Genomic DNA, 72089 nt, shown 5'->3' with positions numbered 1-72089 from the left:
AAAACATGCTTCATACGGAGTGGTCTATAGGCAAAAATCGCTCATACACGCTCACTTTATCTTTGCACGAAAACCCTTCGTGTTTCCGAACAAAGAGGGGCAGCTGTGAGCACGTGATTTTTGTTTCGCACGACAATCGCTCCAAAAAGAAATAAAAAATAATAATTGGCCCTGCTGTACAATTTTTGGATTTCTGTGCGGCACCTTGTTGATTTATTTGTGACTTCGGCCCATTTTTATTTATTTACTTTATTAAAATAAAATTCAAAAAAAAATATATGTGTCCTGCATAATTCGAACCGTAATCCGGTCGTTAAATAGAAAATCACGAATAGGCATCTTCGTCCGTGATTTTATTTTTGTTTGACTTTACCTGTTTTGAAATATTTTAGTGTGTGTGTGCAAATAATTGTATTGAGTGTGTGTTTAATTTTAATTTGATTTTTTGGCTTAGTTTTGTTTTAAAATAAATAAGAAAAAAGAAATAAATAATAAAAAAAATATATTGAAAGGACCCCTTCCCTTCCGGACTTGGGCCAATTTTAACAAAATTGGCCCAAACGAACAGCCCAAAACCCAGGCCTGCCCGGTCCAGACCACCTGATGCCCAGAGAATCCAAACGACGTCGTTTTGGTACATGTTGATCTGGGCCGTTGATCTCGAATTGATCAACGGCCAAGATCAATTCCCCATAACCCACCAATAAACCCGACCCGTCTCACCCGGGCCGACCCCAACCCTCAACACTTGAAATGACACCGTTTCACTTAAGACCATCAGATCCAAACCGTAGATCTAGATTGATCTAACGGTTGAGATCAACCCACCCACTAACTATATAAGCCTAGATCCTTACCCTGCCCCCCTATCCAATACCCCAGCCTCGTCGTCTTCACCCAAACCCACAAACCCTAGAGCCGCCCCTGTACTCTTCACCATGAAAACCGGCGGCATGAACGCCGGTGACCTAGCCCTGAACACCATAGAACCCCCTCACCACCCTGAACATAGACCTGTTAACCGTTTGGTTCGAATCACCCTCCAGGTTCTCGAATCTTCATTTGAAGATTCGAGTCAAAACTCGATCTACACCAACCAACCCCAGCTTCACACCAGACACTCCCCAGACCCCCTCGTGACCAAACCATACTTGGTTTGGTCCGAATCTGATCAGGGAAGCCTGAATCCTAGATCTAAGTTTGAAAGTTTTGTGTTCTTCCGTCACTGGTTCAACCGAAGAGATTAAGGTCTAATGGACTTTAATCAAAGTGTTTCTCATCTGAGAAACACTTCGTTTAAAGTCCGTTCAGCCTTAAGAAAGGCCTGACCAAGTCCGAGTTAAGGTTTTGATCTTTTGCGGTTTAAGGTGAGTTTCTTTCTTTTCTTAGTTGTTTTGGTTCGTTTGATTGTTGTAAGGGTCTGTTCGTTTTCTGTCCTTGACTTCTATCAACTGTGCTTCTCCACTTCGCCTGAACTTCTGTTTGTTTGAATGAGTCCTTCTATTTGCCCTGATAATGTGTATGTAAGTGGTGTGCAATTAGTTGATTCTCAACATTGAACTGATCATTTGGCTTCTCGAGCACCACTTTGCTTAGCCAGTACAATTCAAATCGCATGTCGATACTGTTGAATGTTTGATTTTTGGCTTCGATTGTGTGTGTTAATGATAATATAGTCGAGTCGACATGTGTCGTCAATTAGTTTCGACTGTCCGAACAATAACAAATCGATTTACTTCTGCTAAGCATTTGTTGAGTCAATTAAGAACCAGTTTTTGTTTACTTATAGCTTGTTTGAATTGATCAGTAATGTAAAAAGGATTGTTTGTGTTTAAATTCTGAATTGGAAGGCATGTGCACTCGTGCACAGCATGTGCATTGGTGCACCTCATGTGCCTTGTGCACAGCCTGTTTTTCTGCATAAGAAGGCTTTTAAGTTTTAAACAATTTGACAGCATATGCTGTTAGATATATTCTACTGCCCATACCTTGCTTTAAGTTTAAAAAAGTGTTAAACCTTTTAAAAGTAAGTCTGCCAGGGAATGTTGATGGGGTTTAATACTTAATTAGCTAAAGTTGGAATTAAAAATGGAAGGCACATGGGAGGGGTACTGGGATATTCTGAAAAATAGATTGTTAAAAGAGATGTTATTTAAGCTTATAAAAGGGGGACAGAAGAGGAGCTGAAAAAAAAAGATATACACACACAGTGAGGAGTTTTGAGAGAGAGAGTTTGAAATACATCCAAAGAGATACAGACAAAGAGGGATACCTAGACTGAGGGGATTGAAAAAGGATAGGATTGCACAGATAGAGGGAGGTTAAGAGATAGCAAGTATACAATCAACATTCCGAAATTGTTTCTTCCTGTTGTTATTTGGGCTTTTTCAGTTGTTCAACTTGTTAAATCAATTCTGATTCTTTGGAAGTTCCAGTTGTGTCTATTAGTCGAGTGTCTTTCATTGATTTACTACTGGTTTGTTTTGCCTGGAGTTCTGATTTTACTCCACTGGGTGTTGCTGTCATTTGGCTGCTTCTTTCTATCGGCCATAGTTTGCATTTCTGTGTTTGAGCCTGTCCTGCTGTGTTGCTTTGTTTGCTGCTGCCCTGTCCTGCTGCTATTGCTAGTCCTGTTTCTTTTGCTGCTGATTTCCACATCTTCTTCTTCTCCTCCTTTGCATTTTCAGCATTTCCAGGTATACATTTCAAGTCCCATACGGATGTAATTGAATCAGTTTGAAAGCATGAAATGAAAAAGGTTGAAGAAGTTCAAGTATTTTTTTGTAATACTCATAGTACATTGTGAAAATTGATCAGTTTTATTCAACGGTTCGAAAGTATGTACTAATATTCGACTGAGTTTACCCTTTTGTGTTTTAGCTCGTTAGTTGTTGTTTAGTATGGGCATGTACACTTCGATCTCATACAATACTGTTTCTGTTTCATTTAGTTTTTTTTTTAGTTAAGACTGGTCCACATAAGTTTAGTTAAATTCAACTCAAGAAATGTTCGGAATTAAGTGTTGTATTTCGTTAGCTCATACATGATTTCTTGTCAAAGTAAAGCATTTTACTTTGCCAGTATATCCTTTAACTTAGTCCAAATAAGTTTAGTAAGTTCAACTTAAGAAATGTTCGGATTAAGTGTTGCATTTCATCAATCTCATATGTAATTTTTTTGTTCGACCAAAGCATTCCCGTAAGGCATGACGTTTTCTCACTTTATAAGTAATTAATCAGAAATTGATAGGAGTCGGGTTTAGGCCAAAGTATATATTAGCATACATTTTTCTTTCTTCTATCTCTGAAAAAATATAGAAATGTAGCCATTGTAGGATACCCTTCTAAAATAATGAGACGAGCCTCGCCAAATAAAGATGCAAATCCCGGGGCCCTCAATAACTAATCACAACACTTAGAATCTGGGCTAGGCCGTTTAGTGAATCTCATGGCCTTTTCAAAAAAAAAAAAATAACGCGTTAGACTCTTAAGGCGCGGCTCAATTAAATCATATTCTTAAATTCGGGTGCACATTGATGTGACCCATATCCAAATCTCAACGAAGTCAAAATGTGTTGACGATCACGGGCACATTGATTGTGACGTGGTTCGAGATGCATTTTCACGACGTTGCAATTCTATAAAAAATAAGTGATAATGATAAAAGCGGTTTAAACTTAATAAAAGCACATAAGTCACAACATGTATTTAAATCAGATATTTAGCCATTATAACAATTTAAGCGACCGTGCTAGAACCACGGGATTCGAGGGTGCCTAACACCTTCCCTCGGGTCAACAAAATTCCTTACTTAGAATTTCTGGTTCGCAGACTTCATTTGGAAAAGTCGAAAATTTCCTCGATTTGGGATTCAAGATAAACCGGTGACTTGGGACACCAAAAGCTAAACCTTTCCCAAGTGGCGACTCTGAATTAAATAAATAATCCCATTTCGAATATTGTCACTTAAATTGAAAAAACTCAACCCGCGCATCTTACCCCTCGGGCGGGCGCGCAAAAAGGAGGTGTGACACTAGGTTCAGAACCTGGGTGTTTGTTCTAGACCTGGCTTACCCGAGCGGACAGCTCGAGCCGAGGAGGAGGCGGCAGTCCGGGAATACAGAAGCTTCACCGGCTTTGCGACTTGTCCGAACCTCGTTCTAAATTGGGATTTGACACTATACAGAAAAGAAGTCGTACGAAGTACACCCTTCTTCATGATTCAGAAGACTCAGAGAGGAGATAGGTTTCGGCACAGTTTATATACAGTTCACGTAATATCAAAGCGGTAAAAGGCAACCAATTAACACATTGAGCCAAAACATGTAACAAAATCAGATAAACCCAAATATAACAATTTATATAAGCTCGAATTTCTAACCCTGAACCAGTGGTTCTGGGTCAGGTCCCCAGCAGAGTCGCCAGAGCTGTCACACCTCCTTTTTCCGTACCGCGAGGGTACAAGGGAGTTTTTTCCAATTAAAGGACAATCGAAACAGGATTTATTTATTTATTTCAGAGTCGCCACTTGGGAGATTTAGGGTGTCCCAAGTCACCAATTTTAATCCCGAATCGAGGAAAAGAATGACTCCATATTACAGTCTGCGTACCAGAAATCTGGATAAGGAATTCTGTTAACCCGGGAGAAGGTGTTAGGCATTCCCGAGTTCCGTGGTTCTAGCACGGTCGCTCAATTGTCATATTTGGCTTATTTATCTGATTTTAATACAATTATGAACCGATGTGCCAATTTTAACTTTTTACCACTTTATTATTATTATTATTTTTTTAAAAAAAAATTGTGAACATCGTTTAAAACATGTCTTTGGATTACGTCACATGAAATGCACCCGCAATCCGGAACACATTTTTATTCAATGCTTTAGGATTTAGATTTGGGTCGCATGAAATGCGCATCCGAGTTTAAGAAGGTAAAATTAATTAAATCGCGCCTAAAGAGTCTAGCGCGTCATTATCTTTGGGAAAGGAAGTGAAATTCACTAAACAGTCCATCCCAAATTCTAAGTATTTTTTTTAAAAAATAATTAAATAAATAAATGAGATTAGAGAATCCTGTAAATTTTTGTATTATTTACATCTATTTATTTTTAGTAAAATCCTTCCTTATTTTAAGAATATCCTTTAATGACTACATTTTTATTATTACTAAGTTTGTCTATAAGTATAAAATCAATCTCTACATTCTTAAAAATAACATATTAAATAGAAGAGAAAAACAAATATCAACAGAAAGTAATAAAAATTATAATTATAAATACAACCTGGAATTGTCAAAAAAAAAAAAACTAATTATACCATAGTTGGATTAAATTCATATTGTTAGTATGACTTAAGCTTATTGAAACTAATTATTTACAAATACTGAAAATTGAAAAAAAAACTTGATTACTAAACCATATTTCTAAAAAATTAAACAATTTAACCTTAACTAACTTTGTTTTAATTCACATCATGTCCTAATACTTGATTCGCAAACTAATTCATGTTTTAACTGAAATTAACTACATGATTCCGATTAACTTAACGTTGACGAAAAACCTTATGAATAAGGAACTTATTCAATTTTTGCCTAACTGATTCAATAACGCCATTTTTTACGTTATTTCTTCTATTTTTATTATTAAACAGTTTTAATTAGTAATCAGGCTTAAATATATTTCCTAATAATTCGGTTAAGGCGTTATTTAATATGTCACTATAATATGCCTAGTTATGCCAAATGACAGTGATTTAAAGAATAATAATACATGAATAATCTAAATACAATACAAAAAAACAATTAAAACTAAATTAAAAATTTAACACTCCATTCTTCATTTCAGCTTACAAAATGCCAAAATTACAGTTGTGTACCTGATATTGTCAATATAAGAAGAAGAAAGTCAGCAACGTAATACGTAATACAACAACAGCAACAATAACCAGCAATAACCAGTCAACGAAAAACCCCAGTGACAGATTTGAAAAATTCAAAATAAAATCCAGGAATGCCGAAAATAACGGACAGAAACCAAGGAAAATTTTCAGATTTTTGAAAGGCTAGTTAATCTTCAACCCTTAATTTCTACACCTGTATACCAGAATATTTATCAGGTGTGTACGACTTTCTCTTCTAATTTTCAACTTTTTTTTTATTTTCTTTGTATGTTTTTTCTTTTCTTGAGAGTTTCAATGTTTTTTCGGAATAAATGTTCAGCTCTTTTTTCTCTAATCTCTCTGTCCCTATATCTGATTTCAAGACTTCTACTTATATCTCATCCCATAAATCTTTTAATCAATTAAAATCAACCCATTTTCTCTACCAAACCTATTATCTTCCCACTCATCCCCATTACATTAAATAAACATATCACACCACCCCATTATATTTTGTCCCCCATGCCTAACATAAAATAATGCAAGATTTCCCCCACTAAATTTTGTCTTGTCCCCCCTTTATATTAAATAATCATATCACAACCCACCCCATTTCATTTTGTCCCCCATGCTTCAAATAAACAATTACAAAATGTACAATTCCTAAACTACCCCTCCGACCCTATTGCAAATTACTATTTTACCCCCGAAAGTACTATAAATTACCAAACTACCCATCAGCTATAACACATCAATTAATCAAACTTAACCAAAATATAGACAATATGATTAATTTCTAACAATGTTCAAACAACAAATTTCATGAACATGAATTCTTCAACATTTCAACAACAAATCACATGAACATGATTTCTTCAACATTTCAACAACAAATCACATGAACACAAATTGAACAACAAAGAACAACTAAAATTTGATTGAACAATATTTTAGCAACAAACAATCCTATTTTCGGATTCAACAACAACAACAAACAAGTATATTTAGATTTCTAAATTCAATCATATTGAACTTAAAATCCACTCTAACAACATTACAACAAACAATTCTTATATTAAACTTTAAACAAGATTATGAGACCAATTCAAGAAATAATCACAAATGGTAAACAAGAAATCAAACTATACACATTTCGGATTCAAAATCAAACAAACATAATATGAACATGAATTAAATCTAAAAATAAAAACGACGGATTCAAATGACTAAAACCAACATACTTCCCTTATTACAACTAAATTCTTTTAGGCAAATGACAAAACAAAAACTAAGAAGAAACAATTATGAATTTAAACTTGAACTTAACAATATTAACAATTTCCGGAAAATACATCAAATACATGAAACAAATTGAAGAAACAATTAATTAAATTTCAATTTGAATCTAACAAATATTAAACTAACAAATATTCACTTAAACAATAATACAAACATGAAATAAACATGAAAACAACTAATTAAACTTCTATTTTGAAATCTGAAAATTAATTTTAACAAAGCACATGAACATGAACAAACTAGAAAAACGATTTCAACGATGAACAACGAACAAAACAAGAATCAAATATTTAACGATTTTAACTTTGAGAAATATAAAAACGAAAATGGACAAAATAAAATTCAAAACTACTAACCGGATTGAAACGACGAACGACTAACCAACGACGAATTCGAACTTAAGGATTCGGCTGAAACAACGTCGAAGCAGTAGCAATGGAGGTTAAGGAGAAATAGCGGCGACATCCGTTCAGAGCAGCCATGGTTGCTCATCGCAGCTGGACACGGGCAGCAGTTGACGTGCTCGGAACAGGAGCAGCTGGTCGACCATGGCAGCAGCTCGACGTGCTCGGAAGTAGCGGCGATAGCCGCGGTCGACGAAGAGGAGACGCAGTCGCGACAGCAGCCATGGCAACGAGCGTTGACGAACACGAAGAAAAAGTAGCTGGACTGTTGTTCATTGGACGAAGAAGATGAAGTGACGACACAGGCACAACTGCGTGAACAGTAGCATCAATGGCTGGACGCGAGGAAGAAGCATGATGAAATCGACGAGGCATCGATGGCGATGAGGGAGCTCCGAAGGCGATGAAGTGAAGCTTGTTGGGTCTGTTTGGAGAAGGTTGACGCTGCAACAGTGTGTGTGTAGCCAGGGCTGCTTGAGGTTGAAGGTAAAGGGAAGCCATGGGAGGTGGGGTTTGGAGGTTGGAGAAGATGAAGCAAATAGGAGGGGTGGCGGATGGGTTAACTCTTTTAGGGTTTTTGTCTTCTTTTTGTTTTGTTTTTGGGTCTTTTGGGTTATGGACTGGGTCGACCCAGTTCGAAATGGACTGGGTCGTAGGGAAGATTGTGCCATTTTTGGGCCTGTGGCTTGAAATTGAAGAAGAGGCCCAATTCCGACTTTCTTTATATTTTCGCTCTCTTTTCTTCTTTTATTTTTCTAAAACTAAATTATAAAAATACTTAAACTATTATTAAGAACTAAATTAAGTTATAAAAGCGCAAATTAACTCCCAATAACAATTAACGCACAATTAAGTATTAATTAAGCATAAAATTGTATATTTGGACATTAAATGCTAAAAATGCAAACGATGCCTATTTTTGTAATTTTTAATTTTTGTAAAACAAATTTAATTACTATCAATTGTAGAATTAAATCCTACATGCAAAATGCGACATATTTTTGTATTTTTTATTAATTTAGCAAATAAACACGCATAGACAAATACAAATAATTATTCAAAATATCACAAAATATCACAAAATTGCACACCAAAGAAAAATCATTTTATTTTTGAATTTTTTGGGAGTAATTCTCATATAGGGCAAAAATCACGTGCTTACACCATTTTTTATTGGGGACAAGTCAGAAAAACATGCTAGTATCTCAAACAGAAAATTATATCAAAATGCCCCTTCAGAAACAATAAATAATTTTTAGTCTCATCATGTTTTTCTTGTAATATAATACAATTAACAGTTCAGTAATAAGCTCGGTAACCATTGTATAATATCAATATTCACGTTTGGGATGTTTCAATAAACGGATCATGTAATCGGTATAACTGTGGACTTCTTTGCAAGAAGTCAAATATAATGATAGTCCCTATTCGAGGGAAATCGGTAACGGTATGCTAGTTATACCTTTTCACTAGCGAGGGATATAACTGTACTTTGTAATCGGTAAATACAAGGTGCGCCAGGTCTAATGAACCCACTATTAGCTACGAGATCCTTCAAAGTCTACTCCCATTTATACTTGTCTCTGTATCTGTATATACTCATAGGAAAATATTTTAAAACAATATAGGGCATTTCGGTTCTTATCAAATCATGTAATTTCATTTTGATAACAGTAAATTCAAGTAACGGTAAAACATATCTAGTGACAGCAAGAATATTTAAAACAATGGCAATCATGTCAAATAACTATTTCGGTATCATATTGAGTAAAAGACTTGTCCCACATGCAACTCAAATTAATAGGTAATATATTCATATTAAAAATCATGTGTAAATCATGTAGGTTATGAAAACACAAATTGCGGTAAGATTACTACTCACAATACTCGTGTGAAATACCAAACTCGTCACCTCGAGCGATCTGTACAACTTTCTTCAATCAATCTATAACCACATCAACATCGATCTCGTGTTAATTTTCTTGTTTAGGCTAATTCATGGCTAATTTAGAATACCCAACCCTCGAGGTTTCATGTTTGATTCTTAATTTACCCAGAATAATTCTTATTGTTATTTAATTTCTTATACCTTGTGAAACCCTTCAAATATATGAACTGAGATAAAAAGAATTACCAGAAGAAAAGAACCCAGCTGAGAACTTTGTATATTACCCGTAAAAACTAGTGCGTATTTAAGGTTTCTCAAAGTTTGGTTCGAGCCTTTTTCTTCTTCTCCTTTTGAAATCCCTTTTGTGCGTTCTCTGAAGCAGACCCGTTTTCTTTCTTTCGTTCGTTTTTTAGCTTCTATTGTGTTTGCCTTTCTTTACATTTTCTTTCTTTGTTTTCCATCACCGTACAATGGGCTTTTCCCCATTTAATTAGCTAATTTTTTCTTCTTTTTCTTTTTTTAGTTTAATTAACATTAAATGACAAAAATACCCCAACTTGAATATGAAGTATTACATTCTCCCCACCTTATGAAATTTGGTCCCTAAATTTTAACTCAAGTACGTACTTGTGGACTGTAACAAATGGGGGTACTTGATTCGCATAGTATCTTTTATTTCCCAAGTAGCTTCTTCAACTATATGATTTTGCCATAAGACTTTTACGAACTCAATTTTCTTTGACCGTAGCTTTCTTATTTGCCTATCAACAATAGCCGTTGGTTCCTCCTCGTAAGACAACATCTCATCAAGCGGTATAGTAGGTGCTTCAAGCACCTGAGATGAGTCTGATATACATTTCCTTAGCATTGAGACATGAAACACTGGGTGAATAAAAGATAACTCAGGAGGAAGTGCCAAACGATAAGCCACCGCTCCCACTCGGTCTAGTATCTCATATGGTCATATAAACCTGGGGCTCAACTTGCCTGTTTTCCCAAACCGCATCACATTTAATAAGGGAGACTCGTAGGAACACTTTGTCCCCAATTGTGAACACTAAATTTCTTCTTCTCTTATCAGCATAAGACTTTTATCTACTTTGAGTTGCAACAATCTCTGTCTGATCAACTGGACCTTGTCTATAGCTTCTTGTACTAGGTCAGGTCCTAATAAGTTAGTCTCATTAGCCTTAAACCATCCGATAGGAGAACGACATCTTATACTATACAATGCTTTGTACGGTGCCATTTGAATACTGGACTGGAAGCTATTGTTGTAAGCAAATTCAGATAAAGGTAGATAAGTGTCCCAACTACCTCCAAACTCAAGAATGCAAGCTCTCAACATATCCTCGAAAATCTGTATAATACGTTTAGACTGCCCATCTATTTATGGATGAAATGCAGTGCTAAGATCTACTCGTGTACCCAATGCTTCTTGAAAAGATTTCCAAAAGTGTGAAGTGAACTGTGATCCTCTATCAGATATGATGGATACTGGAACTCTGTGAAGTCGGACAATTTCGTTCATAAATATCTGTGCATACCTCACTCCACCATATGTAGTCTTCACTAGCAAAAATTGTGCTGATTTCGTCAGTCGATCTACAATCAACCATACAGAGTCATAACCTCTAAGGGTTCGTGGTAACCCGATGAAAAAATCCATAGTAATTCTTTCCCATTTCCACTCTAAAATCTCAATTTGTTATAGTAGTCCTGCAGGTCGTTGATGATCAACCTTGACCTGCTGACAAGTCAAACAACTAGAAACAAAGTTAGCAACATCTTTCTTCATACCTTCCCACCAATAAAATTGCTTTAGGTCATGGTACATTTTTTGTGGATCCAGGATGTATAGTTTATTTAGTGTTGTGAGCTTCTTTAAGAATATCATGTCTCAACCCATCTACGTATGGTACACATAGCCTGTCACCCATTCGAACAACACCATCACTTTCAACAATTATATCCTTGGTTTTACCAGCTAAGGCCTCATCTCTGTATTTGCATAATCGTTCATCCTCTTATTGGGTGGCCTTAATGCGCTCAACTAATGAAGACTTAGTCTGAGCACAAACCAACAATGCCTCTGAATTTCCGACATTAAATCTGATACCTATATCTTGTAGTCTCTGAATATCTTTGGCCAAAAGTCTCTTTGTAGGAGCTATATGTGCCAAACTCCCCATAGATTTTCTAATCAATGCATCAGCCACCACATTGGCTTTTCCAGGATGATACAAAATAGAACAATCATAGTCTTTGAGTAGTTCCATCCAATGATGCTGAAGATTTAGATCTCTCTACTGAGACTTTTATGGTCAGTATAAATCTCATAAGTTTTGTCGTATAGATAATGTCTCCAAATTTTTAGAGCAAATACTACTGCAGCCATCTCCAAATCATGTGTAGGATAGTTTTGCTCGTGTTTTTTCAATTTTCTCGAAGCATAAGCAATAACACGACCATTTTGCATGAGAACACATCCTAATCCCACCCTCGAGGCGTCACAGAATATTGAAAATCCTCTAGAACCTGATGGTAAGGCTAATATTGGTGCAGTTGTCAGACACATTTTGAGTTTCTAAAAGCTTTGCTCACATTTCTCTGTTCACTGAAACTTTGCATTTTTCTGTGTTAGCTTGGTTAGTGGCGCTGCTATTCTAGATAAATCCTGTACAAAATGCCTATAATAGCCTGCAAAGCCTAAAAAGCTGCGAATCTCTATAAGAGAAGTAGGTCTGGCCCATTTTTGCACAACTTCTGTCTTCTTAGGATCTACCATAATTCCATCTTTGGAAACAACATACCCCAGAAATGATACCAAGTTTAGCCAAAATTCACACTTCAAGAACTTAGCATAAAGCTGATATTCTCGCAATGTCTGCAATACAGTCTTGAGATGATCCTCGTGTTCTCCTTGGCTACGAGAATATATCAGGATATCATCAATAAATACTATTACAAATCTATCCAGAAACTACTTGAACACCCTATTCATTAAATCCATGAATGCCACTAGAGCATTAGTCAGCCCGAAAGGTATCACAAGAAACCCATAGTGCCCGTATCGAGTTCTGAAAGCAGTCTTAGATATATCTTCATATTTGATTCTAAGTTAATGATAATCAGAATAGAGGTCAATATTTGAAAGTGGGCGGCTCGTTGTAACTGATCAAACATGTCATCTATACGAGGCAAATGATATATATTGCATATTGTTATCTTGTTCAACTGCCTGTTGTCAATGCACATTCTCAGGAATTCATGTTTCTTATTTATGAACAGTACTGGTACACCCCATGGTGATACACTAGGTCTAATAAAACCCTTATTTAATAAATCCTATAACTGTTGCTTTAGCTCCATCAACTCTGCTGATGCCATTCGATATAGGGGTATCGATATGGGATGCGTTTCATGTAGCAAATCAATACAAAAATCTATTTCTTATACTGGAGGCAATCCTGGTAATTATTCAAGAAATACATCAAAAAATTCTCTCACTACTGGTACATTTTCTATACTAACTGTTTCTTTTCTTGTGTCATTTACAATAGCTAAGAGACCCAAAAAACCTTTCTTTAAAAGTCATTGAGCTTTCATAAAAGATACAACTTTGCAAATCTCTAGAACCTGACTCCCTATTAGAATAAAACTGGGTTCATTTGGTATCTCAAACTTAACTATCTTTGCATGACAATTATAGCATAGAAAGAAGATAACCAATCCATTCCCATCAGCATGTCAAAGTCAATCATATCAAGTACAATAAGGTCAGCTAGAGTATCTCTATCCTCAACCCGAATCTGACAAGCACGATACACATATTCAGCTAATAGAGACTCTCCAACAGGAGTAGCAACTAGAAAAGGATCATTCAATAGCTCAGGTTGCTTACTAAACCTAAAGCGAAGTACGAGGACACATAGGAGTGAGTAGATCCCGGATCAATCAACGCAAGTGCATCAAATAAAAAGACAGAAATAATACATGTAACCACAACATTCGAGGCCTGAGCATCCTGTCTAGTAAATGCAAAAACTCTCGCCTGACCTCTATCAGCATTCCCTTATCCTTGATTCACAGTAGCACGCTCTTCAGCACCTCGACCTCTATTTTCTGTACCTGTAGCACCTGAAGTATTACGAGTAGTCTGAGTCGGTGCAGCTGACTGAATAGAAGCCTGGTTGAAATTTCTCGGAGGCTGAGGGTAATCCCTCAAGTGATGTCCCAACTGGCCACACCTAAAGCACTCTCCAGTTAGAACACGACATTGTCCCAAATGTGATCTACCACAGGTCTAGCAGACTGGAGTCGTGGCATATATCTGCCCAAAATTACGATGTCTAGAAGATGATGGTCCCCTATTACCTTGTCTATAATGTGGAATGTATGTGGACTGTGAAGATACATGTGTCCTTGTCTGAGAACCCTGTTGTTGTTGTCCCTGATTTCCTACTCTTCTATTTTCACTAAAACCGCCACTGAAAGCCCCTCCTGTCTTAGCCTTCTTATGTAAATCACTAGCTGTACGCTCATCACATCCCTTGTTTTCAATCTTTCTAGCAAGGTCGACTACATCAGAGTAGAGTAGAATAAAGTCTTCATCTGTGGGGCTACTCCAGTGTATAGACGACCAATCAATCCATCAACAAACCTCTGAACTCGAGTTTCTTCGGTAGACACTAAGTAAGGAGCATATATAGCCAACTTACAAAACTTAGTGTTATATGTTGACACATCCATATCTGGAGTCTGAACCAATCTCTCAAAGTCTCTAGCATATTTTTGCATCAGGCTGTCTGGAAGAAAATGATTCTTGAACAACTTTGTGAACTCGTCCCATATCAGTGGTGCTGATCCTGCTGGCCTTCCTAGCAATACAGTTTCATACCATGTTTTGGCCATATCCTCTAGTTTGTATGCTGCGAGTTCCATGACTCTCTCACTAGAACATCCAAGAGCATGTAATGCCTTGAATGTCCCATCCAAGAAACTTTGAGGATCTGTTGAATTATCAGAACCTGTGGATTTTGGTGATTTCAATTTCAGAAACTCTTGTAGGGATACTTCCTTATTCCCGAAAGTCTAAGTCTGTGTAGGTGCTTGTGTCTGTAAAGTAGCCTGAGGAGCTGAACTTCCACCCTGAGCAGGCACCAATGCCTCTAACATATTCAATAACCTTTCCACTGCGTCTGCAGGTAAGGCAACAGTAGGTACAACAATTGGCACTGGTGGTGGAGCGTCCTGAACTCCCTGCCCTTGCACTTGATCTGGCATAGCAGCTTGGGGTTGACCCATGTTCCCAACTTCAGGTTGAGGAGCAATCTGTCTTCTAGTTTGATGAACCCCAACTTGACCGCCACCCCAGGTAGTACCAAGTCTGGCACCACGTCCAGCAGATGAGGGTGTGCGTGTCCTAACCATCTGCGACAGAAATATTCCAAAGTCAATCTCAAGTTATCTCAACGCACGATCAAAGAATGAAAGAAGGAAAAATATTCCTAGTTGTTCAGTAGCCTCAAGATCATAAGTATGTGCGCCTACATAACCATGAACAAGTCTCTACTAAACATTGCTCCATGACTCGGGACTTAAAGCCTAAGCTCTGATACTAACTTTGTCACGACCTAATTTAGGATCGTGACCGGCGCTTAGGAGCAAGTGCTCCCAAGTAAGCCTCATCGGTGTTTTACAGAAAATCGAACAGAGTTTCCCCTGTTTTTGGACTATCACAAAAAAATTTCATATCTCAAATCAACAACCAAACATCCTAATATCATACCAAACAATTGATAACTTATCAATTAACCAAAACAAATCTCCACCATTACTAATCAACCCACTAACAACCAGAATTACTAATTTATCTCCAACTTTGATAATAAAGAACGATACTCAACATAAGACTATAATAACAAAAGAATACTCATGACACTAAAACATTGACTATGGAGCGACTCTAAGAGTTCAAAGAAAAAAATCAAAACATTAAATAAAACCTCCGCCCACGCGACAAGTGTGAGTCTCACAAGGAACTATCAACCTGTGCGCTCTAATTAACGAAATCCTCGCCTGCGTCAACTGCTGTCTCTGTAAAACAAATTTGTGGGGAATGAGCCGCTAGCTCAGGGAGTAATAACACTTAACCACAACCGTTTTTATTGGGGACAAGTCAAAAAAATATGCTAGTATAATAAACAGAAAATAACATTAAAATTCCCTTTCAGAAACAATAAAAAATTTTCAGTCTCATCATGCTTTTCTTGTAGTATAATACAATTAACAGTTCAGTAATAAGCTCGGTAACCTCTGTATAATATCAATATTCACATTTGGGAGGTTTCAATAAACGGATCATGTAATCGATATAACTGTGGACTTCTTTGCAAGAAGTCAAATATAACGGTAGTCCCTACTCGAGAAAAATCGGTAACGGTATGCTAGTTCTACCTTCCAACTAGCGAGGGATATAACTGTACTTTGTAATCGGTAAATACAAGGTGCGCCAGGTCTAACGAACCCGCCGTTAGCTACGGGATCCTTCAAAGTCTACTCTCATTTATAGTTGTCTCTGTATCAGTATATACTCATAGGAAAATATTTTAAAACAATATAGGGAATTTTCGTTCTTATCAAATCATGTAATTTCATTTCGATAACAGTAAATTCAAGTAACGGTAAAACATATCTAGTGACAACAAGAATATTTAAAACAACGGCAATCATGTCAAATAACTATTTCGGTATCATATCGAGTAAAAGACTTGTCCCACATGCAACTAAAATTAATCGGTGTTATATTCATATTAAAAATCATGTGTAAATCATGTTGGTTATGAAAACACAAATTGCGGTAAGATTACTACTCACTGTACTCGTGTGAAATACCAAACTCGTCACCTCGAGCGATCCGTACAACTTTCTTCAATCAATCTATAACCACATCAACATCGATCTCGTGTTAATTTTCTTGTTTAGGCTAATTCATGACTAATTTAGAATACCCAACCCTCAAGGTTTCATGTTTGACTCTTACTTTGCCCAGAATAATTCTTATTGGTATTTAATTTCTTATACCTTGTGAAACCCTTCAAATATATGAATTGAGATAAAAAGAATTACCAGAAGAAAAGAACCCAGCTGAGAACTTCAAGTATTACCCGTAAAAACCAATGCGTATTTAAAATTTCTCTAAGGTTTGGTTCCGACCTTTTTCTTCTTCTTCTTTTCCTTTTAAAATCCCTTTTGTGTGTTCTCTGAAGCACACCCGTTTTCTTTCTTTCTTTCTTTCTTTCTTTTTTTTTAGCTTCTGTTGTGCTTGCCTTTCTTTACCTTTCCTTTCTTTATTTTCCGTCACTGTACAATGGGCTTTTGCCCATTTAATTAGCTAGGTTTTTCTTGTTTTCTTTTTTTTTAGTTTAAGTAACATTAAATGACAAAAATATCCCAACTTGAATATGAAGTATTACAATATATATAAAATTTATCCCAAACTCATGCATCTTTTAACTTATGATAATTTGAAAAGCTAGAAATTCAACAAAAAAATTATGGTGATTTTTTGGATGCTTCGGATTCACTTGCTAAAACCTTGCTTTATGTTAATGCAATTCGTATGAAAGCCATTTGACAAGGGCAGACAATGCACATGATTCTCACAGTTATCTTGATGGGGTTCTATTATTTATGATGCAGGAATGTGCACTAACTTACAAAATTGATCGTGTATTGAAATTTTGGTGATGAATGCCATGGGATTTTTGCTTCATGTCCAAGGCTCTCAGATATAATTTCTTGGGAAACCATTCATCGATGAAGCAATGCCAATAAAAATGGCCATCTTTTTGAAATCATGAAAGAGTAGAAAAAAGTAAAATTTCTTGTTCAAATATTATACAAGCTAATTACACCTCCTTGAAAAATCATGATCCATACGCTATTTGAAGATATTTGAGAACTATGGAGCCTTGCATTTGTAGTGTAATAGTTATCTTTTGTAAATAAACGTTAGAAACACACTGTTTGTCATATTTTAGCTCCTTTTTTAATATACCTTTTTTGTGATATATGTTGGGTTAAAGCTTCTTAGAGGTTAAAATAGAGTGAATGGAAAATGGAGGGAAAATAATTTTTTTTTTTAATTTTCCTATTTGATAAAGGGACGTTGTCCCATATTGGAGGAGGAAAAGAGTTTTGATGGGTATATATACAATTGCACTTCTTCTAGCTCTTCAAGAGTTGAGAAGAAGCCAAGCCCCGCGCCATCGTCGGTTTCGGCTTTGGATTGATTTTTTGGACCGTTACTGTAACGATCCGGCCGGTCGTTTCATGAGTTACCACTCTGTTTCTCCATTTCTGCTTCTTACTGCTTTCTTTACTGGTGCTATGTGTGATCAGATTGGTTGGCTCGGGTTCGGAGAGGTTTTGGTAAGGTTTGAGGTACTTAGTCTCTTTTGAGGAAACTTAAGTTGGAAAAGTCAACCGGATGTTGACTTATGTGTTAGAGGGCTCGGATGTGAATTACGATGGCTCGGATAGCTTCGAGAGATGATTTGGGACTTAGGAGTGTGATCGCAACGTGTTTTGAAGGTCCAAAGTAGATTTAGGTTTGAATTGGCGAAATTGGAATTTTGGGATTTTCCGGTTGATAGGTGAGATTTTGATATAGGGGTCGGAATGGAATTCCGGGAGTTGTAGTAGGTCCGTCGTGTCATTTGGGATGTATGTGCAAAATTTCAGGTCATTCGGATGTGGTTTGATAGACTTTTTGATCAAAAGTGTAATTCAAAAGATTTTGGAACCTTAGGCTTGAATTCGATGTGTTTTGGTTGATTCGATGTTGTTTGAGGTGTTTTGAAGATTGGTATAAGTTTGGATGGTGGTATGTGACTTGTTTGTGCTTTTGGTTGAGGTCCCGGGTTCCTCGGGGTGATTTCGGATGGTTGACGGAAAGATAGAAATTTGGAAATGGCAGCTGAAGTTGTAGGACTGCTGTCATAACCGCATCTACGGTTGGGAAGTGGAAGACCAGTCGCAGAAGGAGCCAAGAAGGCAGGAACCCCAGAAGCGGTTAAGGAACCGGATTTGCGATGGCGCATATGCAGATGGTGCATCGCAGATGCGGAAATTGAGGCTTAAGTGATGGCCGCAAAAGCGGTTGCGCAGGAGCGAGTTATGGACCGCAGGTGCGAAAAGCCAGGGCGAGAAGGTATAAAAGGATTTCTTCGCGATTTTTGAGTTGTTCTTCACCATTTCAAGTCGGTTTTGGAGCTTTTTGGGAGCTTTTGAAGAAGGATTCAAGGGATAACATCTGGAGGTAAGATGTTTGAACCTAATAATCGATCCTATGGCATTATTTCACTGATTTAGCTTAAGATTAATGGAAATTAAGGGTTAAAAGTTGGGTATTAGGGCTTTGTATTGGAGACCTTGACTTGAGGATTTGATGGGCCATTTGTGGTCGGATTTTGGGACTTTTGATATGTATGAACTTGTAGGAGATAAGGAATCTATTGATGTAAATTTTGTCGAATTTCGAGACGTGGGCCCGGGGGTCGGGTTTTGGTTAATTTCGGTATTTATGTTGTAAATTGATTATTTTCGCATGGGCTTCATTCCCTTAGCATATTTTGACGTCGTGATTATTATTTTGGATAGATTCGACGCAAGTGGGGGCCGATTCGAGGGGCAAAGGTGTCGCAGGCTAGAGTTTGGACCAGATTTAGGTGAGTAATGATTGTAAATGTTTTACTGAGGGTATGAAACCTCGGATCTGAAGCGCCTGAATCTGCACACATGGTGCAGGGAGTAAAGTGAGTACTCCAACTCAGTGAGTAATAACAATAAATGAAGACTGAGCGATAAGAAATCACGTAAAAACACAATAACATGCTATAAAGAGGCAGAGTAAAACCAGTAAAATGCAATAAAACAGTGAAATCTCATAAAACACCTTAGTTCAGTTTAAGCTTCTTTAAAATACCTTTTTAACAGTTAAACAAGTAAATGACAGGCAGCTAGAAAAGATAAACACATAAAAATCGCCCATCGGGCACAATACCAATAGAATCAGCCCCTCGGGCAACAATATGGAACAACACCAGCCCCTCGGGCTATATCTCACATCACAATGGGTACCCGCGCTCACTGGGGATGTACAAACTCTGGGAGGGGCCCCTTACGGCCCAAGCGCAATATCAAGCCATCTCGTGGCATAATCAATAGGCTCTCGGCCTCATATCAACCAGCCACCTCATGGCGTACAATCTCAGGCCCTCGGCCTCTTAATCATAAATCAGTGTATCACTGTTGCGGCGTGCAACCCGACCCAAAAGTATCCTCACAACATAGGCCGTTGGCCTTACTTAGTCAGAAGTCTCTAAAAGCCTCTCGGGCACAATAAAAATATGATGCTCAACCCAAATTATCATTTAAAGTATTAAAACAGAGTAAACATGGCTGAATTATGAAAACAGTATAATATAGCATGACTGAGTACAGATATAAAATCAAAACAGTGAGAAAATAGCAGTAAAATTCCCTAAGGGTCCAAATAGTTGGCAAGAGGCCCAAATATGGCATTCAACCCGAAACATAATAATATCAAACAATTTTTAATCAAATATGCGGTAAAACAATCATTCAGGATGGACAAACTTCTAAACAAGCATTCGTAAATTAGGCATTAAGGCATGATTTGAGTTCAGGCAAGATTAGAAGAACGTTTATGTCTAATAAACTTTCTAATAAGCTTTAGTAATTATGGTTAAATCTAGTTTCAAATGGTTGTGAATAATTAATCTCAATAGTTTTTTTTATAACAATGCTGAGTTTTAATCTAGCTGTATTTGATTCTTTTGAATATTAGTTGTCGAATTTTTATTTTATTTATAATTTCGAATTTTTTGAGTAAAATTCCTTTTCATCAATATTTGTATTAATCTAGCAATTAGTATGTCATGCTTTCTTAAATAAATAAAATAAAAACTCGTAATTAATTGAGGGATTTTGCTTTTATTTTAGAGACAAACTTAATAGAAGAAATGTAGTCACTGTAGGTTTATCCTTAAAAAATAAAAATGAGACGAGCCTCGCCAAATAAATCACACATCGCTGGGGCCCTCAATAAATACATAACCATTGACTAGACTTTGGATTTGGCCATTTAATGAACCTTCACGGCCTCTTCCTAAAATAACAATACGTTAGTCTCTTTAGGGCGCGCCTTAATAAATCTTACCTTCTTAAACTCGGGTGCATATTTATGTGACCCAAATCCAAATCTCAACGGAGTCAAAGTGTGTCAACGACCACGGATACATTGATTGTGACGCGGTTTGAGATACATTTTCACAACGTTGCAATTCCTTGATAAAAATAACAGTAAATGATAAAAGCGGTTAAAAGTTAAATTTTGCACATAGGTTCAACATGTATTAAATCAGATAATCAAGCCAAATATGACAGTTGAGCGACCGTGCTAGAACCACGGAACTCGGGAATGCCTAACACCTTCTCCCGGGTTAACAGAATTCCTTATCCAGATTTCTGGTACGTAGACTGTAATATGGAGTCATTCTTTTCCTAGATTCGGGATTAAAATTGGTGACTTGGGACACCCTAAATCTCCCAAGTGGCGACTCTGAAATAAATAAACAAATCCCGTTTCGATTGTCCTTTAATTGGAAAAAACTCCTACGCCCCCGCGGGGGCGAAAAAAGGAGGTGTGACAGCTCTGGCGACTCTGCTGGGGATGAATACCCAGAACCACTGGTTCAGGGTTAGAAATTCGAGCTTATATAAATTGTTATATTTGGTTTTATCTGATTTTGTCACATGTTTCGGCTCAATGTGCTAATTGATGCTTTTACCGCTTTGATATTATCTGAATTGTATATAAACTGTGCCGAAACCCTTCTCTTTTTAGTTCTTACCTCCGGGGAGAAGCTCGCTGGTCGAGACTCCCTATTCTGTTAGTGTCAATACCTGAAATAAGAAAGAGGCCGGACAAGTTACAAAGCCGGACGATCCCGCGGGGTCCCCGGTACATAGCCCCCTCCTCGACTCGAGTTGTCCGCTCGGGTACACAGTCTAGAACAAATACCCAGGTTATGAACCTAGAATAACTCAGCTTCATGCCAGATCCCTAGTAGGAACGTTTGTTTGCATCACGTGCATTTGACTTTGGAGGCTCAACACAAGGGTTGGGTCTGTCTAGGACAGGTGTACTAAAAAATGAAAATGACCATCCTGATGCATCTTACTTGCTGCTATTCGCGCATTTAGTTTTATTTGATTCGGACTTGTGTGTTGACCGACTTTTGAATATCAAGAATAATATTTTGAAATTGAAAAAAAAAGAAATAGCGGTTAAGGAATTGATTGTTTATTTTTGAAAAAAACTCAATGCCCAAATACTGTCAAAACTCTACCGAAATTTTGAGAAAATGAGAAAAAAAATGTCTTATTAGTTTGTTTTATTAAAAGCAAAGGGAAAATAAAAATAAAAAAAAATAGAAAAAAATAGTTTGTCTTGCCATGAAAATGAAAATGAAAAAGAATCTTGTTTTTAAAATGTTTTTTTTATTTATTTATTTGTTTATGAAAATGCCAAAAAAAAGAGTCGGGCGTTGAAAGTGGTTTTATTATTTGTTGCAAATATATATATATATCCAAAAAGTTTTTCTTTATTTCCAAAATATATATATATATATATATCTTTATTTATTGCAAAAATATTTGTCTTGCCAAAAGTCTAGAAAAGTTTTTTAGACCCCCAATTTTCAAAACAAAAAAATCCAAAAATATTTTCCATTATTGACTTCTTTAGAAAGTCTTTTTAATTATTTAAAATAAAATAAAATAAAAAAATATATAATAAAATAAAAAATCCGAAAATATTTTCCTTCTTCTTTCAAAGTTGAAAAGAATATTCAAAATTCAAAAAAAATACTTTTAGAAGCATTTCTTTCATTGAAAGTAAAATTTCAAAAATATTTTCTTAGAAATTCTTCTTTGCAAAAATGCTCCCTTTCTTCTTTATAAGTCTTTCCTGCAAAAAATAAAATAAAATTAAAAAAAAGTTAGCTCATTTACTTATTCATGATCTGCCCGAACTACACGGGTTTGTTTCTCACCGGATGTGAGATACGTAGGCAACCCTCATCGGGTCCAACGCCACCTTTTTCTAAAATAACCAAAAAGAAATTAAAAAAAAACATGTCAAAGTTTTAATTTTGTCATAAATAAGTCGGGTGATGCTGTTTTGTCAAAAATAGCCGAATGTTCCCGAAAGGGACGCCGGAAGGCTGACTTTGCATAAACAGCCACTTTTTGGGTCATGTTTAAGATTAGGTCCAGTTGACCCACACAGCCTTAAAAAAATCTTCATCCCCGAGGCGCAGGAGGGCCGTGTTTGCAACACTAGGTTTTTATTGTAATTTGAAAAAAAAACAAAAAACAAAGAGTCAGTGGTCAGGTGAATACCGTTTGAATTTTAGTCAAAAATAAGCCGAGCCAGCTTCGGCCGCGTCTTAAACCATTTTTGCCGAAATAGACTTAGAGTATCTTTCAGTTGTCGAAAGGCTATTTTCGTAAAAGAACGGACAAGTTTGTAAAGTGTCGTAAAATAACCCTCCCCGACCTCAAATTCATGTGAAATTTGGAGGGGGCCACGTTTGCAAATATAACCGTTCGGTTGCATTTGTCAAACGGAGAAAGGAAGCTGGCCATTTGTTTTTGGAGTTTGTAAATCTTTTTATTAGAATATGTGGGTTGTTTGATTTTCGAGTTTGTAGGTCATCTTCAAACCTTTGAAACCCAGTTTGTTTTAATATGAAAATTGAAAAAATGTTTATTACTGTTTATCTTTTATTGGTCCGAACTACGCAAGGTCTGATTCATGCAGGGTCATAATACGTAGGCAATCTCCATAAGATTCGACCACAACAAAAAAATGAAAAAAAATGAAAAAAAAATGAAAAAATGATGAAAAAAAAAATCGAAAAAGGAGAGAAAAAAGAAAAGATGATGTTAATAATGAGGATCGACTGAGTCCATTCTAACCTGTTTTATTTTGAATCGCAAAGAAAGTTGAGGTGGTTGGTTTGTGGTAATCCAAGACAATGACACCCAGAACATCGCGTAGAATCCTTTACCCGCACATCATGATGCACACTTTGTGGGGATCAGGCCTGATAACAGAAGCACTTGAATCCTATTGGGAACTTGTTGACGGAGGTTGATGATATTGAAGCTGGTAATGGTCTTGGCAGTATTGATGCGAAGCTCAGTGGCTAAGATGCCAGTTTTGATAAAGTGGGAGGACGCTCCGTTCCTTGGTTAGCAAGAGAGAAGCTTGTGGTGGCTTATTTTGTTGTCATTTTTGTTGACCGGATTATTCTTAGGGTTGTAGTCCGGATATTGTCTTGTGTCAACTTTCTTATCTTTCCATTTGTCATAGCGGCTTGTTTAAATTTTGTCTAGTTTGTTTTAGGATTTTATTCTGGTTTGTTTGGTTTGTCTTGTTATTCAAACCATTCCACCGATAGTCTAAAGCAAATCCGGCCTTTTATTATTTCCAGTCATCTTTTTGTTTAGTTCTTTTATCATTTTGTTCAGCGCCGATTCCAGTGACATGACATGCGCACACAGTTTGGGCCTAGTCTTTAAAGTTAATCGTAAAACCCCGGAAAGATGATCAGAACATTTAAAGAAAATAAGGACGGTTTGAGATTATTCAGAGCTCGAGTCATATGGAACTGGGGCAAGTAAAACATAAAGAAAGCCGTTAAAAGCAAGATTCGCCAAATTGGCATGAGGGTCGATAATGGGAGTGAGAGTGTCGCCCAACAGTGCTTTAGAAATGACAAATGAAAAAGCAAATATTGAATATAATTGTCAAGTTCAGCACCATCAGAAGAGGCTACAAATCTTTGTTTAAATTGCGTTATTTGCACTTGGCATGTTTGAAGACTGGAATTTTGTTCTGCTACCTAAACATTTTATCCTTCGTTACCCCTTTTGAGCCTTATTTATTTTTTCTTTCGTACCCCACGTTCGGAATCATTAGCAACGAATAGAAAACACAAGCATGACAGGTAAAGAAAAAGAAGAAAAAAGAAGAAAGAAAAGAAAACAACAAAACCGAAAAAAAAGAGAAAAGAAAAAAAGAGAAAAGAAAAGAAAAATGATAACAAAGAAAAAAAGAAAGTCAAATGAAAAAAGAGGAATTGGGAACTACGTTTGACCTGATTCCTCAAAGAGGATACGTAGGCGCTTCACGGCTCGGTCATAGGGTGCATAGTGTGCATGGTGTGCATAGTGTAACAAAAAATTAAAAAATATATATAAATAAATAATCCCCAAGCAAGAAATTGGGGCAAGGGTTGCGCTTGTTGTAAACAAATATGGTTCCGAAGGTTGTAATTTTGAACCTCAAAAATTTGTTTTTGAGCCTTTAATACCCTTTCTTTCTAGCCTATCCAAAACCCACATTACGGTCCAAAGAAAGACCTTCTGATCGGTCTTCAAAGGATGCCAAGTCAGACAAATAAGAGTCTTACCGGTGAACATAACACTCTATTCCACAATAGAAAGGACTCTAATCTCCAGCAGAGAGAGTCATACCGACAACACTCCAAATCCCCAGCTGGAAAGTGATACAAATGAGAGAGTCTTATCGGTGAAAATCTTCACGGACACCATAAGACGATGAAAGCTGAGAGAAAAACCAAAATGAGAGAGGCTTGATAGTGAAAACCCTTCGGGCACTATAAGTCAAATAAGATTGAGAATCAAATGGGGAATTGCCAATTGAAGGTCTTGAAAGACGATTGACCGCGGAGGATAGGCCACATGTGCATGTCGTGACCATTAGAGTCGGTATCTGCGTTTGATAGGTTTTTATTTATAGTTTCTTTTGTTAAAGAGTCATCTTTTTCCTTTGTCTTTTTTATTCTGTTCCCTTTTATCTTTGCCTTTCATAGAAAAATTCCCTAGTAGAGTCTGTTTGGTCAGAACAAGTGAGAAATGACTTCAAAATCTGCCATCAGCTTTCCAATTATGCAAGACTGGATCCGATTAGAACATCCAAATGGTCTAAGTCAGTAAGGAACAAGCGCGAGGCCAGTGTCAAAAAGATATCCCTAGCAAAAGGGAATTGGAAAAAGTATTGACGAGTGTCAAGAGGTATATCCCAACCGAAATCAAAGGTTATTAAACCTCAAGGCCGAGGCATGTGGACAAAGCAAGGAGAGCAGTGAACATGATTTGGGGAAATTCATACTAGACTAAAAGGTCGGGGAAATGTCAGTTTCCGAGCTATGCCACAAAAGAAGAGGGATATCCCCAGCAGAAAGGGATTATCCCCAGCAAATAATATCATCCCCAACAAGTTGTGGAACGCAGAGCAAGGAAGGAGAAAGGGAAAGCCAACCCAGCAGGAGTATCACAACCAACCACCGCGTTTTAAACTAACAAATTTTGTTTGATTTGAAGCAGGTAAAGGAAATGGCATTGATGACAGAAATGCATGCCATAAGGGAGACTGTCAAACTGGGGAAGAAAATTTTCCTTTCATTTAGAAAATTTTCTGGAAGTCAGGTACCCAGTCGAGGAAGAATAAAGATAACACCAGTCTCAAGGGAAGTGGTCTTTGAACCAGTGTTTCCCCCAACATAATAAGTTTCAATGGAGGAAGTTGTTCCCCAGCAGACAGAACAAAGGGATGACACTTGTGCTCAGAAAAGCAAAAGGCTAGTATCATTCCCAATAGCCTTCCGAAGAGTGAAGCACTAGTTCTGAAGGAGTCATAATCCCCCAGCAGTGTTATCTTGGACAGCGTTATCCCCAGCTGATAACATTTTATCCCCCAACAGGTAAGTAAATAATTCCCCAACAGTGTTATCCCTAGCAGTTCGAGGAGTCCAACACAAGTTTGGTGAAAATCGGTATCCTCAGCGGTTCCTTTCGGGGAAAGGCAAAACAAGTCTTAAGGGAGGTACTTCCTAAGTTTAGTTTTACCAATAGGAGACGCACTTCCTAAGTTTAGTTTTACCAATAGGAGACGCACTTCCTAAGTTTAGTTTTACCAATAGGAGACGCACTTCCTAAGTTTAGTTTTACCAATAGGAGACGCACTTCCTAAGTTTAGTTTTACCAATAGGAGACGCACTTCCTAAGTTTAGTTTTACCAATAGGAGACGCACTTCCTAAGTTTAGTTTTACCAATAGGAGACGCACTTCCTAAGTTTAGTTTTACCAATAGGAGACGCACTTCCTAAGTTTAGTTTTACCAATAGGAGACGCACTTCCTAAGTTTAGTTTTACCAATAGGAGACGCACTTCCTAAGTTTAGTTTTACCAATAGGAGACGCACTTCCTAAGTTTAGTTTTACCAATAGGAGACGCACTTCCTAAGTTTAGTTTTACCAATAGGAGACGCACTTCCTAAGTTTAGTTTTACCAATAGGAGACGCACTTCCTAAGTTTAGTTTTACCAATAGGAGACGCACTTCCTAAGTTTAGTTTTACCAATAGGAGACGCACTTCCTAAGTTTAGTTTTACCAATAGGAGACGCACTTCCTAAGTTTAGTTTTACCAATAGGAGACGCACTTCCTAAGTTTAGTTTTACCAATAGGAGACGCACTTCCTAAGTTCATTTTACCCATAGGAGACGCACTTCCTAAGTTTAGTTTTACCAATAGGAGACGCACTTCCTAAGTTCATTTTACCCATAGGAGACGCACTTCCTAAGTTTAGTTTTACCAATAGGAGACGCACTTCCTAAGTTTAGTTTTACCAATAGGAGACGCACTTCCTAAGTTTAGTTTTACCAATAGGAGACGCACTTCCTAAGTTTGTTTTTTACCCATAGGAGATGCATTTCCTCCTAAGTTTGTTTTTACCCATAGGAGATGCATTTCCTCCTAAGTTTATTTTACCCATAGGAGATGCATTTCCTCCTAAGTTTGTTTTTACCCATAGGAGATGCATTTCCTCCTAAGTTTAGTTTTACCCATAGGAGAGGCATTTCCTCCTAAGTTTGTTTTTTACCCATAGGAGATGCATTTCCTCCTAAGTTTATTTTTACCCATAGGAGAGACATTTTCTCCTAAGTTTAGTTTTACCCATAGGAGAGGCATTTCCTTCTAAAGTTTGAAATCAGGAGCCCGCTTGAAGAGAGGAATGGCGTTTTATTTTTCAAAGTTGTTGAAGTCAGAAGCCCGCTTGAAGAGAGGAATGACGTTTATTTTAAAAGTTGTTTGTTTGAAGTCAGGAGCCCGCCTGAAGAGAGGAAAGACGTTTATTTTTAAAGTTGTTGTTGAAGTCAGGAGCCCTCCTGAAGAGAGGAAAGGCGTTTTATTTTTAAAGTTGTTTAAATTTCGCCAGCCTAAAGAAAGGAATGACATTTTTATTTCAAAGTTGTTGAAGTCAAGAGCCCGCCTGAAGAGAGGAAAGGCATTTTATTTTCAAAGTTGTTGTTGAAGTCAGGAGCCCGCCTGAAGAGAGGAAAGGCGTTTTATTTTAAAAGTTGTTGAAATCTCGCCAACCTAAAGAAAGGAATGACATTTTATTTTTCAAAGTTGTTGAAGTCAGGAGCCTGCCTGAAGAGAGGAATGGCGTTTTATTTTTAAAAGTTGTTGAAATTTTGCCAGCCTAAAGAAAGGAATGGAATTTTTATTTTAAAGTTGTTTTTGAAATCAGGAGCCCGCCTGAAGAGAGGAATGACGTTTATTTTAAAAGTTGTTTGTTTGAAGTCAGGAGCCCGCCTGAAGAGAGGAATGACGTTTATTTTAAAAGTTGTTTGTTTAAAGTCAGGAGCCCGCCTGAAGAGAGGAATGACGTTTTTATTTTTCAAAGTTGTTTGTTGAAGTCAGGCGCTCACCTGTATAACAAGAGGAATACTTTTTAGTCTTACAACAGGAATCCCCAGCAAGAAACAATAAAAATCCCCAGCACCGGGAAGCAGAAGGTTGCAACAAGAGGTCCCAGCACAAATTCAAGCGCCTGAGTCAAAAGGAAGAAAAAACGCATCTTGAAAGAAGCGGCTTGTGAACATTAAATTATGCCCAGCATAACAAATCTGATGAAGAGAGCTGTATCCCCAGAGGAACCACCGAAAAGCTTAATGAAGAAAACCATGTCCCCAGCGGACCGAACAAAATGATGAAAAATTGGCATTTAGAAAAGCAAAAGGCAGTGTCATCCCCAAATTCACGGAAGAAAAGCACCGGAGGAAACACAAGCCGACAAGAAAGCAAGGCAACAAGAACAAGTTGCAGTCTAGCCTAACTTCTTGTTTTCTTTTAAGCACAGTGTAACAAGGAGATCGGTAAGCAGTGGTAATAGCATGCAACAACAGTAACCTTGCAGTCCCACGGTAGTCCCACCTGCCAAAACTTCCCGAACTACATTAACCTAATTCCCCTTTAGCCAGGGATATGTAGGAAACCTTTGAAGCAAAGGTTCAGTTAAATCTTTTTCAAAAATAATGCTTCACACGGAGTACTCGGATGGGCAAAAATCGCTCACTTTATCTTTGCACGAAAACCATTCGTGTCTTCGGGCAAAGAGGGGCAGCTGTAAGCACGTGATTTTTGCCCTATGAAAGAATTACTCCCAAAAAATTCAAAATAAAATGATTTTCCTTGGTGTGCAATTTTGAGAATTTTTGGATAATTATTTGTATTTGTCTGTGCATGTTTATTTGTTAAATTAATAAAAAAAATACAAAAATATGTCGTATTTTGCATGTAGGATTTAATTCTACAATTGTTAGTAATTAAGTTTGATTTACAAAAATTGAAAATTACAAAAATAGGTATCTTCTGCATTTTTAGCATTTAATGTCCAATTGTACAATTTTATGCTTAATTATTACTTAATTGTGCGTTAATTGTTATTGGGAGTTAATTTGCATTTTTATAACTTAATTTAGTTCTTAATAATAATTTAAGGATTTTTAGAATTTAGTTTTGGAAAAATAAAAGAAGAAGAGAGAGCAAAAATACAAAAAAATCGGAATTGGGCCTCTTCTTCAAATTCAATCTACAAGCCCAAAAAATTGCCCAACCTTTTCCGTGACCCGGTCCATTTCAACCGGGTCGACCCGTTCCACAACCCCAAAGACCCAACACCCCCCTATCTTGCATTTCAAAAAACAAAACAAAACCAAAAAAAAACCTAAAAAACCCTAAAGAGATCCGCCCCCCCTCTTTCTCTCTTCTTCTTCTCCAACTCCCCGAGCTCCCCAACCATGGATTCCCCCCCGTTGTTGCTACCCTGCTGCCCAACGTCGACCACCGCAAGAATACACAGCTTCCCTAACCCCAGGGAAGAAATCCTCGGCGCCGCTGCTCGTCTTCCTCACAATCACCGGATTCCAGCCGCCATCCATCAACTTCTCGCCATCAGACAACCTAAAGAACCCCACCCCCAGCCGTGACCTTCTTCTTCAACTAAGGAACGACCTCACTTCTTATTCTTCATCTTGAACTCCCTTCACCATTGTTAAACAACAACAAATCCGACCACAACACAAACACACACACGCCCAAAACTCGCCGGAAGTCGTCGAACCTCCATAGCCACGCCAAGCGACCCCGCTGCCATTGCTTCATCTCTTTCGTCAAGCTCGAAGCTTGCTCGACATCCATGGCTGCTGCTACGTTCATTCGTCAACGACGAACAGCTCGTCGACCTTGACCTTCTCCAAACAGACCCAGCTGCTTCACCACTCAGCTCCATTTCCTCGTCGCTGCTGCTTCCTCGTCGCTGTTGCTTCCTCGTCGCTGCTGCTGCCCGCGTCCAGCTACGACGAGCAGTCATGGCTGCTCCAAGTAGTGTTGCTGCTTCTCTTCTTTCTACCATGGTTTCTGCTGTTTCTTCCACCCTCGTCGTCGCTCAATGCCTCGACATGCTTCAGCTCCCTCGTCGCCTTCACGCTTCTGCTTCCTGCTGCCTCTGCGTCGACCAAACGACCAACTGCTACTGCCTCACCAACGTTCATGCTGCTTCATCTTCTTCGTTCTTCGTCGTTATTCTGAACCGGTTAGTTGGTTTAAGTTTCACTTTTGTCCGTATTTTGTTTTGATATTCTCAAATATAAAATCGGTAAATGTTTGATTTTTGTTTTGTTCGTGTTCATTGTTTTGTTAATTTTTCAGTTTGTTCATGTGAAATTGTTAGTTTAATGTTGTTAGTTTCAAATTGAAGTTTAATTAATTATTTCTTCAGTTTGTTTCATGTGTTTTATGTATTTTTCAGAAATTGTTAATGTTGTTAGATTCAAGTTTAAATTCATAATTGTTTCTTCTTCGGTTTTGTTTTTGTTATTTGTCTAAAAGAATTTAGTTGTAATAGGGAAATATGTTGGTTTAATCATTTGAATCCGTCATGTTTTGTTGTTTAAAATAGATTTAATTCATGTTCATCTTTGTTTGAAGTTCATTTTTAATCCAGTGATTTAATGTGAGTTTATGTTTTGGTTTTTGATTTGTTGATTTAGTTTGAATCATGTATTATGTTGTTAATATTGTTGTTTCTTTGCTCATCCATTTTTGGTCTAAGTTAACCAGGATTGGTTCCCAATATGGTTAATTTATTCACATTAATTTGATGTTGTTCAATCTGTGTTCATATGGTTTGTTGTTGAATTTGTGTAGAAATTGGTCATATTGGCCATATTTTGGTTGAGTTTGATTAATTGATTGGTTATAGCTGATGGGGGTAGTTTGGTAAATTGCAGTACGTTCCGGGGTAAAATGGTAATTGTAATAAGGTCGGAGGGGTAGTTTGGGAATTGTACATTTTGAATAATTCTTTATGTTAAGCATGGGGGACAAAATGTAATGGGGGTGGGTGATATAATTGTTTATATTAGGCATGGGGGACAAGAGGTAATGGGTTGGGGTTTGATATATTTATTTAATATAGTGGGGGACAAAACATTAGGTAGTGGGATTAAAAGGGGTATTTTGGGAATGGAAAATGGGCAGAATTGACTAAATTAATGGTCCGTTAGTCAAGCACTAATAAGACAAAAGCTTATATATTAGTTTAATGTTAGTGGAGGACCGACCCTTATATCATGCCTTAATTTAGGGAATAAAATAAGGAAAAACATTCCTTAGTGGGATTTTGTTGAAAATAGGCAGATTTTTTTGGATTTTGGTCGGGTAAGTGAAGTTTTTCAAAGAAGGGAGGATCTGTTTGGTTATTATATATACATAGAGTGGGGGAAAAAGAAAAAGAGATTATCGGGAAAACAGAAAAAGAAAAGAGAGAACAGAGAATACACAAGAAGAGGGGACAGAATACAGAAGAGATAAAAATTGGAGAAATTTCAAAACTAAAGGAGAGAACAAAAACTGAAAAAAAATCTTCTACTTTCTTTCATTGTTTGAAATCAGCATTAATTGTTGTTGTTTCATCGAAGCTTGAAGCTTTTTTTTGGGATTACTACTCCACCGGTTTGCAAACTCTGTTCCTGGGTTGTTACTGTTGCTGGGCTGTTGTTGCTGTGCTGTATTGTTATTACTGCTGCTGATTCTCATCTTCATCTTCTTTTGTTTCCAATACCAGGTACACGACTGTAATACTAGCTATTGCAAGCTAATAATGTGGAAGCATGAATACATATGAAGAATGAAATTTTGAAGTTTTAATTTCGTTTTTTTTTGTTCCTTTTGTTGATTGTATTTAAGCTATTTCATGTATTACTGAATAATAATTGGAATAAGAAAAAATAACATAAGTTAGTCTTTAATGAATCGGTTTGGCAAAACGGGTTAATTCACTAGTTATGAAGGTTTCAAGATTATCAACAGTAGGTTAATCATGAACAAGTAGCTAAATTTAGCTAAGGCATGAATTTAAATTAAATTTCGTAAATTAGGCATTAAGGCATGATTTGAGTTCAGGCAAGATTAGAAGAACGTTTATGTCTAATAAACTTTCCAATAAGCTTTAGTAATTATGGTTAAATCTAGTTTCAAATGGTTGTGAATAATTAATCTCAATAGTTTTTTTATAACAATGCTGAGTTTTAATCTAGCTGTATTTGATTCTTTTGAATATTAGTTGTCGAATTTTTATTTTATTTATAATTTCGAATTTTTTGAGTAAAATTCCTTTTCATCAATATTTGTATTAATCTAGCAATTAGTATGTCATGCTTTCTTAAATAAATAAAATAAAAACTCGTAATTAATTGAGAGATTTTCTTTTATTTTAGAGACAAACTTAATAGAAGAAATGTAGTCACTGTAGGTTTATCCTTAAAAAATAAAAATGAGACGAGCCTCGCCAAATAAATCACACATCGTTGGGGCCCTCAATAAATACATAACCATTGACTAGACTTTGGATTTGGCCGTTTAATGAACCTTTACGGCCTCTTCCTAAAATAACAATACGTTAGTCTCTTTAGGGCGCGCCTTAATAAATCTTACCTTCTTAAACTCGGGTGCACATTTATGTGACCCAAATCCAAATCTCAACGGAGTCAAAGTGTGTCAACGACCACGGATACATTGATTGTGACGCGGTTTGAGATACATTTTCACAACGTTGCAATTCCTTGATAAAAATAACAGTAAATGATAAAAGCGGTTAAAAGTTAAATTTTGCACATAGGTTCAACATGTATTAAATCAGATAATCAAGCCAAATATGACAGTTGAGCGACCGTGCTAGAACCACGGAACTCGGGAATGCCTAACACCTTCTCCCGGGTTAACAGAATTCCTTATCCAGATTTCTGGTACGTAGACTGTAATATGGAGTCATTCTTTTCCTAGATTCGGGATTAAAATTGGTGACTTGGGACACCCTAAATCTCCCAAGTGGCGACTCTGAAATAAATAAACAAATCCCGTTTCGATTGTCCTTTAATTGGAAAAAACTCCTACGCCCCCGCGGGGGCGGAAAAAGGATGTGTGACAAGTATTACATATTACACAACTTGGTCAGGACAGGGTCTCACCGTAGTACCCAAAATGTTTATGACATCTGCTTCAATACATATTGACCTCTGAACAGCTACTCCGAAGAAGTGGAGAGCAACAACCAATAGCTGAATCGTGCACCTACTAGGGATGGACATCACCAGGTTTATCTGTACATGTGGGCATGAACGCAATGCCCAAAAAGAAAATAGGGTCAGTAAGGATAATGTACTCAGTATGTAAGACTAAGAAGCACATGTAAATCAAAGTCATAGCGTAAGAAATGTGTGTACATGATTCCAGCCTGTATACCGAAGACACGCCACCAAGGGTGTAAACAAAGTTGTGGAAAACTAGGGACCATGGGTCGTAAATGCATGCAAACCTTTGTAAAACCATACCCCTCATTGGGGCTACATATATGTAAGCACGTGATTTTTGCCCTATATGAGAAATACTCCCAAAAAAATTCAAAATCAAATGATTTTCCTTGGTGTGCAATTTTGAGTATTTTTGTGACATTTTTGGATAATTATTTGTATTTGTCTGTGTTTGCTTATTTGTTAAATTAATAAAAAATACAAAATACGTCGCATTTTGCATGTGGGATTTAATTCTACAATTTTTAGTAATTAAATTAGTTTTACAAAAATTAAAAATTACAAAAATAGGCATCTTTTGCATTTTAGCATTTAATGTCCAAATGAACAATTTTATGCTTAATTATTACTTAATTGTGCGTTAATTGTTATTGGAGTTAAGTTGCGCTTTTATAACTTAGTTTAGTTCTTAATAATAATTTAAGTACTTTTATAATTTAGTTTTAAAAAATAAAAGAAGAAAAGAGAACAAAAATACAAAGAAAAATCGGATTGGGCCACTTCTTCAATTATAAGCCAAAGGCCCAAAAATTTGCACAATCTTCTCCATGACCCAGTCCACTTCAGACCGGGTCGACTCGGTCTGCCCCATTAACCCATTAACCCAAGACCCACTCTTCATTTTTGTCCTAACACAAAACAAAACAAAATACAAACAAAAAACCCTAAAGAAAAAACCTAAAACTAACGTCCGCCCCCTTTCCTTACTTTCATCTTCTCCAAACTCCAAAACCTTCAACCCCGTCCATGGCTGCCTCCCATGGCTTTGTCTGTGTCCTCGTCGTCACCCTCCCCTCGTCCGAACTCGAGCAGCTGTTGCTGCGTCCTTCTCCTTCGACGACCACGGCTGGTTCGTCGTCGTCGTCACCACCAAGCTCACGTCAAACCTCTCCGGACTGCCCCATTGCCACCTCCAAACAGACCTCGTCAACCATTATTGCTGCGTCGATTGCATCCCCGTCGTCGATCGCTGCTCAAACGTCCCTCCACAGTTGCTCCGTCCTCAAACAAACCCAACTCCATCGTTGCTGCCTTCTCATCGTCGTCGACCTCCAGCTGCTACTGTCCGTCGACCTCCAGTCCCCCACGCGTGCTTAGTTTCTATGTCACCCCCCGAGTTACTGCTGTCCGCCATAGACTTCCTCCTCGACGAGCAGCTGCTCCACGTCCTTAAACCAAGTAGACCCATCGAGCTGCTTCTACTGTTTCATCTTCTCCGCCTCACGACCCCAAGAACCTAGGTTGCCACTGCTTCATCTCCCAGTTCCTCCGAGCTGCTGCCACTGGTTTCGTTTTTAAACGATGCCAAACGACCATCTTCTTTGGTCGTCTGCTCGTGCTCGTCATTGTTGGTTCGAGCTTTGGTTGAGGCTCGTCAAGTTCGTTGTTTGTTTGGTCATTGTTCGTCGTTTCAATCCGGTTAGTAGATTTTGAGTTTTATTTTGTCCGTATTTTGTTTTGATATTTTCGAATCTAAAATCGGCAAATGTTTGTTTTGTTTATCGTTTGAATTAATTTTTAGTTCATGTTCATGTGTTGTTTGTTAAATTAATTTTTCAGATTTCAAATGGAAGTTAATTAATTATTTTTCATGTTTATTTCATGATTGTATTGTTGTTTAAGTGAATATTTGTTAGTTTAATGTTTGTTAGATTCAAATTGAAATTTAATTAATTACTTCTTCAATTTGTTTCGTGTTGTTATGTATTTTCCAGAAATTAGTAATGTTGTTTGAATCATGTGAATCCGTCATGTTTTGTTGCTTAAAAATAGATTTAATTCATGTTCATCTTTGTTTGAAGTTCATGTTTAAATCCAGTGATTTAATGTGAGTTTGTGTTTGTTTTGTGATTTGTTGATTTAATTTGAATCATGCATATTGTTGTTTGTATTGTTGTGTTCTTGCTCATACATTCATGGTCTAAATTAACCAGGATTGGTTCCCGATATGGTTAATTATTTCCATTAATTTGGAGTTTGTGTTGTTCATCATGTTCATGTAAATTGTTGTTGAAGATTGTTGAGAAATTGGTCATCTTGACTATATTTTGGTTGAGTTATGATTAATTGATTGTTTAGAGCAGAGGGGTAATTTGGTAAATTGCATTGCATTCGGGGGTAGATTTGTAATTGCAATAAGGTCGGAGGGGTAGTTTGGTAATTGAACATTATTTTGATTCTTTATGTTAAGCATGGGGGACAAATATAATGGGGTGGAGTTTTTGATGTATTTGTTTAATATAATGGGGGACAAGACAAATTATAATGGGGAGGAATCTTGTACTTTTTTAATATAGGCATGGGGGACAAATTGCAATGGGTTGGGAATGTGTTAGTTATTTAATGTAGGCATGGGGGACAAAATTTAAAATAAAGAAGACATTTAATAGTGGGCCAAAGCATGCCATTGGGGGAATAATTTTGGGGTTGGGAATGGAAGACTTGTCTTGCTATATATAGAGGACTATTCTTGACATTAAAATGGGGGAAAACTTGAACCTTGAGAGGATTTTTTTTTGGAGAGAAAAAAGAAGAGAGTTTTTAGAACTTGAATATTAAGAGATACTTGAGAGAGTTTGTGAGAGTAAAAGAGAAATCCAATTTGAACTTTCACTCGAATAATTTCTGTTTGCTTTTCTTCGAGTGTTATTCAAAAATCCGAAGCTACTGCATCTCGTGTCTTTTCTCTCTTCTGCTTTGACTGCGATTGTACTTTTTTCACTGCTGAGTTTTCAATCTGTCACTGGGTTATTCTACTGGTTGTTACTGGTTTTGCGGTGTTGCGGAACCTGCTGTTGCTGCGTTATTACTGTTGCTGACTCCTACTTCTTTGTTCTTGTACTGCTGTTTCCAGGTACACATTTGTACACTCTTGGCTTGAAGCGAAAAATGAAATATTAATCAGGCTCCTGTTCCTGTTGAATTCTTTTGTTTGGATTTGTGTTTGAATATTAATTTTCCTCTCTTCGTATAAAAATGTAGTCGATTAATTAATGAGTAATGAGGTTGCATATGTATGATTTCTTCATCTAATAATGCTAGTTTAAATTATTTGAAGAATAGTTAATCGGCTTTGATATTATTGTGTATTTATCTCATGTTCTAGCAAATAATAAAATGTGGAATGAAAGCAGTTTTTCCTTGTACAAACGCGATCGCAATTTTCCGTTCACATAAGCCGTAACTTAATAACTAATAAGTTGCGTTTTTCAGCATGTAAATAATTAGGAGATTTTTCTTTTATTTTAGAGACGAACTTAATAGAAAATGTAGTCGCTATAGGTTTATCCTTTTAAAATAAAAATGAGACGAGCCTCGCCAAATAAATCACAAACCGCCGGGGCCCTCAATAAAATACATAACCATTGACTAGACTTTGGATTTGGCCGTTTAATGAACCTTCACGGCCTCTTCCTAAAATAACAATACGTTAGACTCTTTAGGACGCGCCTTAATAAATCTTACCTTCTTAAACTCGGGTGCACATTTATGTGACCCAAATCCAATTCTCAACGGAGTCGAAATGTGTTTCTAATCACGGGTACATTGATTGTGACGTGGTTCGAGATGCGTGTCCATGACGTTGCAAATTCATTTTAAAAAAAATAAGAATGAGATGAGCCTCGCCAAATAAAATACAAATTGCGGGGCCCTCAGTAAATATTTGCTTTAAAAATTGTTTAGACTTCGGGATGGACCGTTTAGTAAAATTCCACGGTCCTACCCAAAATAAATACGCTAGTCGCTTTAGGCGCGCCTTTAATAATTTAATTTCCTTAAACTCGGGTGCACATTGATGTGACCCAAATCCAAATCTCAACGGAGTCAAAGTGTGTCGACGACCACGGGTACATTGATTGTAACGCGGTTCGAGATACATTTTCACAACGTTGCAATTCTTGATAAAAACAGTAAATGATAAAAGCGGTTAAAAGTTAAATTTTGCACATAAGTTCACACTTGTATAAAATCAGATAATCAAGCCGAATATAACAGTTGAGCGACCGTGCTAGAACCACGGAACTCGGGAATGCCTAACACCTTCTCCCGGGTTAACAGAATTCCTTATCCGGATTTCTGGTACGCAGACTGTAATATGGAGTCATTCTTTTCCTCGATTCGTGATTAAAATTGGTGACTTGGGACACAATAAATCTCCCAAGTGACGACTCTGAAATAATTAAACCAATCCCGTTTCGATTGTCCTTTAATTGGAAAAAACTCCCTTGCGCCCACGCGGGTGCGGAAAAAGGAGGTGTGACAGCTCTGGCGACTCTGCTGGGGAATGATAAATGTCACCCAGAACCACTGGTTCAGGGTTCAAGAATTCGAGCTTAAAATAATTGTTATAGTTGGCTTTATTTATTATCTGATTTTTACATGATATATGCCTAATGTGCTAAATGATGCTTTTACCGCTTTAATATTATCTGAATTGTGTATATACAACTGCTACGAAACCCTTCTTCTTTCTGAGTCTTCTGAACTTATGGTGTACACGTGCGCGTGACCCACCTTTCTGTTAGAAGTCATACCAAATAAGACGAAGTTGGGACAAGTAACTAGGCCGGGCAGACTTTCGTGCTCCCGGTACGTTGCCCCCATTTCGGCTCAAGCTGTCCACTTGGGTAAGCCAGGGCTAGAACAATATGCCTCAGGTTTTTTTTCACTTAGAATAACTCAGCTTCATGCCGGATCCCTAGTAGGAACGTTTGTTTGCATCACGTGCATTTGACTTTGGAGGCCCAACACAGGGGTTGGGTCTGTCTAGGACAGGTGTACCAAAAATAAAAATGACCATCCTGATGCATCTTACTTGCTACTACTAGCGCATTTATTTGATTCGGACTTGTGTGCTGACTGACTTGTGAATATCAGGAATAATATTTTGAAATTGAAAAAAAGAAATAGCGGTTAGGGAATTGATTGTTTATTTTTGAAAAGAAAACAAATGCCCAAATACTGTCAAAACTCTGCCGAAATTTTGAGAAAATGAAAAAATGTCTTATTAGTTTGTTTTATTAAAAGCTAAGAAAAGAAAAAAAAAAGAGTCGTTGTTCTGTTTTGTTTTTCAAAAATAAAAATAGAAAAAATATATAGTTTGTCTTGCCATGAAAATGAAAATGAAAAAGAGTCTTATTTTTAAAATGGTTTTTTATTTTTTTTATTTATTTGCTTATGAAAACGTAAAAAATAAAAAATAAAAAAAATATAAAAAAAAGTCTTACATTATTTGTTTCATTATTTGTCGCAAATATATATATAAATCTGAAAAGTTTTTTTATTTCCAAAAGATATATATATCTTTATTTGTTGCAAAGAGTATTTGTCTTGCCAAGAAAATTCAAAGTAAAATTCCAAAAAAGATATGTCTTGCAAAAAATAATATAAATATCTTTATTTTCCATTGTTGATAAAACAAAAATAATAAAAATGTTTTCTTTTACAAAAAAAAAATCCGAAAATATTTTTATTCTTCTTTCAAAATTGAAAGAAAATTCAAAATTCAAAAAAAATACTTTTAGAAGCATTTCTTTTATTAAAAGCAAAAATTTCAAAAATATTTTCTTTTTTTTCTTTAGAATAAGAAGAAAAAAAAAGCAAATGAAAATTCAGAAAAAAAATATCTTCCTTTTACTTTTGAAATTCTCAAAGTTCAAATCAAAAGAAAATGAACTTTTACAAGTCTTTCTTTCAAAAGAAATCAATCAAAAAAATATATACTTCTTTTCTTCTTTTGAAGCAGTTCTTTCACAAATTCCAATTAAAAAAATAAAAAATAAAAAATATGTGTTAGTTCATTTACTTATTCACGATGCCCGAACTACGCGGGTTTGATTCTCACCGGATGTGAGATACGTAGGCAACCCTCATCGGGTCCAACCCCCATTTTGCTAAAATAGCCAAAAACAGATAATAAATAATAATCAAAAAATATATATGTCAAATTTTAGTTCTGTCATAAAGAAATTGGGTGACGATGTTTTGTCAAAACATAGCCGAATGTTCCCGAAAGGGACGCCAGAAGGCTGACTTTGCATAAACAGCCACCTTTGGGTCATTTTTAAGACTTGGTCCAGTTGACCCACACAGCCTTAAAAATCTTTGTCCTCGAGACGTTGAAAGGCCGTGTTTGCAATATTGACTTTTCTAATTTGAAAAACGATAAAAAGAGTCATAAATAAGTCGGGTGATGTTGTTGTCAAAACATAGCCGAATGTTCCCGAAAGGGACGCCGGAAGGCTGACTTTGCATAAACAGCCACCTTTGGGTCATTTTTAAGACTTGGTCCAGTTGACCCACACAGCCTTAAAAATCTTCGTCCTCGAGACATTGAAAGGCCGTGTTTGCAATATTGACTTTTCTAATTTGAAAAACGATAAAAAGAGTCATAAATAAGTCGGGTGATGTTGTTGTCATAAATAGCCGAATGTTCCCGAAAGGGACGCCGGAAGGCTGACTTTGCATAAATGGCCACCTTTTGGGGTCATGTTTAGGATTTTTGGTCTAGTTGACCCACACAGCCTTTTAAATCTTCGTCCCCGAGACGCTGAATGGCCGTGTTTTGCAACACCAAGTTTTATTGTGATTTGAAAAAAAAAAGAGTCGACGGTCAGGTGAATACCGTTCAAATTTTGCCATAATAAGCCGAGCCAGCTTCGGCCGCGTCTTAAACCGTTCTTGCCGAAATAGCCTTAGAGTATCTTTCAGTTGTCGAAAGGTTATTTTCGTAAAAGAATGAACAAGTTTGTAATATGTCCAAATAATCCTCCCCGGCCTCAAAATTCATGTGAAGTTTGGAAGGGGCCACATTTGCAAAAATAACCGTTGGGTTGCATTTGTCAAACGGAGAAAGGAAGCTGGCCATTTGTTTTTGAGTTTGTAAAGCTTTTGATTAGAATATGTGGGTTGTTTGATTTTCGAGTTTGTAGGTCATCTTCAAACCTTTGAAACCCAGTTTGTTCTAATATGAAAAATGTTTAGTATTGTTTATCTTTTAGTGGTCCGAACTACGCAAGGTCTGATTCACGCGGGGACGTGATACGTAGGCAATCCACATAAGATTTGACCGCCAGTAATAAAGAAAAAGAAAATACAAAATAAATACAGGGGTTCCCAAAGTACTTCAAAGGGGCAAATAAGCAAGCCAGGGTGACGCATGTTGTTTAAAGCAAAGCATGTTAGAAACGGTTAACTGCCTAGGGGCATTGCATCCTCAATGTGTTGTTGTCAAATCTGTTAAACTCTAAACGCTAACAAGTTTGTTGTTTTCCGAATCTCAAACAGTTAGTTGTTAAAGAATTCTGGCAACACACCCTTACCAAACTATATCCAAAGGACCGATAACAACAAGCATGACTACTTCAGAGAATAGTACCGAGGAAGAAAGGCCGGTGAGCCAGTTGTTAAAGGAAGCAATGTAAAAGATAGAAAGGATGAGATTAGAGATGAATGCAATGCAGCTAGCTCTAGCCAAAGCACAAAAGAGCCCTGAGCCGTTGGGGCACATGTCAGAATACCCTCACTCCGGCCCTTCAACAAGCCTCCCGAATCACCGTTATCATCAGGAGAGAAGCCCCCATGATTCCCAAGCTCCACCGCCCCATCAACCTCTCCCAATACCAAATGTTCCCACTTTTATGGGACCCATATCAGCCACCCTGCAAAGATCAAACAGCGAGCCATTGCTTCAGGCTCCCGATACGCAATACTATCCCCCTGAGCCTACATTCCATGCCCCCGAACCACATGCCTACAATCCACATTTGGAGGCACCGGCAGAAATTGAAAAGCCGATTAAAGCCCCAGAACAAGATGAGGTATTAAGGAAATTCAAAAGCTTGGAGCAGTCCTTCAGGAACCTGCACGGATTGGGCAACCAGGTCAGCATGGCCTACAAAGATCTATGCCCTTTCCCGGATGTCCAACTCCCGGCTGGGTTCAAGATGCCTAAGTTTGATCTATATGAAGGGCACGGTGATCCCATGGCGCATTTGCGGGGATTCTGTAGCAAAATGAGAGGGGCAGGCGGCAAGGATGAGCTGCTGATAGCTTATTTTGGCCAAAGTCTGAGCGGATCGACATTAGAATGGTATACCAGGCAGGATTCCAGCAGATGGTACACTTGGGATGATCTGGCGTAGGCTTTCGCAGGTCATTTCCAATACAATCTCGAGATAGTCCCTGACCGTCTCACATTGTTGAGGACCGGGAAGAAGCCCGGGGAAAGTTTTCGCGAGTTCGGGTTCCGCTGGAGAGAGCAAGCAGCCAGAGTCGATCCTCCCATGAGAGAGGGAGAGATGGTGGACTACTTCTTACAAACCTTGGAGCCAACTTACTTTGGTCATCTAGTGACGACAGTTGGTAAATCTTTCAATGAAGTAGTAAAAATGGGCGGTATGATCGAAGAGGGACTCAGGTCCAACAAAATCCTGAGCTATTCGGCAATTAAAGCAACCACTCAGGCCATCCAGAGCGGCACTGAGGGTGTACTGGGGAAGGAGAAGAAAGAAGATGTCACGACTGTTGAGTCGGGAGCATGGTTCGGATCTAGAGGCCCGTCACCATACTATATCCAACCACGACCCTACCACCAAAATTACCCCCGCACTCCATATAGCCCTCCACAACATTATTACCCACTGCCAGATCCCCATTTTTCCGTTCATCATGCACAAACCTATACCCACTCTCCAGCACACGCACAATGGCGTGCGCCGGCTCCCCAAAATACATACCCACCTCCACCAAACATATATCCACTTCCGAGGGCCTATAGAAATCCTCCAGGGTCAGGTTTCCGGGGGAATCAAGCTTTTAAGAATGAGAGGAAGCAGAAATATACTCCGCTGGGAGAATCCTATACTACCGTGTTCCACAAATTGAGGCAGTTAGGCCTATTGAATCCTATTGAGCCCAAATTACCAAATCCCCTTCCTGAAAATCTTGACCCTTTAGCAAGTTGTGAATATTGTTCGGGGGCTCCCGGACACGATACTGAGAGATGTTGGAAGTTGAAGAATGTCGTGCAAGAGCTCATCAACACAAATAGGATCGAGGTTCAGGTTCCAGAGCCTCCAAACATTAATGACGATCCGTGCCGGTGAAAATAGTTCCAAAAAAAAAATAAAAAAAAATCAACAATTGGACGACTACTCCTCTTCCTATCCAAAGGGAGTCTTGGTAGTGGGCTCTGATTTTTCTTTCTTGTTTTGGATTATTGCAGAGTTGTAATCCAGTTTTGTTTTAGTGTGAAACCCTGTTATCCCGTATTTTTATAAAGTGAAAGCTTCTCTTCTTATTTTGTTTTGAGTCTATTTTTCTTCCTTTTCTCTTTCTAAACAATGCTCTTTATGCTGATTCCAATGACATGGCATGCATAACGGATCTTCAACTTAGTCTAAAAATCAATCTGATTTCGAACTGATTATACAAAAGGTCAATCACGATGACAAATTGGGATACGATGATAATAAAGCCTTCAAAGAGACAAACAAAGAGTTAAGCTAGTTGGAAGAGAAATCCAAGCCCAACTTAAATGACGCATAAGACATCAATTTAGGGGATGCAGACGATATCAGGAAATTTAAAGAGGGACAGCAAGTGTTGAAACGGATCCTCCCACATCAGGCCAAAACAAAATGGCAAATTTGTCCCGAATTGGCAGTGGCCGTCTATTGTGACCAAGATGTTATCCAGTTGCACTTCATGTCAGACAGATGTCGAGGGAAGATGCATCGACATGGCTATTAATTGTTGTTTGTTTGTTTATACTTGGCATTTATCGGAGAATGAAATGACGGAGGCAATTTTTTCTTCTATCCAAACATTTTAACCTTTGCTTCCCCTTTTGAGCCTTATTTATTCTTTCATACCCCTCTTTTGGAATCAGTAATGAAAATAAGAAAAAAGAGAAGAAAAATATAATGATAATAAAAACAAAAGAAAAGTCACAAAAAAAAGAAAAAAAAAGAAAAAGGGAGTTGTGAACTACGTTTGACCTGATTCCTCAAAGAAGGATACGTAGGCGCCTCACGGCTCGGTCATAGTGTAACCAAAAAATAAGAATCCCCAAGCGAGAAACTGGGGCAGAAATTATGTTTGTAATGTTGGGAAAGAAGTTCGATTCCAAAAGTTGTAATGGTTTTTACCCATCAGAATTATTTTGAACCCTTTTTGATGCCCTCTTTTTCTTTTAGCCATAAACAAAAAAAAAACCCATGTTGATGTCCAAAAAGACCTCCCGATCAGAATCCGAGGAAAGCCAAGTTAAGCAAATAAAAGCAGAGAAAGTCGGCAACGAATTGATAACCTAAAGAATCCCCAGCAAAGAGTCATATCGGCACCATAAGGCGACGAGAATTGAGAGAAATGAGAGAGTCTCATCAGTGAAAACCCCTCGAAGGGCACTATGAGGCGACAATGATATAAAGGGGGCTAGCAAGATAAGATTGGCAAAAAATGGGCCGCATCCGGCGAAAGTTGGGCTTCTGCACATCCCCAGCAAAGAGTCATGTCGGTAACACTCCAATCTCCAGCTTAGAAAATAAAATGAGAAGAGTCTTATCGGTGAAAACCTTCACAGGCACCATAAAGCGACGAGAATTGAGAGAAATGAGAGAGCCTCATCAGTGAAAACCCCTCGAAGGGCACTATGAGGCGACAAGGATATAAAGGGGGCAAGCAAGATAAGATCCGTATCCGGCGAAAGTTGGGCTTCTGCACATCCCCATCAAAGTAAGGCCGTCAGAAAAATTGATCGATATGAATAGACTGAGTTGGTTAATCCAAAAATGCATGACATGATCATTGGGATTGATTGTACCATTCAGATAAGTTCTTTTATTTTTTCTTTCCCCAACATTTGTTCAGAAAGACTTTTTCTTTCATCTTTTTAAAGTCATCACTTTTTATTTTATAGTGTTTTTCTCCAGTAGTTTGTTTTTAGAAGGATTTTGTTTTTCAGAGCTTACTACTAATTACCAAAATGCTGCGAAGCAAAAGGCGAACAGGACATGCCAAAGATAATACAATGAAACGGAAAAGACATTCGTTGCAAGACCGAATGATGAGTTGGCCTAAATGTCAAGGGGGTATAGTGAAAAAGGGGTCGAGATGCAAGAGCATCCTTGGCCGATCATCGACCAAATTCCAAAAAAGTCGGACAATGTGGAGCAAGGAAAGAAGAGGAAAACCACCCCCAACAGGAATGTGTTCACCAGCAGGGACATGATCCCCAACAGTAATATCATCCCAAATAAATAGTATCATCCCCAGCAAGTTCTGATAGTGTAATGGAACGCCGAAAAAAAAAAAAAAAAGAAAAAAAAAGGGAAAGCAACCATGTTTTTTTCTTTTAAAACTAACAAAATCTTTCTTTGATTTGAAGCAGGGAAAAGAAATGTTACAGATGGCAGAAGAACATGCCATAAAGAAGATCATCAAACCGGGGCAGAAAATTTTCTCATCGCGAAAATTTTCTCAAGAAACAGGCGCCCACCTGAATAACGAGAGGAATACTTTTCTTGTCTGTCCATTGCATATTTCAGGCACCCACCTGTATAACAAGGGAATACATCTCATATCTTTACCATCAGGCGCCCACCTGTATAACAAGGGAATACATTCCATGCCTTTACCAATAGGAGATACACTTCCTAGGTCTAGTTTTGCCAATAGGAGACGCACTTCCTAAGTTTTACCCATAGGAGACGCATTTCCTCCTAAGTTTAATTTTACCTATAGGAGACGCATTTCCTCCTAAGTTTATGTTTTAACCATAGGAGAGGCATTTCCTCCTAAGTTTAGTTTTACCAGTCCTAAGTTGTTGTTGAAATCAGGAGCCCGCCTGAAGAGAGGAATGTCGTTTATTTTAAAAGTTGAAGTTGGAGCCCGCCCAGATAACAGAGGCATACATTTCAGTCTTTATATTTCCAGAGTTGAAGTTGGGGGCCCGCCCATAATAACAGAGGAATACATTTCAGTCTTTATATTTCCAGAGTTGAAGTTGGGAGCCCGCCCAGATAACAGAGGCATACATTTCAGTCTTTATATTTCCAGAGTTGAAGTTGGGAGCCCGCCCATAATAACAGAGGAATACATTCAGTCTTTATATTTCAGGTGTTGAAATTGGGAGCCCGCCCATAATAACAGAGGAATACATTCAGTCTTTATTTTTCAAGAGTTGAAGGTGGGAGCCCGCCCAGATAACTGAGGCATACATTCAGTCTTTACATTTCCAGAGTTGAAGTTGGGAGCCCGCCCAGATAACAGAGGCATACATTTCAGTCTTTATTTTCAAGAGTTGAAGTTGGGAGCCCGCCCATAATAACAGAGGAATACATTTCAGTCTTTATATTTCCAGAGTTGAAGTTGGGAGCCCGCCCAGATAACAGAGGCATACATTTCAGTCTTTATATTTCCAGAGTTGAAGTTGGGAGCCCGCCCATAATAACAGAGGAATACATTCAGTCTTTATATTTCAAGCGTTGAAATTGGGAGCCCGCCCATAATAACAGAGGAATACATTCAGTCTTTACTTTTCAAGTGTTGAAGTTGGGAGCCCGCCCAGATAACAGAGGCATACATTCAGTCTTTACATTTCAAGCGTTGAAGTTGGGAGCCCGCCCATAATAACAGAGGAATACATTCAGTATTTATATCTCTAGAGTTGAAGTTGGGAGCCCGCCCAGATAACAGAGGCATACATTTCAGCCTTTTCATTTCAAGCGTTGAAGTTGGGAGCCCGCCCAGATAATAGAGGCATACATTTCAGCCTTTATATTTCGAGCGTTGAAGTTGGGAGCCCGCCCAGATAACAGAGGAATACATTCAGCATTAATTTTCAAGTATTGAAGTTGGGAGCCCGCCCATACAACAGAGGCATAGGTTTCAGGATCAAGTCAGAGGACAATAAAACAGAGGGTTACAGCAGGAATCCCCAGTAGGAAACAATAAAAAATCCCAGCACCGGGAAGCAAAAGGTTGCAACAAGAGGTCCCAGCACATACTCAAGAGCATGAGTCAAAAGGAAGAAAACCATCGGAAGAAAAGCACCGGAGAAAACACAAGCCGACAAGAAAGCAAGCAACAAGAACAAATTTCAGTCTAGCCTAGCTTCTTGTTTTATTTTAAGCACGGTGTAATAAGGAGATCGGCAAGCAGTGATAACAGCATGCAACAACAGTAACATTGCAATCCCACGGTAGTCCCAACTACAAAAACTTCCCAAACTGCATTAACCTGATTCCCCTTTAGCCAGGGATATGTAGGAAACCTTTGAAGCAAAGGTTCGGTTAAATCTTTTTCAAAAAATGCTTCACACGGAGTACTCGGACGGGCAAAAATCGCTCGCTTTATCTTTGCACGAAAACCCTTCGTGTCTCCGGGCAAAGAGGGGCAGCTGTAAGCACGTGATTTTTGCCCTATATGAGAAATACTCCCAAAAAAATTCAAAATCAAATGATTTTCCTTGGTGTGCAATTTTGAGTATTTTTGTGATATTTTTGGATAATTATTTGTATTTGTCTGTGTTTGCTTATTTGTTAAATTAATAAAAAATACAAAATACGTCGCATTTTGCATGTGGGATTTAATTCTACAATTGTTAGTAATTAAATTAGTTTTACAAAAATTAAAAATTACAAAAATAGGCATCTTTTGCATTTTAGCATTTAATGTCCAAATGAACAATTTTATGCTTAATTATTACTTAATTGTGCGTTAATTGTTATTGGAGTTAATTTGCGCTTTTATAACTTAGTTTAGTTCTTAATAATAATTTAAGTACTTTTATAATTTAGTTTTAGAAAATAAAAGAAGAAAAGAGAACAAAAATACAAAGAAAAATCGGATTGGGCCACTTCTTCAATTATAAGCCAAAGGCCCAAAAATTTGCACAATCTTCTCCATGACCCAGTCCACTTCAGACCGGGTCGACCCGGTCCGCCCCATTAACCCATTAACCCAAGACCCACTCTTTATTTTTGTCCTAACACAAAACAAAACAAAATACAAACAAAAAACCCTAAAGAAAAAACCTAAAACTAACGTCCGCCCCCTTTCCTTACTTTCATCTTCTCCAAACTCCAAAACCTTCAACCCCGTCCATAGCTGCCTCCCATGGCTTTGTCTGCGTCCTCGTTGTCACCCTCCCCTCGTCCGAACTCGAGCAGCTGTTGCTGCATCCTTCTCCTTCGACGACCACGGCTGGTTCGTCGCCGTCGTCACCACCAAGCTCACGTCAAACCTCTCCGGACTGCCCCATCGCCACCTCCTAACAGACCTCGTCAACCATTGTTGCTGCGTTGATTGCATCCCCGTCCTCGATCGCTGCTCAAACGTCCCTCCACAGTTGCTCCGTCCTCAAACAAACCCAACTCCATCGCTGCTGCCTTCTCATCGTCGTCGACCTCCAGTCCCCCACGCGTGCACAGTTTCTATGTCACCCCCCGAGCTACTGCTATCCGCCATAGCCTTCCTCCTCGACGAGCAACTGCTCAACGTCCTTAAACCAAGTAGTCCCATCGAGCTGCTTCTACTGTTTCATCTTCTCCGCCTCACGACCCCAAGAACCTAGGTTGCCACTGCTTCATCTCCTAGTTCCTCCGAGCTGCTGCTGCCACTGGTTTCGTTTTTAAACGATGCCAAACGACCATCTTCTTTGGTCGTCTGCTCGTGCTCGTCATTGTTGGTTCGAGCTTTGGTCGAGGCTCGTCAAGTTCGTTGTTTGTTTGGTCATTGTTCGTCGTTTCAATCCGGTTAGTAGATTTTGAGTTTTATTTTTTCCGTATTTTGTTTTGATATTTTCGAATCTAAAATCGGCAAATGTTTGTTTTGTTTATCGTTTGAATTAATTTTAGTTCATGTTCATGTGTTGTTTGTTAAATTAATTTTTCAGATTTCAAATGGAAGTTAATTAATTATTTTTCATGTTTATTTCATGATTGTATTGTTGTTTAAGTGAATATTTGTTAGTTTAATGTTTGTTAGATTCAAATTGAAATTTAATTAATTACTTCTTCAATTTGTTTCGTGTTGTTATGTATTTTCCAGAAATTAGTAATGTTGTTTGAATCATGTGAATCCGTCATGTTTTGTTGCTTAAAAATAGATTTAATTCATGTTCATCTTTGTTTGAAGTTCATGTTTAAATCCAGTGATTTAATGTGAGTTTGTGTTTGTTTTGTGATTTGTTGATTTAATTTGAATCATGCATATTGTTGTTTGTATTGTTGTGTTCTTGCTCATACATTCATGGTCTAAATTAACCAGGATTGGTTCCCGATATGGTTAATTCATTCCATTAATTTGGAGTTTGTGTTGTTCATCATGTTCATGTAAATTGTTGTTGAAGATTGTTGAGAAATTGGTCATCTTGACTATATTTTGGTTGAGTTATGATTAATTGATTGTTTAGAGCAGAGGGGTAATTTGGTAAATTGCATTGCATTCAGGGGTAGATTTGTAATTGCAATAAGGTCGGAGGGGTAGTTTGGTAATTGAACATTATTTTGATTCTTTATGTTAAGCATGGGGGACAAATATAATGGGGTGGGTTTTTTTTAGGTATTTGTTTAATATAATGGGGGACAAGACAAATTATAATGGGGAGAAATCTTGTACTTTTTTAATATAGGCATGGGGGACAAATTGTAATGGGTTGGGAATGTGTTAGTTATTTAATGTAGGCATGGGGGACAAAATTTAAAATAAAGAAGACATTTAATAGTGGGCCAAAGCATGCCATTGGGGGAATAATTTTGGGGTTGGGAATGGAAGACTTGTCTTGCTATATATAGAGGACTATTCTTGACATTAAAAGGGGGGAAAACTTGAACCTTGAGAGGATTTTTTTTTTGAGAGAAAAAAGAAGAGAGTTTTTAGAACTTGAATATTAAGAGATACTTGAGAGAGTTTGTGAGAGTAAAAGAGAAATTCAATTTGAACTTTCACTCGAATAATTTCTATTTGCTTTTCTTCGAGTGTTATTCAAAAATCCGAAGCTACTGCATCTCGTGTCTTTTCTCTCTTCTGCTTTGACTGCGATTGTACTTTTTTCACTGCTGATTTTTTAATCTGTCACTGGGTTATTCTACTGGTTGTTACTGGTTTTGCGGTGTTGCGGAACCTGCTGTTGCTGCGTTATTACTGTTGCTGACTCCTACTTCTTTGTTCTTGTACTGCTGTTTCCAGGTACACATTTGTACACTCTTGGCTTGAAGCGAAAAATGAAATATTAATCAGGCTCCTGTTCCTGTTGAATTCTTTTGTTTGGATTTGTGTTTGAATATTAATTTTCCTCTCTTCGTATAAAAATGTAGTCGATTAATTAATGAGTAATGAGGTTGCATATGTATGATTTTTTCATCTAATAATGCTAGTTTAAATTATTTGAAGAATAGTTAATCGGCTTTGATATTATTGTGTATTTATCTCATGTTCTAGCAAATAATAAAATATGGAATGAAAGCAGTTTTTCCTTGTACAAACGCGATCGCAATTTTCCGTTCACATAAGCCGTAACTTAATAAATAATAAATTGCGTTTTTCAGCATGTAAATAATTAGGAGATTTTTCTTTTATTTTAGAGACGAACTTAATAGAAAATGTAGTCGCTATAGGTTTATCCTTTTAAAATAAAAATGAGACGAGCCTCGCCAAATAAATCACAAACCGCCGGGGCCCTCAATAAAATACATAACCATTGACTAGACTTTGGATTTGGCCGTTTAATGAACCTTCACGGCCTCTTCCTAAAATAACAATACGTTAGACTCTTTAGGACGCGCCTTAATAAATTTTACCTTCTTAAACTCGGGTGCACATTTATGTGACCCAAATCCAATTCTCAACGGAGTCGAAATGTGTTTCTAATCACGGGTACATTGATTGTGACGTGGTTCGAGATGCGTGTCCATGACGTTGCAATTTCATTTTAAAAAAATAAGAATGAGATGAGCCTCGCCAAATAAAATACAAATTGCGGGGCCCTCAGTAAATATTTGCTTTAAAAATTGTTTAGACTTCGGGATGGACCGTTTAGTAAAATTCCACGGTCCTACCCAAAATAAATACGCTAGTCGCTTTAGGCGCGCCTTTAATAATTTAATTTCCTTAAACTCGGGTGCACATTGATGTGACCCAAATCCAAATCTCAACGGAGTCAAAGTGTGTCGACGACCACGGGTACATTGATTGTAACGCGGTTCGAGATACATTTTCACAACGTTGCAATTCTTGATAAAAACAGTAAATGATAAAAGCGGTTAAAAGTTAAATTTTGCACATAAGTTCACACTTGTATAAAATCAGATAATCAAGCCGAATATAACAGTTGAGCGACCGTGCTAGAACCACGGAACTCGGGAATGCCTAACACCTTCTCCCGGGTTAACAGAATTCCTTATCCGGATTTTTGGTACGCAGACTGTAATATGGAGTCATTCTTTTCCTCGATTCGGGATTAAAATTGGTGACTTGGGACACCCTAAATCTCCCAAGTGGCGACTCTGAAATAATTAAACCAATCTCGTTTCGATTGTCCTTTAATTGGAAAAAACTCCCTTGCGCCTATGCGGGTGCGGAAAAAGGAGGTGTGACAATATATATACACACTTTGGGGAAAAGTTTTCATAACTCCGTACCCGGCCTTATAGACAACTCGGTCATACTCGGCCTCAAGAGGTCTCGGCTGTACCCGGTCTCAACAAAACTCGACGTAGCCGGCCTCAAGAGGACTCGGTAGCCTCACATCACACATCATCGTAGCCGACAACACATGGGCTCGGTAATATCTCATGTCATGCCTCAACATACCCAACTAATCAGTAGTTGCACAATATGTGACATACTCAAACGATTATAGCATGACTAGATGATGGGTGTTATAACAACGATTCCAAGTTCCTTCAATCTAACTCTCGCTAAATCCAGATTCACCTTCGACCTTGTCTTAATTTGCTAGGAAATTCTAAAGAGGCGTTGAGAGTATTTTGAGAGGACTTGTTCTGGTGATACTTCTAGAATGAAAGAGAAAGAGTCTTACTCACCTTTTATATTTTTACCGAGCATAGAAATTTTCATCACTCCCACATGCAAAATGGGTTGCCCCGCTCTGGTTGCAGCGCCTATGAGACACTTGGCGCAGACCTACTGAAATGTGTGACCACCTTTTGGCTACAAACGTGCCTCTAGCTGATTGGACGCTAGAATACATACTTACTACGCTTTAGTTAAATGTGGGGTGTAACATCATTCCCTTCTTCAGAACATTCGTCCTCAAATATTGAATCATGGCCGGTCGTGACGGTTGCATTGTTGCCTTCCATAGTGGAAAATAGATTGGGGAGGGGGGTACCTAGATTTCATATCTTCTTTATCTTCCCATGTCCTTTCTTTCTTATTTTCATGACCCGAAATCCCTAATCTCGGGACCGTGATGACGCCTAATATTTCACTTGCTAGGCAAGCCAATGGTAGCTATATCTATTAACCATTATTAACAATTTCCAAATTAAATGACAATAATAAAACTAAATAGTTAGAACTAAGATAATAAACTAATAAGTGACGAAATCCAAATACAATTCCCGGAACTGGTGTCACGAATACATGAGCGTCTAAAGTACTACAGATATAAACATAACAGTCTGAATCAAAATAAATAGCTAAAATGATGTAGAAGGGGACTTCAGGGTTTCGGACGCCGTGCAACTATACCTCAAGTCTCCACTGATAACTAGATCCGAGCAATCTCACTCAGCGTAGCTGGGGCCAACTCCAGTATCTACACAAGAAGTGCAGAGCCCATGTACTTTGTAAGTGCCGAGCCTAACCTCGACGAAGTAGTGATGAGGCTAAGGCAGATAACTTACAATAACCTGTACACAATAATAATAATAATAATAATAATAATAATAATAATAATAATAATAATAATAATAATAGAAAAGACATGAATAGAAATAAAGCTGTTAATTCATAGCAACGAACCCAAAATCCAACTACCAGAGGGCCCAGATTAACAAGTGATATAAACTCATCTCAAATACCGAGGCAAATGCAACAGTCACAAAAAAACATAAATCTATACAATTCGTTGCGGTGCTGATCTCGTCCAAGTCACACCTTAGTTCAAGGTTATGAAACAGTCGATTGCAATAGTAATACCCAACAAGAAGTCGGGGTGGATTTTCCACAGGGAGCTATGAATGGGAGTAAGGAGTGTATATTTTAGTGTATGAGCTTGAACTATCTCAATTTACACTTCCACTAAGTTGGGTTGTTTCTAGGTCTATTTTAAACTAAGTTTGCAAGGTTAAGAAATGAAGCTAAAAAATTGTTTTTGTTGTTTCTCAAAGTTTGTAAAAATCCTAGGGTTATGACCATCGCCTAGGTGTTTGCCTAATGGGATATAAACCTTAATGCTTGTTTTGTTGGTCGGGGTGTATTATAGCTATTAACACTCAATTACCCACTTAATACTTCTCGGCCAGAGAGTGATTTTGCCCAATTTAGCTTTCTCAAGTCCAAATGGGTATTGCACAAAACGGTTGATAAAAGCTCAAGTTGGGTTATTACTATCTCTAGGTTGAACGCTTTAATTAGGATTATCAATTTCTCAATTGACCTAATTTCTTGTTAGCCAAGTTTTCCTAGGCTAAGTCTCTCTTTCTCAAGTAGAGACTAAGTCAAATTGGCATGAACTAATGTTTGCAACCATTAATTTCACAAATTAATGCATGAACAAGGCTAAATAATAAACACCTAGCCATAAACAAACACTAAATCAAACACCCATAAGGTTTACACACTAGGGTTGGCTCACAACCCTAGTAAAAGTCTAGCTATTCATGCTTGAAATTGAAGAAATAGAAGAAGAGATGCTAACTAAAATCATATTGCAAATTCAAAATGAAAAAATCTATGTTAAAATAACTCAAAAGATGAAAAACTACTAAAAGAAGTATGGAGAAACGACTACTGTAACTGCTGATGTCAAAAGTTAACCTAATAATGTGAAACTTGTCTATTTATACAGGGCTAAAAATTTCAGACAAAAATGCCCTTTCGGAGGATCTGCCACAGCACAATTCCATGTGCAGTCCACACTTTTCTTCAGCTTAACAGGATTGGAAATCTGCAGCCGCATAATTCTGGACTGTAGCCACACTGCACTCTTTCTGCGGTCTGTAGATTTGTAACTACGGCCACACCTTCCTTTTCTGTGGTCTGCAAAATTGTAACCGCGGCCGCATAGCTCTTCTTCTGCGGCCACTGCACAATAATTTTACGGTCCGACTTTCTATGGTATTGAAATGCAGACTTTCTAAACTTTGCTCCTGACCCAGCTTCTGCGGCCGCACAATTCATGTGTGGACCGCACTTTGCAACTTTTTATGTTGGCCTTTCCTTCATACTCTGCGCCCGCAGATGATATTCTGCGGTCCGCACTTCTGAACTTCTGTGCCTTTTATATCCTTGAGTTCAGATTACTCCTTCTTGAGTTGGATTTTATCTCGGGAGTTCACTTTCAAATATTGTTGCAATTAAGCACATTTCATCAGTTTTCTAGAACACAATTGAATGCTTTTTAGACTAAAACAAAAGCTAAAAGGCACTAATAATAGTCAAAATCTCCACTTATCAACTCTCCCAAACTTAAGTCTTTACTTGTCCTCAAGAAAACAAAATAGTTCCCACCTCCAAAAGTTAAAGGATATTATAGCCAGCCATAGGTGAATCATTCACACCTCAGTTGGGACCATCAATTACCCACACCACTCATGCATTTTTGACAAGGCAACAAGTTAAACATTTATGCATATATAGTTCTAATATGACATTCGAGCATCAAGGGCTGTCCATCAAAGACTTCTGTTCTATCTTGTATGTCATGGTGGATCCCAAACTCCTCCTCCTTTACTCTCCATTTTTCAAGCGCACTTAAGAATTTATCACTCAATTCAATTTTACGAAAGGTTCACTCATCTCTTTCAAGAGGATGTTACAAGTATGACTTCCAGTACCATAAGCTTGCCCCTCATGTATATCACCATTAATGTAAGCTCACTCGTCTTTAAATCACGTAGGGCTTTTTCGGAATGTAATGAAGGCTTTTGGACTAAAGTTGGATATGCTATGATAGAACGGGTTCATCTTACCTTAAGCACTCGATTTTCTTTACTCAGCTCATGTTTTACCAACTCTTTGAGGCATTTTCTTTTTCTTAGGGGAACTAGAGAGACTTAAAATCACTCTTTCTTGGTTATGATATTCGTTTTTTCCTTCTTTGACTTCTACATGCTTTGCATCATTTCTTTTCTTTGAATCCCTTCAGCTCTTCAACTTATTCACTTTCTTTTTCCAATTTTCTTTTTGTTTTTTTTTTCTTGCCTTTCCTTCTCTTCATTTCTTTTCTCTTTTTGCTCTTTGATACCTTTTTCAAACTCCTCATATCTCCCCCAAACTTACGATTTTAGCCAATTATTTCACAAGAGTGTTAAGGAAAGCTTGGGTGCCAAGAGAGGGTCACAATTATTTCACAAGAGTGTTAAGGAAAGCTTGGGTGCCAAGAGAGGGTCACGACAAGACGGGAAAAGGCTTGTAACATAGTTATCAAAAATAAAAAAAGGTTTTAGGCTTAAATGAGTTGACTAAGGATAACAACTGGTGGACATTGGAAATATTCAAGCGTGTCATGGAGAGCCTACAATCACTTTTCAAACCAAGCAAAACTTAAAATTTTGCCTAGAAACATATTTGGGGAAAGTTCTAGACCTTCCACACAAGTACTCGGACTAGCAACAAAGCATATTACCCCTCACACAACTAAATTGTTAAAGAGGATAGAGTCGAGGGCTCACAACAACCACATTCAAGATTATAGATCACTATGGTCCAATTAGACCACTCGATGGTGTCAAAGTCACTAACTAGAGCTATTTTCTTTTAAAAATCCTTGTCTCTAACCATAAGCATGTAGTTAAATGTGTTGGTGCCAAATGAAGCATATTTGACTCTTCGAGTTTGACTTAATTAGGTCTTTTTATTCATTATTACTACTATTACTACCTAGACACCAAAGACGGACTCAATCCCTTAAGAAGGTTGTCATGCCATTCATCGTTGGGAAGAGTCACCCGGTTCACACAAAACTACCTTTGGAAAGAACTATGGCATTAAGAAAACCAAAGGTTTATTGTCCACTAAAACATAAAAAGAAGCTACTAACTCAAAACAGAAGCTACTAAATTAAACATTAACTAATAAGAAAATAAAATAAAGAAGCTACAAAGCAAAACTACTGAAAGCATACCAACTATACATAATGAGAGAGAAAAAGAGAGAATATATACATCATGAGAGAAAGGAGAATATATACAGAATAAAGAGAAAAAAGAAAATACAGTCAGTTATTACAAACCAAATGTCTAAGAATCATCCAAATAGCTCAAATAAACTCCACCCCCCCCCCGAATAAAAATAAGCATTGTCCCCAATGCTTAACAAAATAAGAAAAAGGAAGGGTAAGAGTGAAGAAGACTCTCTATATCACCTTGGACATCTCTGTGTCCATAGTAGCGTCACCGCCCTTAGTATCCTCTAGCTGAATCTCATCATCCTCGACTTTGGGAGTAGCTGGGTTGGTGAACATCTAGCGCACCGCCTCGGCAGTGTCGGCAACCAGGTCTGGTTCTTTAGAATGGCCAACTGGTGCCACTGGAGCTGATGGTGCTGCTGGATCTGTTGGTGCTATTGGATTTGACTCCATTAACATGTCAAATGGAAGATCACCAGCTGCTGCTATCTTGGTCACCTCTCTCCTCAGCCTGTCAACTGATTTCTTGGATGCCTGGGATTTCCTCATTTTCTTTACTTGCTTTCCCAGCTCCTCAATCACTGATCCATGCTCTACTAAGGTGTTGATTATAGTGGTCTAGTTCTCCAAGAGCTTCTTCAAAGTCTCCTCCACTGTTAGAGGAATCTGGGGTGCCGGAGTGGATGACTGCACTGTAACAATACTGAATATGTCAGACAGCTTTGCAGTGGTTGTCTGTATCTTGTTGTTGAGGCTCGCCAATGTCTGGGAGACTCGCAGCGCAGATAGTGGAGTAGTAGGCATAGGTACAGGCTTCAAAGCAAATGTGGAAGGCACTGAGGCTGAAGGTGGGGGCATGACAGCTGCACTGGTCGAAGGCTCTACTGAAGTGGATGGCATATAAATTGTCTCTACCGGTATCGTTGATGGATCATCAGACTAGCCAATGGTGATAGTCGTATGGACCTTTCTCTTAGGGTTGTGTGCATCCATCAGAGAATACCACGAGAAGGGCTTCTTAGCCCGAACCTTTGTGTCAAAATCCTTTGGCTCCACCCGTGCATCCATAAGGTACTCAGTGATGGTGTTGGGATATGGGTAGGAGGTATCAGCTTGCCTGACGATCACAGACATGTTGGCTGACATCACGACACCCACATTGATCGGGTACCTGGCCATAATAGAGGCGACTAGAACTGCCCGCTGGATAGGGAGGTTTGTTTCATTCTGGCACGGGTCTAGTCGGCTGCATACGAAGGTCTTCCATCCCTTCGCCTCGAAGTTTAGTGTGTTCCACTGAATAGGAACCCCTGCTGTGATCTATGGTGACGGTGGCCCCGAGGCTGCAAGAATCTCAACAAGCCATGGGCGAGCTGCATCTCTCATTGCTAGCTTTTCCAAGTACTGCTTAGTCTCAATGCCCTCAAACCCCAAGTAGGTGTTCTGTGTTCTGGTCAAATCTCACCTTCAGATTCCTCACTTTGGTCACTTTGGTCCCTTTCTTTATGTGTGCCATATTGGCATAGAATTCACGGACCAGATACGCATAGGCATCCACTAAACTCTGGTGAACCACATCCATCCCTTCCGTTCTCGGAACAGTCTCAAGACCGTTGGATTATACTTGTCAAGGTCTTTTAATTGGAACTGTCATTCAAGAGTGAGCGATCTCACCGGCCACCACTCTTGGAAGCTAGTGAAGACATCTAGACTAATGAACCGGTCCTCCCTTACCTCTGTAGACATGTGATTTTTGACCCTCCCCAATTTTTTATATTTTAGCATGTAAATATTTAATTTAGGCCTAATATAACTATTTCAACTATTTTTGACTTCTTTACTATATTTTCGTCATAAAAATGGAAAATTACAAAAAGATATTTTAGCTTACGTATCTTTCATAAATTTAAATAAAAAATATATACAAAAATAGTACCTTATTTTTATCTTTACATGATCTTGAAAATACAAAAAAATATATAATAGTTTCATGTTAGCTTATGCATTATGTAGTATTTTTATTTTATTTTAAAAGGAGTCGATTAAGGTGTTGGATCATAATTTTAAGAGTTTTAGAACCCAGTTCTTGGCCAAAGTCGGATTAGTCCATTAAGCCTAGGGACCCTTCTAGACTCTTCTTTGGAATAAAAACAAACAAAAAGACCTTAAGGACCTAATACACAAAAGACCTAGGGACTAATGGACAAAATACACAAAAATATACCTAAACTTAGACTCTACCTATAAGTTAATGCTTAAAAAATCAAAAAACGAAGAAGAAAAATGCTGGAGGAAAACACAAAAGCTGCGCAGACAATTCATGAGACCCACCCCATGCGTGTCGTCTTCTCCAAATGACCCTAGCTCTACAAAAACGACCCCCCCGTCAGTCATCTTCTTCAGCGAATAACCCAAATAGTGACCCTTCGCCGGAAATCACCACACCCCGCGCCTGACCTCACGCCGATCACCCAGACGGCGACCATTTCTTAGCAGCTGCAAAAATAAAGCTCGTTGAAGCTAGGTCTCGCCCTTTACATGGTATCCGCTGCCGGAGGTGATGGCCGACGATGACCATGATTGTTGCTGCACCTAGCCGTTGCTTCTTACCATCCTTCCCCTCTACTGACTTTGTATCGTCGGATCCGCACTGTCGACGATGAACGAACAGAAAATAGTTGATTGTTTCATCACCATTATTCACGTGTGTTTTACTTCTACGTTGGACTAGTGTAGATCTAACAAGTTCTGGATTTTGTGATGTTCTGTACCGAGTTTGGTCGGAATTAGTTCTTTGGCGATTCCTTCGTGTGTGTCATTTTAATTGTTGCTCCAGTGTCGCCATTGTTGTGGTAGTAGTGTCATTTTCAAATCGAGGTTGTCCGTTCGAGGGTTCCGGGCAGACTCTTGGTTCTGTTGAATTGTTGCTGTCCAAATTTTCTGGTGTTATGCATTTCAGAACCAACATTGCGTTGTTTTGAGGTTAACTTCTCTCTGATTTTTAATTTCCTCTCAATATTGATCTTTGATGACTATGGACGTTATGTGTGTGTTCTGTTATGGCATTGTTTGTCTAAAATTTCTTAATTCTGTTTATTTATGTTAAAGTTTCATGGATGCTTTATTAGGGAATAAATATGAATCTCTAGTATCTTACTTTGCTTCTGTTAATATCAAGTCAACAAGACCAAGGGTTGATTATTTTTTTAATTCAAGAAAGATTAAAGTTGGATGTATGTTTTGGTTGGTAACGAGAAGGAATTTGGACATAAAAAAGGGGGATTTGGTTATTCTCGTCTCATTTTAATTACTCGGGTCACTAGGAGTATGTATGGACCTCGTTTAATTAATCTTGTTTATCCTTAGAATTCGAGGCGTACCATTTAGTTGAATCTCCATGGCCCTCGCAAAGCTGCAAGTGCGTAGCTGCTTTAGGCGCGCTATTTAAAAATTACTTTCCTTAAATTCGGGTGTGCATTTCATGTGACCCAAATCCAAATCTTTAAACATTGAATAAAATATGTATAGGATTGCGGGTGAATTTCATGTGGCGCGATCTAAAAATGTATTTTAAACGACGTTCAATCTTCTTTAAAAACTGAATAAAAGCGGTTAAAAGTTAAAATTTGCACATAGGTTCATAATTGTTTAAAATCAAATAATTACGCTGAATATAACGGTTGAGAGACCGTTCTAGAACCACGAAACTCGGGAATGCCTAACACCTTCTCCCGGGTTAACAGAATTCCTTACTCGGATTTCTGGTTTGCGGACTGTTTAACAGAGTCAATTTTTCCTCGATTCGGGATTTAAAACCGGTGACTTAGGACACCATAAATCTCCCAAGTGGAGACTCTGAATCTTTAAATAAGTTAATCCCGTTTCGATTGTTACTTCAAGTTGGAAAAAACTCCCCTTATATTTATGTTTCCTTCCGGGGGTGTAGGAAAAAGGAGGTGTGACAGCTCTGGCGACTCTGCTGGGGATCGAACCCAGAATCTCTGGTTCAGGGTTCAGAATTTGAGCTTAGAATAATTGTTGTATTTGGCTTTATTTATTATCTGATTTTATCACATGTTTGGGCCTAATGTACTAATTGTTGCTTTTAGCGCTTTGATATTATCTGAACTGTATATATAAATTGCTACGAAACCCCTCCCTTCTCTCTCCCGAGGAGTGCACGCTGGTCGTGACTTATTTCTGTTAGTGTCATATCCCAAATAGAACGAGGTTCGGACAAGTTGCAAAGCCGGATGATCTTTTGGTTACCGGTACGCAGCCCCCTCGGCTCGAGTTGTCCGCTCGGATAAGCCATGTCTAGAACAAATAAACCCAGGTTTTTAAACCTAGAATAACTCAGCTTCATGCCGGATCCCTAGTAGGAACGCTTGTTTGCATCATGTGCACTTGACTTAGGGGACTCAACACAGGAGTTGGGTCCGTCTAGGACAGGTATACCCCAAAAAATAAAAGACCATCCTAATGCAACTTATGTGCTACATGTTGCATTTATTCAAGGGTAAAAAGGTCATTTGGCGGACCAATGATAGTTGAGGGAAAATGAAGAAATGAAAAAAAACAATGAAAAAAGAAAGAAGAAAGAAAAAAAAGAGAAAAAGAAAGGGTGAAGTATGAAGATAAAGCGAGTGAGGCCTAATTATGTTTTCTGTTACATTTTGTTAAGAAAAAAAGAGCTTGAAAAACTCAAAATATTTTGTACTTTTTCATCATTTTTCAAAAATCAAAAATAAAAAAAAGGGGAAAAAGAAAATAAAAAAAGAGTTTACATGTTTCATCAGTTTTCAAAAGAAAAGAGAAAGAAAAGACAAAAAAACATATTTTCTCTAAATTAGTTGTTATTTTTATTTTTCGCCCGTATCCAATCTTTCCGAACTACGCATAGCTGATTCTCGTCTTTCGAGGCGTGATACGTAGGCAAGCCACATAGGGTCCGGTCTTCCTAGTAAATCTTAGGTTCTTGGCTTTGCGGGGTCTTAGCCAAATTTTGCACTTCTAACCAATTTTTGGCCAAATAAGTCATTTTGCAAAAATAGCCTCAATCATGTCTTGCATGTGTCTAGTAGGGAATATTATTGTCTCATATAGTGTTGGTTTAAGTTTTCTCATACAGGTGTGGATCCACTTACCGGAGTTTGAGCATGACAGATACCCCCAGGACCACCGCATTCAGGAGTTGCTTAAATTTTTTTTTTATATTTGTTATTTTTATTTCATTTTTATGTTTGGAGTATGTTTTTTATGTTGTGTTTTACTTTCTAATTTTGTACAGCAATGTCGAGTTTTTTGTTATTGTACTTTTATTTTATATTTGAAAAAGTGTGGTGTAACTCAAAATCCAAAAAAAAAGATATTTTGCGTTTTTATATTTCCGTTAGAATTTTCTTTAGAAATACTACTCCTAGAAATCAAGAAGAAAAAAAGAAAGTTTGAGGTGGTTTTATTTTAGGAAGTTAGTATCTAGAATTTTTTTTTTAAAAAAAAATTGCTTTTAGATTTCCCTTAGTATATTAGGACCAAAATTCAAAAAAAAAAAAAGAAAAAAAAAGAATTTTCATTTAGTACCTCTTTAAAAGTTTTCTTTAAGATATTAATTCCAAAATCCAAAAAGATTTTCTTGTGAGGTGTTTCTTTGGGAAATTAATGAAAGATGAAAAAAAAATTCTTTTTATTTTCATTAGAAATTTAGGATATTGTAAACTTTATCTTTTGTTTATCATTAGAATTTTTCCTTTAGGCAATCAAAATTGAAATCCAAAAACATTCTGTTTTATCTTTTTCATTACTTGCTTCGAAATCTTGCGTCAGGATATCAAATGAAAATTCAAAATATTTTTCTGTGGTTTATTCTTTCGATCTTCTTCCTAAAAAAACGAATCAAAAATATATTTTTTTCTCTTCTAGGGTTTTCTTTAATAATTTCCCACGGGGTATTTGTCTTGGAAAAAATATATATGAACGTTAAGCTTGAGTTTAGAATAGGTTATAGAACATTAAGTCTAAAAAATTAAAAAAAAAAGAGATTTGTTTCTTTTATTTTCCTTTTCTCGTCAGAGTAGTCATTAAGGTAAAAAGAAAAAGAATGTTAGTTTGTTTTCTTTATTCTCGATATTCCCGAACTACGCAAAGATCTGATTCATGCGGCGTTATGATACGTAAGCAACTTACATAGGGTTCGATCGAATCATTTTTTTTATTTTTTTATTTTTTTATTTTTTAAAAGAAAAGAAAAAAAAGGAGGAAAAAAAGAGAGAAAAAGATGGTGAAATTATGGGAGGTGAGAATTGAGACGGAAGAAAAGAGCGACAATCAGAAAGAAAAGGAGAAAGAAAATGAGTGAGCTAAGAAGTGCGAGGAAAGAAAAGAAAAGAGAAGATTCAAATGGACAGATTGGGATGATGCCAAGTGACCTTATGACCCTCGAAGTCATTCTAGAACCATTAATTGTTGCTAGGTGCATTGCACGCAATGTGATATTTCTGGTGTTAAATTCCCTAACGCTAACGGGATGATCCCATTTTGTTCCTTTTGATATCTTCATAGCAAAAAGGTGGTTGGTTTGTGGTCCTCGAAGTAGTAACTCCTCTCCACAACATAAAGTCAAAAGGTAATGACAGACAATAACAAAACTGAGTTGGTTGATACAGGTGCCCAAAAGCAATTGGTTGAACAGGACAATGGGTTGGTTGAAGAGGTGAGGATGTTAAGACAACACATGGCGGACATGTATCAAGACTGGATGACTGGGAAGGCACCACCCCCGCCACCACCTAACTTCCTAAATACTACCCTTACCCAAACACCGGTCACAGTGCCAGATGATCCCCTATACTCTCTAGATTCACCCGTTTATCATGGCTTTCCCAACCACCCTATAGATCTATCACTCATCTTCCAATTACTTTTCCCAAAAATTGCCCTCCGGTCTTATCCACCATCCCCAACAATGAACACCCACTCAAAGCTCATGATGCCCAATATTACCCCTCAGAGGTTGCCCGCAAGGTTCCCAACTCATATAAGAAGGGTCCGCGGGATGGGCCTCATGTTGTAAATGAAGAGTTCACAAGAAGAAAAGGGCGAGATGGGATACCCAGGAGGCTGAAAGGCATAGAACAATCCTTAAAGAACAAACAAGGAAGGGGAGACCAAGGTAGCATGGCTAATAAAGAATTGTCTGTGTCCCGTGACGTTTACCTGCCCAAGGGATTCAAAGTGCCACGATTTAACTTGTATGATGGATGTGGAGATCTGGTAGCCTATTTGAGGGATTATTGCAGTGCAATGAGAAGTATTGGCGAGAAAGATGATTTGTTGATGTCGTACTTCAGTGAGAGCCTGACCGGGGCAGCTTTGGAATAGCATAATCATCAAGATGTTGGTAAGTGGCCTACATTGGGTGACATGGCTCAAGATTTTGTTCGATACTTTCAATACAGATCAGGTGTTACCCAGACCGCTCCTCCCTATCTAAAATGGAAAAGAAGCCGGAGGAAAGCTTTAGGGAGTTTGGGCTCAGATGGAGGGAGCAAGCTGCTCGAGTCAATACCCCGATTGGTGAAGAAAAAATGGTTGAGCTTTTCCTACAAGCCCAGGGCCCACCTACTTCAGTCATTTGATCCCGGCCCTGGGGAAGCCTTTCAATGATGTGTTAAAAATGGGGGAGCTAGTAGAAGAGGGAATCAAGTCACGCAAAATCATGAGTTGTTCGAAAAACATTCAGAAAATCCCAGTAAGCTTGGGTGGAAAAAAGAGAAACAGAAAATATGATCCAATGGGCTTTCCCGATCAACACTTCCAGCCTCGACATCGTCCCCATGGATATCCTTATGCACCAGATGATCCTCCCCAATGCCCCTTCTCTCCACAAAAATCCCAAAGTCGTACATCACTCTCCCAGTACCCAGCTCCACAAAATGCCTATCTACCCCCACGAGCCTATCAAAAACCCCCTGGATCAGGTTTCCGACCCAGTCAAGCCTTTAAGAACGAGAGGTTACAGAAGAAGAAAACATTCACTCCATTGGGAGTGTCATATGCCAGTCTGTTCCAGAGGCTAAGGAAATTGGACATGTTGAAGCCGACCCAGATAAAAATGCCAAACCCTCTTCTAAAGAAGTTTGATTTTTCTCAAAGGTGCTCCTATTGCTCAGATGCCCCGGGGCATGACATAAAGAAGTGTTGGAATCTGAATAATGCGATTCAGAAGCTTATTGATGCAGGCGACATTGTCGTGCAAAATCCAGATGCAGCAGACACTAGCCAAAGTCCCTCGCCTGTGCATAATGAGACGCATATGGTGGGTATGGTTTATTCTGAAAAGGAATGCAAGAATTCTTCTGGGAGCCTCGGAGGTCCATGTGCTACTAAGCTTTCAGCGCTATTAGGGGTTGATCTTAAGAACAAGACAACAAAAGGAACCCAAAAGAAATTTGTTAAGAACAATGTGATGAAGACTTATGGAGGTCCTAGTATTGCTGATGCAGAATTCAGTGGCTAAGATACCATGCTTGGTAATTGGAAAGACGCTCCATTTCTTGGTCAGCCGGAGAGGAACTTTTGGTGGTTTAGTTTGTTGTCATTTCTATTGTTTGGGTTATTGCAGGGTTGTAATCCGGATATCGTCTTGTGACTCAAATCCTTATATCCTTTATTTTTTCTAGTTCCTTTAGTCGTATTATCTCACTTAGTGTTTTCTAGGTTTGTTCTAGGTTTGTAACCCCAGTTTAGTTTGTCTGTTTTGTTGTCCAAACCCTTTCACCATCTGTCTAATGCAATTTTCTGTTTTCTGTAATTTCTAGTCATTTTCATTTAGTTCTCTTTTCTTTTAATAGTTCTTTTCCTGTTAACTCTAGTGACATGATATGCACGCGTAATTCTCAGCCTGGTTTTAAAAAGTCAATTTAGTTACGAAGCAACAAAACAATGTTGAAGATGTAGGGACATCTGAAGGAAATAAGTGAAGGCATTTTGAGATTACTTCAAGCCTGAATTGTGTGAAACTGGGGCAGATAGAATATAAAAATACACTATTGAAATACATCATGCTGCATCGGGTGAAGATAACGACAAGTTTGCCCCAAATTTGTAGGGGGCCGTTCGCGGTAGTGAGAGTGTTGTCCAATGGTGCTTTTTATGTAACAGATGTAGAAGTCGAATGTGTAGATATGGTCATCATGTCTGGCGTAATCAAAAGATGTTATGAATGTTTTCCTTGGTTTGTTTAATTGTGTTGTTTGCACTTGGCATATTTAGAAGATTGGAATGACGAAGGCATTTTGTTTTGCTATCTAAATACCTTATCCTTCGTTACCCCCTTTGAGCCTTGTTTATTTTCTTTCATACCCCTCTTTCGGAAAAGGAGAAAAGAAAAGAACGAAAAGGCAGAGAAGAAAAATGAAAATAAAAAAAAAAGAGAAAGAAAAGAATGAAAATAAAAAAAGAAGAAGAAAAACAACAAAAAGAAAAAAAGAAAGCAAAAAAAAAAGAGAAAGAAAAAAAAGAGAAAAGAGAAAATCACAACAACAAAGTAATTCCTATGTCATGAACTACGTTCGACCTGATTCCTTTTAAGGATACGTAGACAGCCTCACGGTTTGGTCCCATCAAAATAAAAATACAAAAGTCCTCAAGCAAGAAACTGTGGTAGAAGTTGTGGTTGTTGTAAGAAATCTGATTCCGAAAGTTGTAATTTTGAACCCATGTGAATTGTTTTGAGCCTTGATATCCTTTCTTTTTAACCCTATCCAAAAGCTCATGTTACGGTCTAAAGAAAGAGCTTCCAATCAGTCTTCGAGAGATGCCAAGTCAAGCAAGGAGAGGTAATTCATATCAGGGGCAACACTCTGGTCCAAGAAGAATATAAAAATGAGAGTCTTATTGGTGAAAACCCTCACGGGCACCGTAGGGCGACGAGAGCTGAGAGAAATAAAAAATGAGAGAGTCTTATTGGTGAAAACCCTCACGAGCACTGTAAGGCGATGGTAAGTTGAGAGAAAGAACAAAATGAGAGAGGCTTGAGGGTGAAAACCCTTCGGGCACTACAAGTCGAATAAGAATTGTGAATCAGATTGGATAATTGGAGCATTGAAGCCCAGTTTCACGATTTAGGGGGTATAACAGGAGTTGAACATCAGACTTGCTCAACAGAATAGGCCACATGTGCATGTCATGGTCATTAGAGTTGGTATCCACATCTGATAGGTTTCTACTTTGTAGTTTTCTTGTTAGGGATCATTTTTTTCCTTTGTCCTTTACTCTATTCCTTTTGTCTTGTTTACTTCCTCTTCTTGAGTCTGTTCGGTCAAATAAGTGAGAAATGACTTCAAAATTTGCCACCAGCTTTCCAATTTCACAAAACGGGATCTGGCCAGCATATCAAAGTGGCATAAGTTAGGAAAGAACAACAAGCGCACTGAGTTGGTAACAATCAACATGCTTTGGGGTCCATGAGAAATACAAAGGTTTGGTATATTTCAATTCGTGAACAGTGCAACAGATGGAGGGTGTAGGGTGCATGGATCAAAGGTATTTTCTATGATAAGATTGACAAAGAAAGTGGTTAACTAGTGACAAGCAAGGTCTTCCAAGCAGAAATCAAAGTTATCATGGCAAGTGAAGGAGCAATAGACCTCAAGGCCAAGGCTAGTGGTTTAAGCAAGAAAGAACAACATACGTACTAAGTGGGTGGAAATTGGTGCACTTTGGGATTCATGTGAGACACAAAGGTTTGGTAAATGTCAATTCATGAGCAATGCAATAGATAGAGGGTATTGGGTCTGAACGAAGAAGAGGTATTTTCTATGATAAGGATAACAGAGAAAGTGGTTAGTCCATAAGCAAGTAAGGTCCTCGAGCGAAAATCAGTTATCATGGGGAGTGAAGGAGCAATCGCCCTCAAAGTCAAGGACACAAACTAACCACCACATTTTAAACTGACAAAATTTTTCTTTGATTAAAACAGGGGCAGGAAATTTCAGTTATTTCGGAGAAATCCTCCGCGGAGAAAGGCAGTCACCAAACAGGTTTGATTTTTGATTTCCAGGACCCTTCTGAAAAATGGGACCTAGTTTAAATGTTCAGAAATAGCATAATCTAGAATAAATGCATCCCAAAAGAATATAAGTTGGCTTAGAAGTTTGCATGTTCGAGATAGGATTCAATTAGGAGTTTTCAGGACCCTCCTGGATAATGGGACTTAGCTTTAAAATTTCGATTAGATAGCAACATTTAGCATAAATTTTGTTGTAGGGTAGTATAATTCAGCCATAAAAGTTGTCACTCTTAAGATAAAACTTGACTTTTGATTTTTAGGACCCTCCTAGATAATGGGAAGTAGTTTAAAGACCCTCTTAGATAACAAGATTTAGCAGAAGTCACACCTTTAGAAGATATAACTTAGATTTAAAAATTGTCATTTAATTAAGAGTTGCCAGGACCCCCTGGATAATGGGACCTAGCTTGCAAATTCTAGTAATATTTGATAACATGATGTAGTTTTACATTCACATCTGTACTCAACCACCAAACTGGGCAGAAAATTTTTCTTTGTTTTTGTTTATTTTGTTGAAGTCAGGAGCCCGCTTGGAGAGTAGAGAATACATTTCAAGTTAGCAGTCAGGAGCCCGCCTGGAGAGCAGGGAATACATTCAAGTCAGAAGTCAGGAGCCCGCCTGGAGAGCAGGGAATACATTCAAGTTTAACAGTCAGGAGCCCACCTGGAGAGCAGGGAATACATTCAAGTCAGCAATCAGGAGCCCACCTGGAGAGCAGGGAATACATTCAAGTCAGCAATCAGGAGCCCTCCTGGAGAGCAGGGAAACATTCGAGTTCAACAGTCAGGAGCCCGCCTGGAGAGCAGGGAATACATTTCAAGTCAGTAATCAGGAGCCCACCTGGAGAACAAGGGGGTACGATTCAAGTTTTAGCTTTCAAATTTTTATTGATATTTGGTAATGTGATTCGTTTTACACTTACATATGTGCTCAGATACCCAAACAGGGGTAGAAAATTTTCTTTGTTTTTGTCTATTTTGTTGTAGTCAGGAGCCCGCCTGGAGAGCAGAGAATAAATTCCAAGTCAGTAGTCAGGAGCCCGCCTGAAGAGTAGGGAATACATTTCAAGCCAGCAATCAGGAGCCCGCCTGGAGAGAAGGGAATACATTTCAAGTTCAGCAGTCAGGAGCCCGCCTGGAGAGCAGGGAATACATTTCAAGTCAGCAGTCAGGAGCCCGCCTGGATAGCAGGGAATACATTTCAAGTTAGCAGTCAGGAGCCCGCCTGGAGAGCAAGGAATACATTCAAGTTCAGCAATCAGGAGCCCGCCTGGAGAACAAGGGAGTACGATTCAAGTTTTAGCTTTCAAATTCTTATTGATATTTGGTAATGTGATTCGTTTTACACTCACATATGTGCCCAGATACCCAAACGGGGGCAGAAATTTTTCTTTGTTTTTGTCTATTTTGTTGAAGCCAGGAGCCCGCCTGGAGAGTAGGGAATACATTTCAAGTTAGCAGCCAGGAGCCCGCCTGGAGAGCAGGGAATACATTCAAGTTTAGCAATCAGGAGCCCACTTGGAGAGAAAGGGAATACAATTCAAGTTCATGCAATCAGGCGCCCACTTGGAGAGCAAGGGAATACGTTCAAGTTCAGCAGCCAGGAGCCCACCTGGAGAGCAGGGGAATACAATTCAACTTCAGCAGTCAGGCATCCACTTGGAGGGAAGGAAAGCATCTCAAGTACAATTCGAGTTCAACAATCAGGTATCCACCTAGAGAAAGGGAAAGCAGCTCAAATTACAATTCAAGTCAGCAACAAAAGGAGCTCGCGGCAAAAATGCGAGTCAACAGTCCGAGGTGATCAACAGAAGTTAGTCACAATAAAGGAAAAGGAGAAGGGCAAGAAGTTAATCCAAATGCAGAAGTTGATGGAGGATGTGAACTGCTTAAGACATGGTGGAAGTCCCAAGCACTATAGGTCCGGTCTTGATCCAAAAAGCTGAAGAAGAACGAGCTAGCACCTACAGCTAACAAGCGCCAAGGTTCAAATCTAAAGTCTGCATGAAGAACCATTCAAGACTCAAGATCAAGCTTCAGAAGACTTATAGATAGGAATCTTGTAACTCGTAATTGAAAGTCTTAGTTAGTCTTTTTCATTTGATTTCTGATGTAATAACAGGAACCATGGACCGGAACCTCGGCGGAACGGCACCTCGACTGGCTCTCCACCTCGGTACTCCATCATATCACTCACCTCTGAACTACACGTGGCCTGATTCCTTTATACCCAAGGATATGTAGGCAGCTCAGATACCAGGGCTCGGTCACATTCCCCCTTTTCTTCGTTTTAGTCCCTCCAAATAAGGGTCGGGTCAAAACACATGTCTAGTTATTCTTTGTCTGAAAACTCTTCGCGTTTCCAGTCAAAGAGGGACAGCTGTAGATATGTGATTTTTGACCCTCCCCAAGATTTTTTATATTTTAGCATGTAAATATTTAATTTAGGCCTAATATAGCTATTTCAACTATTTTTGACTTCTTTACTTTATTTTTGTCATAAAAATGGAAAATTACAAAAAAATATTTTAGCTTACGTATCTTTCATAAATTTAAATAAAAATATATACAAAAATAGTACCTTATTTTTATCTTTACATGATCTTGAAAATACAAAAAATATATAATGGTTTCATGTTAGCTTTTGCATTATGTAGTATTTTTATCTTATTTTAAAAGGAGTCGATTAAGGTGTTGGATCATAACTTTAAGAGTTTTAGAACCCAGTTATTGGACCATGTCGGATTAGTCCATTAAGCCTAGGGACCCTAGGGACTAATGGGCAAACTACACAAAAATACGCCTAAACCTAGACTCTACCTATAAATTAATGCTTAAAAAATCGAAAAAAGAAGAAGAAGAACGCTGGAGGAAAACACAAAAGCTGCGCAGACAATTCACGAGACCCACCCCCCTGTGCGTCGTCTTCTCCAAACGACCCTAGCTCTACAAAATGACCCCCCTCCCATCAGTCATCTTCTTCAACAGAATAACCCAAAACAGTGACCCTTCGCCGGGAATCACCGCACCCCACGCCTGACCTCACGACGATCACCCAGACGACGACCCTCTGCATCCCCTCCGTCAACCAAGTTCGCCGGAATCAAAAAATCCCATCGTCGTTGTTTCTTTTACTTTGCATGGAACAGACATGAACGACGCACCCTAGAGCGACCATCTCCACCCTAGACAAAATTGGTTTCTACGTTCATGATCCAGTTTCAAGTGAAAATCAGAAAGCCAGATTGAAAGGAAAAAGTTTTAGGGTCATTGTTCATCACCTTCAAAACCAAAAACCTAAACTTCATCTCAATGTGAACCGCCGTTCATGCCACCAGTCGACCACCCTGCAGCCTAACGCCCCAGCACATCCCACCAGCTGCACACTCACCACCAAAACACCATCGCCGGACCTCCCTTCACCACACAACAGCTATAAACAAAGCCTCACCTCACACACCCCCTAAGCTTTTCTTCTTCATTGATAGACCCAGATCTGCCCAGGCCATTTCTTAGCAGCTGCAAAAATAAAGCTCGCTGAAGATAGGTCTCGCCCTTTACATGGTCTCTGCTGCCGGAGGTGATGGACGGTGATGACCATGACTGTTGTTGCACCTAGCCGTTGCTTCTTACCTTCCTCCCCTTCTACTAACTTTGTATCGTCGGATCCGCACTGTCGACGATGAACGAACAGAAAATAGTTGATTGTTTCATCACCATTATTCACGTGTGTTTTACTTCTACGTCAGACTAGTGTAGATCTAACAAGTTCTGGATTTTGTGATGTTCTGTATCGAGTTTGGACGGAATTAGTTCTTTGGCGATTCCTTCGTGTGTGTTGTTTTGATTGTTTCGCCAGTGTCGCCATTGTTGCGGTAGTAGTGTCATTTTCAAATCAAAGTTGTCCGTTCGAGGGTTCCGGGCATACTTATGGTTCCGTCGAATTGTTGCTGTCCAAATTTTCTGGTGTTATGCATTTCAGAACCAACATTGCGTTGTTTTGAGGTTAACTTCTCTCTGATTTTTAATTTCCTCTCAATATTGATCTTGATGACTATGGACGTTATGTGTGTGTTATGTTATGACATTGTTTGTCTAAAATTTCTTAATTCTGTTTATTTATGTTAAAGTTTCATGGATGCTTTATTAGGGAATAGATATGAATCTCTAGTATCTTACTTTGCTTCTGTTAATATCAAGTCAACAAGACCAAGGGTTGATTTTGTTTTTTGATTCAAGAAAGATTGAAGTTGGATGTATGTTTTGGTTGCTAATGAGAAGGAATTTGGACATAAAAAAGGGGGATTTGGTTATTCTCGTCTCATTTTAATTACTCGGGTCGCTAGGAGTATGTATGGACCTCGTTTAATTAATCTTGTTTATCCTTAGAATTCGAGGTGTGCCATTTAGTTGAATCTCCATGGCCCCCGCAAAGCTGCAAGTGCGTAGCTGCTTTAGGCGCGCTATTTAAAAATTACTTTCCTTAAATTCGGGTGTGCATTTCATGTGACCCAAATCCAAATCTTTAAACGTCGAATAAAATATGTTTAGGATTGCGGGTGCATTTCATGTGGCGTGATCCAAAAACGTATTTTAAACGACGTTCAATCTTCTTTAAAAATTGAATAAAAGCGGTTAAAAGTTAAAATTTGCACATAGGTTCATAATTGTTTAAAATCAGATAATTAAGCTGAATATAACGGTTGAACGACCGTGCTAGAACCACGGAACTCGGGAATGCCTAACACCTTCTCCCAGGTTAACAGAATTCCTTACTCGGATTTTTGGTTTGCGGACAGATCCAATTTTCCTCGATTGGGGATTTAAAACTGGTGACTTGGGACACCATAAATCTCCCAAGTGGCGACTCTGAATCTTTAAATAAGTTAAT

Source organism: Nicotiana sylvestris, chromosome 12 (genome assembly GCF_000393655.2).
Source record: "Nicotiana sylvestris chromosome 12, ASM39365v2, whole genome shotgun sequence".
Lineage (NCBI taxonomy): Eukaryota > Viridiplantae > Streptophyta > Magnoliopsida > Solanales > Solanaceae > Nicotiana > Nicotiana sylvestris.
The sequence above is the reverse complement of the archived record's forward strand: the minus strand, read 5'-3'. Positions refer to the sequence as shown.